Raw genomic sequence first — 72,089 nt, 5'->3', positions numbered from 1 at the left:
GCAGAAACAGCAGAATCTCATCTTTTTGGTCTTTGGCTGGCATACAGGGGCAAGGGAAATGTAAGTGCTGTGTATTGCAAAGCTTTGGTATCCTCCTCTGAGGAGAGGCATGTGCAGCTCATCTTTTTGTATTGCATGATAATTTCATTTACTGCCTCTGTGTGTGTGCTTTTATTGAAGTAGTTCACAGAGGTGGTGTTCCTCAGTTTAGTTTGGTAACAAAACTGAGCACCTCCTCACTTACTGTGGGAGAGAAAAGCAAGTGTCTCAGGCTGCTGCCTTATTCTGTTTGTTTTATTATTTTCCTCACATGCCAGCTTTAATCAACAGGATAAGAAGTACTCTTGAAGTGCAGGCACAGGAATGCTGTCATTCCTCGGGCTCATTCAAAACTCTTGAGGGGCTAGAAGAGCTTCATAAAGAATATACCTTGTGTAATGGCTTCATGACACTGTGCTTCTCTCCCATCCATCAGGATTAAACCAGATTTGTGTCAAAACCAGCCTGCAAAATACATTTTGTACCTGGAAAAGACACACACATGCAGATTAAGAGCAGCCAGCACTGGGATCTGAGTAACAAAAAGTCACTCTTCCTCTCTCTTTGGGAGGGATTTAATCATCAGAGACCATCCTGCTCCCCTGCAGTTCAAAAGTAGGAGAGGATGCCTCAGGTATTCTGAAATAGCCTGCCTTAAAAATAACATCAAAGTGTCCATGGTATGAGACATATGAGAAAGAGAAGCAGAGGACCACAGCTCTTCTCCAGCAAAAGCCTCAGCACCGTTTCTCTACAGACCCAACATCTCCTGCAGCACCTTTCCTCCACAGACTTTAACTGTCTTGGGGGGGATGAGGGGTGTGGTAATATAATTCCTTTCCTCTTCTCTCTCTCCCTCTCTATTTTCTCCCTCTCCCCTTCTTAGGTCCACTTTATTTATGTAATAAATAGTCTAGCTGTTGATACTTTGGCCTCGTTTGTGCCTCTCACTTCACAACACGGGAATATTTAAAAGAACTGTGTCTCCGGACCGAGACATTTAATGTCTCCGGACCTTGACAGGGGAACTTGCTGCATGCTAGTGATGTATTCCTGAAAAAGCAGTACAGCCCAATAATGCATGAAACTCATAGAGTAAGAGAATAGAATCATAGACTTGCTAAGCTTGGAAGGGACCTCAAGGATCATCTAGTTCCAACCTCCCTGCCATGGGCAGGGAGACCTCACACTACATCAGATTGTGCATAGCCACATCCAGCCTAGCCTTAAAAACCTCCTGGGATGAGGCTTCCACCACCTCCCTGGGCAACCTGTTCCAGTGTCTCACCACCCTCATGGGGATGAATTTTTTCCTAATATCCAATCTGAATCTACCCATTTCTATTTTTGTTCAATTCCCCCTAGTCCTATAATTACCTGACACCCTAAAAAGTCCCTCACCAGGGTCTGTCCTTTGACAGTTCGAACTAAGTATCATCTGCCTGCCACTCGTCTACAGACTCACTTTCCTGACAGGTTTCTTAAGATCCACCACCTGCAGAAAAAAAATAATAAATGGATTGGTTTGAAGGGCTGATTGAAGTGATGGAAATTGTTGTCTAGGGGACAGCCTTTACTAATGACTTGATAAAGCTCTTTGAATGTTAGGTCACCAAATTTTACCAAATTATTCTTTTTGGTCATAATTTGAATTGAAGGATGCCATTCTTGGATATTTTGACTGTTGATCCCTCTCTTTTTAAAGGAAATCTATGTTGTCTAAGGCACTGATTTAGCCTTACATATCACAGTATCCCAGTATCACTAAGGTTGGAAGAGACTTCAAGGATCATAGAGTCCAACCTGTCACCACAGACCTCAGGACTAGACCATGGCACCAAGTGCCACATCCAATCCCCTCTTAAACACCTCCAGGGATGGTGACTCCATCACCTCCTCGGGCAGCACATTCCCTGGGCAATCACTCTCTCTGTGAAGAACTTTCTCCTCACCTCCAGCCTAAACTTCCCCTGGTGCAGCTTGAGACTGTGTCCCCTTGTTCTGGTGCTGGTTGCCTGGGAGAAGAGACCAACCCCTTCCTGGCTACAAATGCCTTTCAGGTAGTTGTAGAGAGCAATGAGGTCACCCCTGAGCCTCCTCTTCTCCAGGCTAAACAATCCCAGCCCTCTCAGCCTCTCCTCATAGGGCTTGTGCTCATGGCCTCTCCCCAGCCTTGTTGCCCTTCTCTGGACATGTTCAAGTGTCTCAATGTCCTTCTTAAACTGAGAGGGCCCAGAACTGGACACAGGACTCCAGGTGTGGCCTAACCAATGCAGGGGCGCAATGCAGTTCAGGGGCACAATGACTTCCCTGCTTCTGCTGGCTACACTATTCCTAATGCAGGCCAGGATGTCATTGGCCCTCTTGGCCACCTGGGCCCACTGCTGGCTCATGTTCAGGCAGCTCTCAATCAGCACTTTGGGAGCTCTCCAGCCACTCCGACCCCAGCCTGTAGCTCTGCATGGGGTTGCTGGTATGGGTATGACAATTAGCCATTTAATATCCACTGGCATTTTGCTGTGTCTATAAACTACTGGCTAAGAATCAAACCTGTCACTTCCCCACAACCTTCCCCTCTTCAAAACAGCAGCCCAATTTATCACCTCATGATACAAATTTTATGCCAGCCTATCTGTGGAGCTGCACAATGAAAGTGGAGAGATGCATTAGCATATAAATGTCTCAAAGTCTCTGGAATTCACGGGTTTCCTAGTCTCTGGCAGTACTGAAAGTGCCATCAATTCTAGGTGAATGGTGTTCTCTACTTTGGCCCCCATTTTCCTCCACTCATTTGTTCTTATAGCAGACATAAATCAGAACATCCTACTTCACCAGCTCAGAAATCTTCAGGCTTTTGTCTCTTCTGACTTCCCAATGTGCTGCACCTTTCCAGCTACTTTCCTGTAACAGTTAGGGAAGATTACAGATGGTCATCACTGGTTTTAATGTCACTTGTATTGCCTAATCATTGATAAGCTTAGCAAGATCCTATTAAAAGAGTACATGGCTTTACTCAGCATGTTCAGTGTGCAAGAACAGAGGTTTTAGACTGCATGTCTCATTGTGTTGCATCATTTTGGTGCAAGATCTGTTCTCTCTGGATTTGGAAACCACAGTCTGTAGCTGCTGCATCTGGAAAATTCACTTCCATATCTGGTAACTATTGAAAACAAACAGAGCTATGTCATATTTAAAGACTTAGTCTCCAAAGTCATGGGATGAGGTGAAGAGGGAAGAGCAGCTTTTCTTGCTCTGTCTCCCAGCTGTGGTGTCTTGCTGTGTGTTGGGTTTTAGGGGTGGAGAGGTGAAGAGGGAAGAGCACTTTTTCTTGCTCTGTCTCCCAGCTGTGGTGTCTTGCTCTGTGTGGGGTTTCAGGGATCGAGAGATGAAGAGAGGAGCAGCTTTTCTTTCTCTGTCTCCCAGCTGTTGTGTCTTTCTACGTGTTGGTTTTCAGGTCCACAAAGATCAACCTCACACACTTGCAGTATTTGATAGGCTCCAGATATCAGGGAAGAAAAAGCAGGTTAACTCTCTGCAAGGATGTTTCTAGTTTTAGTGACTTTTGCTTCAGAAGATACCAAAAAAATTCTTGGCATCATTAGCAGTAATTAAGCATTCTGTCTGAGGAAATAGTTTCTAGTAGGGTTCTTACAGATTTCTTCCAGCCTAATTGATTCCATGATTCTACGAATTTGTAAGTTCAGTTGCAAATTTCATAGAATCATAGAATTGTTAGGGCTGGAAGGGATCTCAAGGATCATCTAGTTCCAACCCCCCCTGCCATGGGCAGGGATACCTCACACTACATCAGGTTGCTCAGAGCCACATCCAGCCTGGCCTTTAAAAGCTCCAGGGATGAGGCTTCCACCACTTCCCTGGGCAACCTGTTCCAGTGTCTCACCACCCTCATGGGGAAGAACTTCTTCCTAACATCCAATCTGAATCTACCCATTTCTATTTTTGTTCCATTCCCCCTAGTCCTATCACTCCCTGACACCCTAAAAAGTCCCTCCCCAGCTTTCTTGGAGGCTCTCTTCAGGTACTGGAAGGCCACAATAAGGTCTCCTCAGAGCTTTCTCTTTTCCAGACTGAGTAGCCCCAACTCCTTCAGTCTGTCCTCATAGGAGAGGTGCTCCAGCCCTCTGATCATCCTCGTGGCCCTTCTCTGGACATGCTCCAGCACCTCCATATCCCTCTTGTAATAGGGGCTCCAGAACTGGATGCAGTACTCCAGGCAGGGTCTCACCAGGGTGGAGCAGAGGGGGAGAATCATCTCCCTGGACCTGCTGGCTATGCTTCCCTTGATGCAGCCCAGGATGTGATTTGGTTTCTGGGCTGCAAGTGCACACTCCAGACAATGAATCAATTTCAGTTTCTTGCAAGGTGTGTTTCTGCTGGAAGCAGTACTTGTTGAAATGAGAGGTTCTCCACAAGAACAAACTTTTATTACACATTCCAGAAAAACGTCTGAAATGCAACCTTTGCTAATGAAGTTGAGTCTTGATTTCTCCTCATCTGAAAAATTGGAGCTCCATTTAAAAATTAATTTTACTTTGCTATAAGAGCTTAGCTGAAAAGTTTTAAAGTTGAGACAACCATTGGATATATTCTGCATTTGGAGAGTTTATTATGGTAATTTTGTGTCCTAAGACATTTAGAACGTCTTTCTGTTTTATGTTGTTCAGAAAATCTTTCCCCAAAACTGTGAATTCCTCATGAAGGAAACGTTCCAACTCCCTCCAATTTTTGAGTGTTGTTGTAGTGTGATGGTTTAACCCACCCACATTAACAAAAGCTCAGCTGAGCCCAGTTGGAGAAGCGAAATGAAGCTGTATTTTACAAGCAAGAATGGAATGCAATGAATATGTACAGATTACACAGTATTTACAATATGTGTCCAGTTCTGGGCCCCTCAGTTTAGGAAGGATGTTAACTTGCTGGAATGTGTCCAGAGAAGGGCAACAAAGTTGGTGAGGGGTTTGGAACACAAGCCCTATGAGGAGAGGCTGAGGGAGCTGGGGTTGCTTAGCCTGGAGAGGAGGAGACTCAGGGGTGACCTTATCACTGTCTACAACTACCTGAAGGGAGGTTGTAGCCAGGCGGAGGTTGGTCTCTACTCCCAGGCAACCAGCAACAGAACAAGAGGACACAGTCTCAAGCTGCACCAGGGCAGGTTTAGGCTGGAGGTTAGGAGGAAGTTCTACAGAGAGAGAGTGATTGCCCACTGGAATGGGCTGCCTGGGGAGGTGGTGGAGTCACCATCACCAGAGGTGTTTAAGAGGAGACTGGATGAGGCACTTGGTGCCATGTTTTAGTTGATTAGATGGTGTTGGATGATAGGTTGGACACAATGATCTTGAAGATCTATTCTATTCTATTCTATTCTATTCTATTCTATTCTATTCTATTCTATTCTATTCTATTCTATTCTATTCCATTCCATTCCATTCCATTCCATTCCATTCCATTCCATTCCATTCCATTCCATTCCATTCCATTCCATTCCTTTTATACAAGTATTTACAACGAGGGAAAAAACAACCACTTAAATCCTCCTCTAGGCAGGAGGATTCCACCTCACCTCCCCCCAACCTCTCTCCCTCCCCTTTCCCTCTAGTTAATGAGAAGAAAAGAGAAGAGGAGAAAAATGTTACGGGGGATTTCAGTTAGCTCAAAGTGTTGTTAAGAAGTTAGTTTTGCTTATCTGAATGCTGCAGATAGGAGGTCTCCCTCTCTGTCCAGAACAGCACCATGCATTCCAGCAGAAAGAGACAGAGTGAGACTGAGAGAAAGGAATGTGAGAGATATTGCTGTGGTACATCTCATATCTGACCAAGGAAATTTGTTTAGAATTAGCTTTCTTTTGTCTTCCTTTTTACACCAACCATAGCTCCTACCTTAAAGGCACAGCCTAAACTGTCACAAGTAGAAGCTGGCAGATTTTGTAAACCATGGAGCAGGATGAAAAACAGAAAGAATTAATGGGATGGGATGGGATGGGATGGGATGGGATGGGATGGGATGGGATGGGATGGGATGGGAAGGAAAGGAATGGAATGGAATGGAATGGAATGGAATAGAATAGAATAGAATAGAATAGAATAGAATAGAATAGAATAGAATAGAATAGAATAGAATAGACCAGGTTGGAAGAGACCTTCAAGATCATTGTGTCCAACCCATCACCCAACACCATCTAATCAACTAAACCAGTACTCAAAGTATGAGCTAACCAGTGCTGAGTACAGGGGAGTTTATCTTGCAGAGTGGTGAAGTATATTTTGAGGTTATTTCCCTGGGAGCACGTGGTGATCTGTTGGTGGATTTGCTCTGTGCTGAACTAATTAAAGTGAAGGTGTTAGTGTCTTACTGTGGTGTCTGCTTGCAGATTTGTAAATCAGCTATACAACTGTGTATGGCAGCCATGGGGCTGCATGTGGTAACTCCTCCAGGAGTAATGTGTCTCTCACATAACCTTAGGCAGTTGGTGCTGCTGATGTTCTTTATATTATATGCCTTGGCATCTCCCTATCACAACTGCCACAGTTTCCCTGTGGAGAATTAGAAACCCTAAATCTTCTAAAGCCATGATTTATTGCAGTAACTCAGCAACTCAGCTGGAGCTTGAATCTAATGCTTCACAATGCCAGATATGGAAACTAAGGTTTCTTTATTCTTGAAATGGATAATTCTGAAAGACAGAAATGAGAGATATGAACAAGCCAGACATTTTCTCATTTTCCTTGTTCATATAACTACCTATCTGGTTCCCAGGGCTCTCATAGAAGTTCAGATTTACTTTTTTTCCCCCCACAAACATAAACCCCAGAGCTTTATGGGCTTCAATAACTGCAGGGTTTTTGCCAGCACCTGAAAGTGGAATGGTAGTGGAAAATAAATAATAATAAAAATAAAAAGCAGCAATAAGAAAGAGAATCAAGTTCTGCCCCTCCTAATGCAGAGAAAGTACCCAGGCAAACAGATGGCATTGCTCTTCTGCTGAGCTAAATGCGTGTGCAGTTCTGGGGCCCACAGGTTAAGAAGGATGTGAGGATCCCCCCGTGTCCAGAGGAGGGCAACAAAGCTGGTGAAAGGGCTGGAAGGAATGTCCTATGAGGAGTGGCTAAGGACTTTGGGTTCATCTAGTTTAGAGAAAAGGTGCCTGAGCAGCAACCCCATTGCTCTCTACAGCTTCCTGAAAAGGGGAGATGGAGAGGGAGGTGCTGATCTCTACTTTCAGATATTCAGTAACAGTGGGAATGGTTCAAAGGTGCTCCAGGGGGGTTTAGACTGGACATTAGGAAGCATTTCTTTATCAAGACCTTGGTCAGACAGTGGACCAGGCTTCTTGGGGAGGTGGTCAATGCCCAAGCCTGCCAGCGTGTAGTGAGCATTTGGACTTAATAATAACAACAATAGTAACAATAACAATAACAACAACAATAATAATTTATAATAATTAAACTTAATAATAATATTTTAACTTTTGATCAGCCCTGAAGCAGTTATGCAGTTGAACTAGATGATTTTGGTAGTTCCTCTCCCCTCCTCTCCCCTCCTCTCCCCTCCTCTCCCCTCCTCTCCCCTCCTCTCCCCTCCTCTCCCCTCCTCTCCCCTCCTCTCCTCTCCTCTCCCCTCCTCTCCCCTCCTCTCCCCTCCTCTCCCCTCCTCTCCCCTCCTCTCCCCTCCTCTCCCCTCCTCTCCCCTCCTCTCCCCTCCTCTCCCCTCCTCTCCCCTCGTCTCCCCTCCTCTCCCCTCCTCTCCCCTCCTCTCCCCTCCTCTCCCCTCCTCTCCCCTCCTCTCCCCTCCTCTCCCCTCTACATCACAAATAATTTGATGTTTCTGTTCACTCAACTCCAGCTCCAATTTTGGCTAAAACACATCTCACACTGCAGCCTGATGTGTGCTGGGACAATTGACATTATGTCAAAGCAAGAGCAACACATGAGACACCATGGACAGGAAGAGATAAAGGTCATTATGCAGCTGTTGTCATCTGCACCTTGCTGTCTCTTGCAGCCATCAGCCATGTGTATAAATTGGGACATATGCTGTCTTTCATAAATTGTGTCCTTGAATGATGAAGTTTCATTCAGCTTCAGTTCTCTTCTCCATTAAAGTATGTACTTTAGGGTGAACTGAATGTCCCCAACCCCCACCTACTGCATTGATTACGCTTCCATCTGTTATAGTTGTTGCCTAGATAGCTAAAATGCTGTCAGACCCCTAAATCCAAGTATCTTAGTCTCCAGCTGAATCCTTGCCCTCCAATTCTGGATATAAATGAGAGCTGGCTAATGCCATGGTTGCAGTAAGACTGAATATGGTGATAACTGCATATTATGTTTTATCAGCTGTGGTTGTGCGAGTTGTGTTTTTTGTCTTTTTAAGCAGTTACACATTAGAATGGTTCATGGAAATAACGACATGAGAGAGAAAACTCACTTCTAAAGGACATTGACTCTATCTGCTGATGAAAGGTATGAGCACCAATTGAAGGGATCATGCTCTGGTCATATTGCTTCCAATAGACACAGGTCAAGTGTATGCAACAGGCAAACAGGCAGGCAGTTAATATCCAGCTGACATAATTAACATGTCTACCATTTTTGTGAGCAGATCATGCTGAAACAAGCAAAACCCACTTCAATTTTACTAATATTTTGCAATCTCCTCCCTTGGAGGGGAAAAAACCAAAAGGATACATAATTCTACCAAAATTATCTGTTTATTACCTATTCCTTACACTTATGGCAACTTTAAATGCATGTGGCATGCTAGACAAAAGAGATTTCAACTTTGAGCAAACCTAAACCAAAATCACAATCAGTTTGCAACTGTTGTAGCATTGAAGTTTTTCCTTGGGCTTAACATCACAAAATTCAGTACAGAATACAGAATTAACCAGATTGGAAAAGACCTTTGAGATCATCAAGTCCAACCCATCACCCAATGCCATCTAATGAACTAAACCATGGCACCAAGTAGAGTAGGATAGGATAGGATAGGATAGGATAGGATAGGATAGGATAGGATAGGATAGGATAGGACAGGACAGGACAGGACAGGACAGGATAGGATAGGATACAATACAATACAATACAATACAATACAATACAATACAATACAATACACCAGACCAGGTTGGAAGAGACCTTTGAGATCATTGCATCCAACCCATCAACCAATCCAACCCACCTCAACAACTAAACCATGGCACCAAGCACCCCATCAAGTCTCCTCCTGAACACCTCCAATGATGGTGACTTCACCACCTCTACGGGCAGCCCATTCCAATGGGCAATCACTCTCTCTGTATAGAACTTCTTCCTAACATCCAACCTAAACCTCCCCTGGTGCAGCCTGAGACTGTGTCCTCTTGTTCTGGTGCTGCCTGCCTGGGAGAAGAGACCAACGTCCGCCTGTCTACAACCTCCCTTCAGGTAGTTGTAGAGAGCAATAAGGTCACCCCTGAGTCTCCTCCTCTCCAGGCTAAGCAACCCCAGCTCCCTCATTCTCTCCTCATAGGGCTTGTGTTCCAAACCCCTCACCAACTTTGTTGCACTTCTCTGGACTCCTTCCAGCAAGTCAACCTCCTTCCTAAACTGAGGGGCCCAGAACTGGACACAGTAATCAAGGTGCAGCCTAACCAGTGCCATGTACAGGGGCAGAATGACCTCCCTGCTCCTGCTGGCCTCACTGTTCCTGATGCAGGCCAGGATGCCATTGGCCTTCTTGGCTGCCTGGGCACACTGCAGGCTCATGTTCAGCCTACCATCGACCAGTCTCTTTTTAAACGCTTCCAGGGATGGTGACTCCACCACCTCCCTGGGCAATTTGTGATATTTTATCTCCTATATTCTATACCTCCCAAAATGGTATAACTGTGAAGAGAGCTGCTCTAACAGACAACCTTTTCATGGGTCTGTGCTTCAGCTGAGGTGGAAACCACACAATGGAGTCAAGGGACATTCTCCTGAGAAAGCCCAGACGAGCAGAGCTGCTGAGCAAATCTGCAGTGACTTTGTCCAGTTGAAGCCCCAGGTAATGAACTCGGGTACCTGGAATGGGAGCACTGACCATATATGGTGGTTTGAGCCTTAACTGGGACTTAAGAGCTCAGATGCGGGCAAGGCTGAGAATCCTTCCCCCTCTTCCCCCTCCTCTTTCCCAATAGAGAGGAAAAGAAAGGGAAGGAGCAAATCTACCAAGAAATAATTTGGAGTCGGCTTGGAAGTAGAGAGGTAAAGAATTTTCTTTAAACAAATAGATATAGATATAGGTATAGGTATAGGTATAGGTATAGGTATAGGTATAGGTATAGATAGATATAGATATAGATATAGATGATATAGATATAGATGATATAGATATAGATGATATAGATATAGATAGATATAGATATAGATATAGATATAGATATAGATATAGATATAGATATAGATATAGACATAGATATAGATATGACAGGAAGGGTTCACAAAGGTAAGAAACAAGGATGGATGGGGAAAATATGAACACAAAACCAGTCCTTTGAAGAGGCATGGATGTAGAAGGGAGAGGACCAGGCCTGGCCATGTGGTAGATAAGCAGGAAGGCAGCAGCAGTTGCTCTCGTCTAGGAAAGGCAGGAGCCAAAATGAGAGCTAATGGCTGCAGTGTCTTCCTTTTTATAGGCTTGCTGGACAGGGAGGGGGAGTGGAACAGACTAACTCAGTTCCCCAGGGGGAAAACCCCCTCCATGGAGGGGAAAGCTCTCACAAGCCCTCCTCCCCCCTGCTGCTTTCAGGATGGGCATAACCCATCACACCATATCATTAGCATCAAGCACATCTCTAAAGGGGAAGAACTTATTCTCTGGTCATTTTGGTTAGAGGAGTCACTTTGCATATTCATTTTAAGTTCACCATTATTTTTGTTTACATCCTGTGGGGGGTTGAAATTACCCCCCAAAAATAAAATTGCCAGACTAGCTCAGTGGAAGCAAAGGAAGCTACATTTACAAGCAAAACTAAATACCTAGAAATATGGAATGCACTGAATATGTACAAAACATACAACATTTACATGTATTTACAATTTCTAAACAACACAAGAACCCCCCTGGACAAAACCAGGGGGTTACCAACAGCTTCCCCTTCTCCCCTCCCAGAAAAGGGAAAAAGAAAGAGGAGAAAAGCAGAAAGTAGCTTAGAACTTAGACACAAGAAGAAAGCAGCCAAAGTCAGCACCAGCCAAGCAAAAGCATCAACTGGTATCTGCTAGAGCAAGAGTTATACAACTAACAACATGTTAGTTATCAGAACAATGGGATTATTTAGACCTCATCATGAAGGGAGGTGGTAGCCAGGTGGAGGTTGGTCTCTTCCCCCAGGCAACCAGCACCAGAACAAGAGGACACAGTCTCAAACTGAGCCAGGGGAGGTTTAGGCTGGATGTTAGGAAGAAGTTCTTCACAGAGAGAGTGATTGCCCATTGGAATGTGCTGCCCAGGGAGGTGGTGGAGTCACCATCCCTGGAGGTGTTTAAGAGGAGACTGGATGAGGCACTTGGTGCTGGGGTTTAGTTGATTAATGGTGTTGGATGATAGGTTGGACTCGATGATCTCAAAGGTCTTTTCCAATCTGGTCTGGTCTGGTCTATTCTATTCTATTCTATTCTATTCTATTCTATTCTATTCTATTCTATTCTATTCTACTCTACTCTACTCTATTCTATTCTATTCTATCCTATTCTATTCTATTCTTTTTTCCTTTTCCATCCAATGCTAATTTCTTTACATTCTACCACTTTTCTCCTCAATCTGTGGAAAATATTCCTAGGCATCAGCCAAAAACTACCACAAGTCCTTAGTGCAGAACTGCCCCGGCAAGCTGAGAAGATCTGAAATCAAAGGAGAAGTAATTATTCATGACACTCCATAATGTATTGCAAAAGTATAATATCCATCCAGACAGAAATCAAATTAATGAAAGATTAATGTTGTTACAGACATCTCTCTTACACAGTGTATCTACTGCCTTTTACTGATGGGCTCCAAATACTTGAAAGAAAAGGCTAATGAATCATTCATTGGTTCTGTGAAGTGACGAGCCTGCAACCTATGTTGGTGAGTCTGCTTTCTTGGTTTCCAGACACTTGCTTTTTACAGATTTTAATGGTCAATGTGACTTTGAAGTACAGGGAGTGTCAGAACATTTTCCTCCTGCTTATTTTTACCAGTGGGACATTGAGAAGCCTAAGAAACTTTTTGACAATGATGGTAAGTGCTTCTGCCTCTGAGTTCAGCACAGTGTCTTGCTGCTGGGAGATCTTCATTGTCTAGCTTCTTCTCAGTTCATCTTTTCAGCATCTCAGTGCAGGAAGACACATCCAAATGTCATTTAGTCCAGCTCCCCTGCAGTCAGCAGGAACATCCTCCACTAGATTAGGTTGCTTAGGGCCTTGTTGAGCCTGACCTTGAGTAGCTCCAGGGATGGGGCCTCAACTATCTCCCTGGGCAACGTGTTCCAGTGTTCCACCATTCTCATGGTCAAGAATTTGTTCCTAACGTCCAATTTAAAGCTGCTATTCTCTCATTTCAAACCACTGCCCCTTGTCCTATCACTGCACACCTTTGGAAGCAGTCCCTCTGCAACCTTCTTGTAGCTTCCTTCAGGTACTGGCAGGCTGCTATAAGGTCTCCTTGGAGCCTTCTCTTCTCCAGGCTGAACAACCCCAGCTCCTGTATCCACCTGTCCTTGCAGCAAAGATGCTCCAGCTCCCTGATCACTCCTGTGTTGGAAAAGATCATGGTAACTCTCTAGCACACTGCAGTGTTCTTTGGGGGCCCTTCATGATTTGCATTTGAACAAAAGTTCAGCCCATGTTACTGGTGTTGCAGCAGCAACAGAAGCCTGTGAGAGACTGAATCTTGTCTCTCTTGATGTGACTCAACAAAGATAAAATCACCTTTGCTGCTTGCCCAGACAATAGCTGATACGTATTGGGCAGTTGCCGCTGGATAATGACTCTCTGGAAGGGACATAGATACGGATTGCTCACCAGGCTGCAGCTGCCCTGGAAATAACGGGCAGAGGCCACTGCTATCCATACTCTCTGGAATATACACACTAAAAATTGTATAAAATATCTGAGCAACTACTGGCTCAGAAGAAGGAAAACACTAGAGAATGATGAGACCTGGACAATTCTGCTGAGAAGGAAAACATGAGAGAAGCAAAAGCCCAGGGCAATGCTGCTCTGAAGAAAAACAGAGAGAATAACAGGAGAGAAAAAATGACACAGACATCATCATGTTGCCTGGAAGAAGCAGACCAAGAGGAACCCTCTTTCTGTGTCCTAAGTTCTGCCTGCTACAACTCATGGAGCTGAAGAGGCTGCTCAGAGCACAGCACAGCCCACAAGGACAACATCTCCTCCATGCCAAAGCTTCAGCAGCCTTCCTCCACAGACCCAAACTGTCTTGGGGGATGAGTGGTGTGGTAATATAATTCCTTTCCTCTTCTCACTCCCTCTTCTCTCTCTCACTCTCTGTTTCCTCTCTCTCCCCCTTCTGACCCATCCACTTTATTCTGTTAATAAATAGCCTCAAGGGCTGTTGATATTTTGGCCTCATTTGTGCCTCTAGTTTCATAACACGGGAGTATTCAAAAGAACTGAGTCTCCTTCCCTCTCTGGACCGAGACAAGGCCCCCAGCCAGGGGACATTACCCTTACACCTTGCATAATTCCAGAAAAAATAAAAGCAGTTATAACTCAGTGTAAAGAATAGATGAGATGTCAGGGATGAAACCAGACTGAGAAGTCTGGAGAGGAGACATAAATGGAGAGACATCAGGATGGGGATGATCTCAGCACAGTGGCCATCACCATACATAACCTCCCTCATCTCCTGGTGGGTGCATGCTCAGGAACCATCCTTGCCATATAGCAAAGGAGAAATGCAAGACACCAATTCCTCTCTTCCTGGACTAGATGGCTACTTTAGACTGAAATACCTCTCTGGTCCTTTCGTCTAACCAAGGTTTGCAGTTCTCATGTTCTAAGGCTACTTAGCTGGATGGATCTTGCAGGAATGGGATATGGGAAAAGAGGAGGCAGGATGGACAAAGTGGAAATACAGGGTAATCAAAGATGCTCAGGAGTCATCTAAAGGATATCTTTCACTATGAAATGCACTTGTAAGTATTTTTTATCCACATTCCAGTTGGCAGCTATATTTCTCACTTCATTTACACAACAGGGAGCAAACCCCCACATCTTCTCATTGCCTGGAATATGCTTACTAAAAAACTATGTTTTGTTTGTAGTAAAAAAAAAGGAAGGCATAACATTTATATTCAGATCCAGATTTCACAGTATCACAGTATCACAGTATCACTTAGGTTGGAAAGGACCTCGAGGATCATCGAGTCCAACCTGACACCACAGACCCCATGACTAGACCATGGCACCAAGTGCCACGTCCAATCTCCCCTTGAACGCCTCCAGGGTCGATGACTCAACCACCTCCCTGGGCAACCCATTCCAATGCCGAATGACTCGCTCGGTGAAGAACTTCCTCCTCACCTCGAGTCTGAACCTCCCCTGGCGCAGCTTGAGACTGTGTCCCCTTGTTCTGGTGCTGGTTGCCTGGGAGAAGAGGCCAACTCCCTCCTGGCTACAACCACCCTTCAGGTAGTTGTAGAGGGCAATAAGGTCTGCCCTGAGCCTCCTCTTCTCCAGGCTAAACAATCCCAGCTCCCTCAGCCTCTCCTCATAGGGCTTGTGTTCAAGGCCTCTCACCAGCCTTGTTGCCCTTCTCTGGACACGCTCAAGTGTCTCAATGTCCTTCTTAAACTGAGGAGCCCAGAACTGGACACAGTACTCAAGGTGCGGCCTAACCAGAGCAGAGTACAGGGGCACTATGACCTCCCTGCTCCTGCTGGCCACACTATTCCTAATGCAGGCCAGAATGCTATTGGCCCTCCTGGCCACCTGAGCACACTGCTGGCTCATATTCAGGTGGCTGTCGATCAGCACACCCAGGTCCCTCTCTGTTTGGGAGCTCTCCAGCCACTCTGACCCCAGCCTGTAGCTCTGCATGGGATTGCCGTAGCCAAAGTGCAGCACCTGGCACTTGGACTTGTTGAAAGCCATCCCATTGGACTCTGCCCATCTGTCCAGTCGGTCGGGGTCCCTCTGCAGAGCCTTTCTACCCTCTAACTGACTAACATCTGCTCCTAACTTGGTGTCATCTGCAAACTTGCTGATGACTGACTCTACCCCTTCATCCAGACCATCAACGAATATGTTGAAGAGGACAGGGCCCAGCACTGATCCCTGGGGGACACCACTGGTGACTGGCCTCCAGCTGGATGTGGCACCGTTCACGACCACTCTCTGGGCCCGGCCCTCCAGCCAGTTCCTAACCCAGCACAGAGTGTTGTGGTCCAAGCCACGGGCTGACAGCTTAGTCAGCAGTTTGCTGTGGGGGACGGTGTCAAAGGCCTTGCTGAAGTCTAGGTAGACCACATCCACAGGCCTCCCCACATCCACCAGGCGGGTCACCTGATCATAGAAAGGCTTACAATGTCAGCTCCAGAGGACACAGTCTCAAACTGTGCCAGGGGAGGTTTAGACTGGATGTTAGGAAGAAATTCTTCATAGAGAGAGTGATTGGCCATTGGAATGTGCTGCCCAGGGAGGTGGTGGAGTCACCACCCCTGGAGGTGTTTAGGAAGAGACTGGATGGGGTGCTTGGTGCCATGGTTTAGTTGATTAGATGGTGTTGGATGATCGGCTGGACTCGATGATCTCAAACATCTCTTCCAACCTGGTCTGATCTGGTCCATTCCATTCCATTCCATTCCATTCCATTCCATTCCATTCCATTCCATTCCATTCCATTCCATTCCATTCCATTCCATTCCATTCTCCTCATGTGCTTCCCTGTCCTCACCTGGCAATAAGCAGACATCATCATCAACATGCAGAAAGCTCCAGGTATAAGGAATGGGATTCATAAAAAGTTCATGCAACACATTTTCTTAAACCTGCAAGCACAACATTGTATAATGCAAGCAGGCAAAGCTAGTCAAGTGCACCCCCTCCTGTGGCAGGGACCCCCAGCTTGTCCTCAGTGCCAGCATTGCACAGCCACAGGGGATGTGCTTTGCTGCTCAGCCAAGGACACAGAAATAACCTCTGCTTTGATAGAACTCCCATCCTGTCTCAAACATCTTTGCGGGCTAGATTAAAAGATTCAGCTGACAGTGCAGCAAACAGCATGAGACACCTTTAACTTCAGAGAAGGAGTTCTTGAGTCATCATGCCTTGAACTGAACTGGTCATTGCCAGGAGGGCAGATCTCCCACCCAGCAAGCCTGCAAGGAAGGAAGGGGCTGGAGAACACATTGTCATCATTTGCACCAGTCTTGCTTGCTGAAGCTGTGCTATTTTAGTAACTATAATCAATGTCTCTCATGCAATTCAAAGAATACCACGTTGGAAAGGACCTCGAGGATCATCTAGTCCAACATTTTAGGCTAAGAATATAGTTTAAATAAGATGGCTCAGCACCCTGTCAAGCTGGGCCTCTGGTCAGGCCACATCTCGAGTCCTGTGTCCAGTTCTGGGCCAGTTTAGGAAAGATGTTGACTTGCTGGAACGTGTCTAGAGAAGGGCAACAAAGCTGGGGAGGGGTTTGGAGCACACGCCCTATGAGGAGAGGCTGAGGGAGCTGGGGTTGCTTAGCCTGGAGAAGAGGAGGCTCAGGGGAGACCTTATTGCTCTCTACAACTACCTGAAGGGAGGTTGTAGCCAAGAAGGGGATGGTCTCTTCTCCCAGGCAACCAGCACCAGAACACAGTGTAAAACTGCTGCACCAGGGGAAGTTTAGGCTGGATGTTAGGAAGAAATTCTTCCTGGAAAGAGAGATTGGCCATTGGAATGGGCTGCCCAGAGAGGTGGCAGAGTCACCATTATTGGAGATGTTTAAGAAGAGACTGGATGGGGTGCTTGGTGCCATGGTTTAATTGATTAGGTGGTGTTGGATGATAGGTTGGACTCAATGATCTCAAAGGTGTTTTCCAACCTGGTTAATTCAATGCAATGCAATGCAATGCAATGCAATGCATTTCTATTCTATTCTATTCTATTCTATTCTATTCTATTCTATTCTATTCTATTCTATTCTATTCTATTCTGTTCTGTTCTGTTCTGTTCTAATCCACCACCTCCCTTGGGTGCTGTTGAATCTCTTATAGTCTTGGAGTGGGGTTTATTTGATTTCTTGGTTGTTGTTTTATTTTTCAAGTGTTTCCTAGAAAAATAAGGCATGTAGCAAAAGTACAAGGGGCAAAGAGTTTGAGACAAGGGTAGATTTAGATTGAACATTAGGGAAAAGTTCTTTACTGTGAGGGTGGTGGAACACTGAAACAGATTGCCCAGGACGGTGGTTGAGGTCCCACCCTGGAGTCATTCAAAGTCAGGCTTGGTGGAGCTCTGAGCAACCTGATTTACTTGAGCATGTCCCTGCTCACTGCTTGGGGGTTGGACTAGATGACTTTTAATGGTCCTTTTCAACCCAGTACATTCTGTGATTCTATAGTGACAGAGTTCTGGGAAAATACTGTGTTTAAGAAAGCTAAATTTTGTTGTCCAGGGAGGTGGTTTGGGCACCATCCCTGGAGGTGTTTAACACCAGGCTGGATGAGGCTCTGGCCAGCCTGATCTAGTGTGAGGTGTCCCTGCCCATGGCAGGGGGGTTGGAACTAGATGATCCTTGTGGTCCCTTCCAGCCCTGACTGATACTGATACTAAGATTTAAGTCCTCTGACAGTGGGGAAGATCATGAGAATAACATCCTTTGGCAGCCTGTTACCTGAGCACATGGGAGGAGCAGTATTGCTCCATCTGGGCACTAGGAAGAAACAGTGCAAGAAGGAAGAAAAGCAAACCCAACAGAAGCTCTGCACACCTCTATTCTTAACCCAAGTAGGTCAAGTTTCTCCCAAATTCACCTAGCTCTTAGTACTGGGGTTTCCTTAGTGGAATAGATACTGGGGCTCTGTGTTACACTTGTTACCTTGCTAAAGCCGCCCCTCAACAAGTGAGTGTTTGATCCTTGCCCTGTGAGGATGAATAAGCAGAAGCTCAGCCTGAAGCTATCACCCTTCTTTTGCAAATATTTGTGTTACACTCCTACCTTTCTTCTCTCCCAACTCTGTAGTAAGCTTGTTAAGAACCTGGTGGACCATAACATACTGGATAAAGTTACAGACAGCTCCCAGATTATGCATGAAAGGTCAGGCCCAGGCATCTTATTATTCTGTTGTCTTCTCCAAGATGTCATATGAATTCATCAGTCTTTTTTATTGAAATTCATTAATTCAATTGCAGAAAATGATGAACTGCATTTATTTAGAACACTTGGGGAATAGACAGCGATGTTTTTCACCTGCACTATTAACTTCCTAATGTTTATTGAAAGACACTTGAACTCAGATCAAAAAACTTCCCCCCCCCCCCCCCCCCCCCTCCATAAACAGAGAAAGTCATTTATTTAGGGTAAGTGCAGCAGACATGCTGGAGGGAAGGGATGCCATCCAGAGGGACCTTGACAGGCTGGAGAGGTGGGCACAAGCCAACCTCATGAAGTTCAACAAGACCAAGTGCAGGGTCCTGCATCTGGGTCGAGGCAATCCCAGGCACAAATCCAGGCTGGGCAGTGACTGGCTGGAAAGCAGCCCTGAGGAGAGAGACTTGGTGGTGCTGGTGGCCGAGAAGCTCAACAGGAGCTCTCAATGTGCACTTGCAGCCCGCAAAGCCAATCAGATCCTGGGCTGCATCAGGAGAAGTGTGGCCAGCAGGTCAAGGGAGGTGATCCTCCCCCTCTACTCAGCCCTGGTGAGACCCCACCTGGAGTACTGCCTCCAGTTCTGGAGCCCCTATTACAAGAGGGATGTGGACATGCTGGAAGGTGTCCAGAGAAGGGCCACAAGGATGATCAGAGGGCTGGAGCACCTCTCCTATGAGGACAGACTGAAGGAGTTGGGGCTGTTCAGTCTGGAGAAGAGAAGGCTCCGAGGTGACCTCATTGTGGCCTTCCAGTATCTGAAGGGAGCCTACAGGAAAGCTGGGGAAGGACTTGTCAGGATCTCAGGTAGTGATAGGACTAGGGGGAATGGAATGAAGCTGGAGGTGGTGAGATACAGACTGGATGTGAGGCATAAGTTCTTCACCATGAGAGTAGTGAAGCCCTGGAATGGGTTGTCCAGGGAGGTGGTTGAGGCCCCATCCCTGGAGGTGTTTAAGCCCAGGCTGGATGAGGCTCTGGCCAGGCTGATGTAGTGTGGGGTGTCCCTGCCTATGGCAGGGGGGTTGGAACTAGATGATCCTTGTGGTCCCTTCCAACCCTGAATGATTCTGTTACTATGCAGTGACAATATTTCTTTTCTCCTTCTACTTCTGTGAAAATGAAGGCATTAGCTAATTTATAGCTGCCTTAAACTGACTGCAAAAAAATTACATGGGATGTTCCAAAAGAGGTTAAATGACAGAGCAGTTAATGAATGTCTTGCAATTTCATATGCAGAGAGAAATACAAACAGTGTGCTCTTTAATCAGGAAAGATGAACTGGATTTTATACATAACTAATGCCTGCCTAATATTCCTTCCACATCACTTAAATGTAAAGTGGGATCTGCATGTATCTCTTTATCTGTCAACCTATCTTCAGCTGGCAAAATCTACCAGAGGGCATCCATACTGACACTGTACACAAAGTGAAATTCTGTCTGGGATCCCATTGGAATGTAGAAGGACTTCAGGATTTTGCCTCTGCTGGATGGGTCATGTCGTCTCTGTACAGTTAGAACCAGGCAAGGGGCTGCTGTAGCCTCACACCTTCCAAAGAACAGGCAGTGCATTCAGCTGTACCTTCTTGAAGGTTTTGCTATTTGTCTTCCAGCAGAGAAGGCTGGAAAGATCTGGGACAAGGGCTTTCAAGCTCTGGGTCAGAGAGGTCCCCTCTAAGGATCCCTGGAGGTTTGCATCTTCCCTGAGGAGCAGAGGTGTTGAGATCTCCTCATCTGCTGAGTAATGGTTTTCTCCAGGCTCCATAAAACTGAGGACCTCCAAGTGTCCTTCAGGTGACCAAAATCCATCTTTGCAGGTTTTGGGGAGCTGCAGCTGCTGCTGAACGTGCATCCATGCCCCTTCTAGTCCTCTGCCATGGGGGCTCTAGTCTCTGGATGCTGGCAGAGACCCCATGGGGAGGAAAACCTGCGGTGCTTTCAGGAGTGACAGCTGAGTGCTAAACAGCAACCAAGTGCCATGTTCTGGAGGCATTGTTACTCTGGATATATCCTTCCCCTACTGAAACTTGGCCTAAAGAGAATGCTCCAAGGTGACCTTATTGTGGCCTTCCAATATCTGAAGGGGGCCTACAAGAAAGCTGGTGAGGGATTTTTTAGGGTTTCAGGTAGTGATAGCCCTAGGGGGAATGGAACCAAGCTAGAGGAGGGGAGATTTAGTTTAGACATCAGGAAGAAGTTCTTCCCCATGAGAGTGGTGGGACATTGGAACAGGTTGCCCAGGGAGAGGTGGTAGAAGCCCCATCCCTAGAGGTTTTTAAGGCCAGGCTGGATGTGGATCTGGGCAACCTGATCCACCATGGCAGGTGGGGTTGGAACTAGATGATCCTTGGGCTCCCTTCCAACCTTGACAGTTCAATGATTCTATTTAGTGTCTAACTACTTTATAGTAGATAGCCTTTCAGCTGGTTTCTCAAGTGACCATGCCATGTTTTTCAGCCATGTGAAGCAGCTGGACTTGGCAGGCACCAGAGAAAAAAAGTATTCTATGAGCTAACTCAAGCAAAAAAGAAGTGAGGATCTGTTCCAAATACCCCAGAAACAAATCAAGCAAGGATTCTTCTTGCTTGAAGAAGGCAAACCAAGCTAGATATGAATATCTGCTCCAAATAGGCTGGCAGCTTTGACAGCCTTCATAGCTTCAGAGATCCTGGGGGGACCAGCTTTTGCTCACACAGCAGAAGCTGGTGGATATTAGGTCAATTTGAATTTGCTCTTGATTTACCTGTTACTGGCCATGTAATAGCTGCATACAGTACTGACACATTCTGCAACAGCGTTACTATCTTCTTCCTAGCAGCAGTGCAACATCAGGCAGCTGCAGCCCCACAGCCCAAGCACCAATACCCACCTCTGGTGACAAGGAGGGAGGATAGCTCACGATTGATGCAGTAAGCTCCCTGCTACAGGAATGTCTCTGTGACTTCTTGCAACCAGACAGCTCTGTGACCTGATGTTAGTACTAGCAAGTACAAAACACTGACTCTGAAAATGGGCATTTCTATCCTCTCAGGTTACCCAAAGCCAGAAAAAAAAATGATCAATTCTGCTGTTTAAAATTTGTAATACTTTCTCTAGGTGCTGAGCCAGGAAACATCAGTGTGATGCAAGGTAGTATTTTTCTCTCTATGGCTCTTTGTCAGACAGCATGTAACTGCCAAGGAAGAGCCCACACAGATTCATTAGCTGCTTGTTTTCTTTTTAATACCATTCTTGGCCTCCTCTCTAACAAGTCAGTCTTAACTTTACCACTCCCAAATAACTGCTGTGTACACAAATTCAAGCAAACTTTCTTGCAGATCTTTAATCCTGCCTGGTTTTGGTAAGTTGCAGGAATGAGGTCCTGTTTGACAGCACAGGAAAGGCCAAATTTGTTACTGTCTTGTTATGACATGTGTATACTGACAATAAACAAGAGGACACAGCCTCAGAGGAGTCCTTATTGCTGAATACAGCCACCTGAAGGGAGGGTTGGTCTCTTCTCCCAGGCAACCAGCACCAGAACAAGAGGACACAGTCTCAAGCTGTGCCAGGAGAGGTTTATGCTGGTTGTTAGGAGGAAGTTCTTCATAGAAAGAGTGATTGCCCATTGGAATGTGCTGCCCAGGGAGGTGGTAGAGTCACCATCACTGGAGGTGTTTAGGAAGAGACTGGATGAGGTGCTTGGTGCCATGGTTTAGTTGATTAGATGGTGTTGGATGGTAGGGTCTTGAAGGTCTTTTCCAACGTGGTTAATTCAATTCTATTCTATTCTATTCTATTCTATTCTATTCTATTCTATTCTATTCTATTCTATTCTATTCTATTCTATTCTATCCCATCCCATCCCATCCCATCCCATCCCATCCCATCCCATCCCATCCCATCCTATTCTATTCTATTCTATTCTATTCTATTCTATTCTATTCTATTCTATTCTATTCTATTCTTCTATTCTATTCTATTCTATTCTATTCTATTCTATTCTATTCTATTCTATTCTATTCTATTCTATTCTATTCTAATTCCATTCCACTCTGCTATGCTATGCTATGCTATGCTATGCTATGCTATGGTATTCCTTCATCTCATCTTGCACGGGCATCAAGGTAGAGATAGCAACCTGGTAATAGCAAAAACTTCTCATACAGGTTCATAACCATCTCTATATTGGAACAAAGAGCTCTGCTTCTACAAACAGTGGATTATGAAGGAATTACATAAATTCAGTACTTAGCAGATAATTATTCATACTTCTAATGCTTTTCTGTGTAACTTACATTTTAGGTTCAATTACTTTTTCTCTGTACCTCTAAAACACTGAGCAGTGTCAGAATGTCACAAATATCTACTTTCTATTAAAAACAGTTATGCATACACAAGGTATTCTTGCCTTACAAGGTCGCTCAAAGCAACTTTTATGTCTGATTAAATGTATGATTCAAGTGCCACATCCAGTCCCCTCTTGAACACCTCCAGGGATGGTGACTCCACCACCTCCCTGGGCAGCACATTCCAATGGCTAACAACTCTCTCAGTGAAGAACTTTCTCCTCACCTCGAGCCTAAACTTCCCCTGGGCAGCTTGAGACTGTGTCCTCTTCTTCTGGTGCTGGGTGTCTGGGAGAAGAAACCAACCCCCTCCTGGCTACAATCTCCTTTCAGGTATCTGTAGACAGCAATGAGGTCACCCCTGGGCCTCCTCTTCTCCAGGCTAAGCAACCCCAGCTCCCTCAGCCTCTCCTCATAGGGTTGTGCTCCAAACCCCTCCCCAGCTTTGTTGCCCTTCTCTGGACACGTTCAAGTGTCTTAATGTCCTTCTTAAACTTAGGGGCCCAGAACTGGACACAGTACTCCAACAAATTACACTAACTAAGTAAGCAGTGTGAGTGGTTATCCAGTTTCACTAGCTCAGTTAATGAAGAAAAAATGCTTTGGGAAAGTTTCTGGAGTGATTTACAAACTAAGCAATAAATACTGTCACTTTCTAGAACAAGAGGACACAGCCTCAAACTGTGCCAGGGGAAGTTTAGGCTGGAGGTGAGGAGAATGTTCTTCACAGAGAAAGTTGTTAGCCATTGGAATGGACTGCCCAGGGAGGTGGTGGAGTCACCATCCCTGGAGGCGTTCAAGAGGAGATTGGATGTGGCACTTGGTGCCATGGTTTAGTAGTCATGAGCTGTTGGGTGACAGGTTGGACTTGATGATCTTTGAAGACTTTTCCAACTTTATTGATTCTATGATTCTATGATTCATGATGTTAAGTACTTGCATCTTGGTATATGCTTTCCTCTGGATTCAACCAGGTAAGACAAAGAAAGCAAACTGATATTCAGAAAAACACACAGGGAAAAGAAATCTTGGCTGAGACTATTTAAAAGCACAGGATGGGCACTGTGACCTTATTCTGTTCCTGATGAGATCTAAGATTGCTTTATTAGTTAGAGCTGAAAATTAATAGCTCTGAGTACTTCAGAGAGCAAAAATGTGCAGTACTGCTTTAATCGGATAGTGTTGAATAACTTCATTCGGGAATGCTTGGTGGTTGTCTCCTGGTTCATTAATTAAGGAAAAGAACCTCTTGCCAATTGAGTGCAATCAGAAATGTAATCTCCTACATTTAGGAGGTGCAGGGGTAAAAGCTCAGTGAACAGAAGCAGAATGTCTCAAGTGCCAAGGACAGATGGAACACAGCCTGGTAACAAACACCTGGGCAGACTGCAGCCTTTTGAATAAAAGTCTGAGCAGTTGAATTTCTGGGTTCCTGTCAAAGTTTGAAATCACTCAGGAATGAGAGCTTGCAAACAGAGACACAGGTCATATAGGAAGAGCAGAGAAAGAAAAGAATCTGGAATGAGCTTCTGATATGCCAGAGGGATGTCAACAGACTGGAGAAATGGGCTGGCAGGAATTTCATAAATCTCAACAAAGTCCTGTGCCAGGAGGGGAATAATCCAATGAACTAGTACAGGCTGAGGGATGTCTGACCAGAAACCAGATCTACAGAAAGGGACCTGGGGGTCCTATGGGCAAGCTGACATGAGCCTGCAATGCAACTTCATGGCAAAAATGGCCAAGCATCCTGAGGTGGAGCATTACCAGCAGACTGAGCAAGCTGATCCTTCCTCTCTGCTTGGCACTGGTGACACGCCTGAAGTGCTGGGTCTAGGTTAGGGCTCCCCAGCACACAGGAAATAAGAGCATACCAGCAATCCCAGCAAAAAGTCAACAATGAGATGAAGGGACAGAAGGATCTTTCATGATTGAAGAGCTGGAACTGTTCAGCCTGGAGAAAAGAAGGCATGAAAAAGGAGCCAGGTTCTTTTTGGTGGTGTCCGCTGATGGGAAAAGAGACAGTAGGCACAAATTAAAACCCATGAGGTTTCATCTTAAGAAATAAATGTGTTACTGTGAGAGTAGCCAAAGACTGACACAGGCCACCCAGGGAAGTTGAGTCTCCATCCCCTGAGATATTCAGACCCTGACTGGACACAGCCCTCTATCTGACCCTGCTTTAGCAGTGGGTTTGGACAATATGTTATCCAGAACCTCAGCAGTTCTGTGGAACTTTTTGTCCCATTATATAAGGTAAGCTTAGGAAAATGATAGGAACTCATCTGAATGCAGAATAATTTGTCCTGTGTAAAGTGACATTCATGCTTGGACACTGTGTGCCAGTCTGTGTGAGACACCAACTTCCATGAACTAGGTTTGAAAACAACGCTGCAGATTGTGAAAGTACTACATGATCTAATAAAATATATTACTGCTACCCACGGACATGGTGTAGCTCATCTCTGCACAATCATGTGGTGGTTTGAGCCTTAACTGGGATTTAAGAGCTCAGATGGGGGGGGCAAGAGTGAGAATCGCTCCCCTCTCCTCTTTCTTGATCGAGAGAAAAAAAAAACAAGGGAAAGGGAAAGAACAGGGAAGGAAAGGGAAGGGAAAAAATGGAAAGAAGGGGGTGAGGGGTAAGGAAAAAAAGGGAGGAGGAAAATCTATCGAGAAATAATTTAGAGTCAGTTTGGAAGTAGAGAGGTACAATTTTCTTTAAACTATATATATATATAAGCGCTATATATATATATATATATATATAACAATAACAGGAAGTGTTCACAAGGGTAAGGAACAAGGATAGATAGGGAGAATACATATACAAAACCAGCAATCCTTTGAAGATGCAGCAGGGAGAAAAGACCAGGCCTGACCATGTGGCAGAGGAGCAGGAAGCCAGCAGCAGTCCTCTCATCCAGGCAAGGCAGGAGCAAAAGAGAGCAAATGGTTGCAGTGACTTCCTTTTTATAGGCTTGCTGGACAGGGAGGGGGAGTGGAACAGACTAACTCAGTTTCCCAGGGCAAAAACCCCTCTCTGAGGAGGGCAAGGCTCTCACAAGCCCTCCCCCCACTTTGTTCAGGATGGGCATAAGCAATCACAGGTCACTATTCAAAATTAAATGACAGTTCTGCAGCAGGAGTTTGTTTGGGTGTTTGGGTTTGGTATTTTTGTTGTTTTGGGTTTATTGGGGTGTTGGGGTTTTTTTGTTGGATTTGGTTTGGTTTTTTGGGGGGGCTGTGGGGAATAAAGCTTTTTAATTGTTCCCCACTTATTCTTTTTTGTGTATGGTTGCTAATGTCTTTATATGATGGTAAGTGGATAAGAAATACTCTTCTTCATTAGTCACAAAATGTATTACAGGAGAGGCACACTGGCAAAGAGCTGTGCTGGGAACTGGGTGTCCCTCCTCAACTGGAAATGGAGAATTCCTCAAACTGCAGCCATTGGGGCATTACAGAAATTGCATCCATTCTCCTGGGTGTAATTTCCATGAATTATAAAATAAATCAGGAAAACTGAAATAAAAAGAGCAACTCATATGAAGAAGAGAGACTGCGCAGTTTTGGTTATGATAGTGACTTTTTATTTCTCAAACCTGGTCTACTATTTTCTGAAACTCTTTGTAAATCATTAGGAAGCTCTACCTAGCCAAGGAAGCAAACCATTGCATTTAGCACTGTAAGATAAATAGCACTACCATAGCAGAAGTGTTTTGTACTTCCAACCTCTTGCACCACCCCTACGAGGCACAGAGATTGAACAAGTTCATCAGTGGAGGGAGCTGGCTGTGTTTAAAAGAAGAGAAGACTTAGGAGACATCTGACTGCTTGACAGAATAGAATAGAATAGAATACAATACAATAGAATAGAATAGAATAGAATAGACCAGACCAGACCAGACCAGACCAGACCAGACCAGGTTGGAAGAGACCTGCAAGATCATCGCGTCCAACCCTTGAACCAATCCAACCCACCTAAACAACTAACCCATGGCACCAAGCACCCCATCAAATCTCCTCCTGAAAACCTCCAATGATGGTGACTCCACCACCTCCCCAGGCAGCCCATTCCAATGGGCAATCACTCTCTCTGTATAGAACTTCTTCCTAACATCCAACCTAAACCTCCCCTGGCACAGCCTGAGACTGTGTCCTCTTGTTTCATAGTTTCATAGTTTCATTCAGGGTTGGAAGGGACCACAAGGATCAGCTAGTTCCAACCCCCCTGCCATGGGCAGGGACACCCCACACTACATCAGGCTGGCCAGAGCCTCATCCAGCCTGCTCTTAAACACCCCCAGGGACGGGGCCTCGACCACCTCCCTGGACAACACATTCCAGGGCTTCACCACTCTCATGGGGAAGAACCTCCTCCTCACATCTAGCCTGAATCTCCCCACCTCCAGCTTCATTCCATTCCCCCTAGTCCTAGCACTACCTGAGATCCTGACAAGTCCTTCCCCAGCCTTCCTGTAGACCCCCTTCAGATACTGGAAGGCCACAATTAGGTCACCTTGGAGCCTTCTCTTCTCCAGACTGAACAGCCCCAACTCCTTCAGTCTGTCCTCACAGGAGAGGTGCTCCAGCCCTCTGATCATCCTCGTGGCCCTTCTCTGGACACCTTCCAGCACATCCATATCCCTCTTGTAATAGGGGCTCCAGAACTGGACACAGTACTCCAGGTGGGGTCTCACCAGGGCTGAGTAGAGGGGGAGGATCACCTGCCTCGACCTGCTGGCCACACTTCTCCTGATGCAGCCCAGGATCTGATTGGCTTTGTGGGCTGCAAGTGCACACTGAGAGCTCATGTTGAGCTTTTTGTCCACCAGCACCCCCAAGTCTCTCTCCTCAGGGCTACTTTCCAGCCAGTCACTGCCCAGCCTGGATTTGTGCCTGGGATTGCCTCGACCCAGCTGCAGGACCCTGCACTTGCTCTTATTGAACTTCATGAGGTTGGCTTGTGCCCACCTCTCCAGCCTGTCAAGGTCCCTCTGGATGGCCTCCCTTCCCTCCAGCGTTTCTGCTGCACCACACAGCTTGGTGTCATCAGCAAACTTGCTGAGGGTGCACTCAATGCCACTGTCCATGGCACCCACAAAGATGTTGAATAAGACAGGTCCCAGGACTGATCCCTGAGGGAGTCCGCTTGTCACTGGCCTCCACTGGGACATGGAGCCATTGACAGCCACTCTTTGGGTGCAGCCATCAAGCCAGTTCCTTATCCATCTAGTGGTCCACCCATCAAACCCATGTGTCACCAGTTTGGAGACCAGGATGTGATGCGGGACAGTGTCGAAGGCTTTGCTCAGGTCCAGGTAAATGACATCAGTTGCTCGCCCCTCATCTATTAATTTTGTCACCTGCTCATAGAAGGCCACCAGGTTGGTCAGGCAGAATTTGCCCTTGGCAAAGCCATGCTGACTGTTCCCAATCACCTCTTCACTATTCTTTCTGTTCTGGTGCTGGCTGCCTGGGAGAAGAGATCAACCTCCGCCTGTCTACAACCTCCCTTCAGGTAGTTGTAGAGAGTAATAAGGTCACCCCTGAGTCTCCTCTTCTCCAGGCTAATCAACCTCAGCTCCCTCAGTCTCTCCTCATAGGGCAAGAGGTGATGATATCAGGTTTTAGCAGGGGAAATTAAAGCCAGGCATAAGAAAAAATATGTTCCCTCTGGGGGTGGTGAGGCACACGACTGAGATGCTCAGAGGGCTGGAAGATGTCCATCCTTGAAAATTCAAAACTCAGGCAGACAAGGCACTGAGCAGCCTAATCTAACTTTCAAGAGAGTTCTGCTCTGAGCAGAAAGTTTGACTAGGTGATGCCAAAATACTGGAGTATTTCTTATGAAATCACAGAACCACAGAATACACTGCTTGGAAGAGACCCCAAAGATCATCCAGTCCAACCCTCAGCCCAGCACTGGAAGGTCAACACTAAACTGTGTCACACAGAATCACAGAATGTTAGGGGTTGGAAGGGACCTTGAAAGATCATCCAGTCTAACCCCCCAGCCAGAGCAGGATCACCTAGAACAGATCACACAGGAATGTATCTAGGTGGGTCTTGAGTATCTCCAGAGAGGGAGACTCCACAACCCCTTTGGGCAGCTTGTTCCAGTATTCTGTCATCCTCATAGTGAAGAATGTTTTCCTCATGTCTCCATGGAACTTCCTATGCCTCAACTTCCTCCCATTACCCCTTGTCCTGTCATTAGGCATGACCCAGAAGAGCCTGGCTCCATCCTCTTGTCCCTAAGTTCCAGGTCCACACACTTCTTGAACACCACTAGGGATGGCGACTCCACCACTGCCCTGGGCAGACAATTCCAGCGTTTCATAACCCATTCAGTGAAGAAATATTTCCTAACATCCAATAACTCCCTGAAAATAAATCTGCAAGAGACATTAGAGGGATAGAATTTATTCCCTTGCTCAACCTACTCATGAAAGATACTGATAATATGAAATTATTGACAAGTGGGGAGGAAAAAAAGAGATAATAGCTGTTGCCGTTTTGTTCTTTGGAAGATATGTTTTAGTGTTCTTCCTTTGTCCCCTTTTCAAATGCAAGCTCCTGGAATTTACATAGTGCAATTTAGGATGACACTTTAGAGGGGTTTTTTTTATTAAGTTGCCTATTATCACAATGAGACTAGCAAGTCAAGAACTATTATTTACACAAAATACATGACATGAGGGAGTGGTGTACTCTGTTTTCCTCACTTAGGTATTTTTATCCCCAAATACTTCTTTCTTCAAGGTGCTATTGAAACCAGAAGATAAACATGTTGGATAATAATGAAAGGCATTAATAGGAATAAGGTATTGGATATGAAATTTGGGGGGGGGGGGGGGGGGGAGGGGGGGGAACCTTTATGACACAGAGGCTCCTGGATGGACTAAGGCTTGAGAAATCACCTTGGAAATAATGTTTTGGAAAGCAGCTGCAGGTTACTCACCCTCCAGCTTGAAGTCAGAATGAAAAAATGGCTTTTACAGACAAAAAATATGGTCTGGAAAAATGCCTTTCTTTTTTTTTTCTTCTTTCTGAGAAGATGGAAGATTGAAAGCACTTCTCTTATGGCTGAGGAACAACGAAATTAAAAATATAGATTGATAGATGGATAGGATAGGATAGAATAGAATAGAATAGAATAGAATAGAATAGAATAGAATAGAATAGAACACAATGCAATGCAATACAATGCAATACAATACAATACAATACAATGCAATGCAATACAATACAATACAATACAATACACCAGACCAGACCAGACCAGACCAGGTTGGACAAAACCACCAAGATCATGAAGTCCAATCTGTCATCCAGCACTGTATAATCTACTAAACCATGGCATCAAGCACCCCATCCAGTCTCTTCCTAAACACCTCCAGGGATGGTGACTCCACCACCTCTCTGGGCAGCCCATTCCAATGGCTAATCACTCTTCCTATGAAGAACTTCTTCCTAACATCCAGCCTAAACCTCCCCTGGTGCAGCTTGAGACTGTGTCCTCTTGTTCTGGTGCTGGCCTTCCAGGAGAAGAGACCAACCCCCACCCAGCTACAACCTCCTTTCAGGTAGTTGTAGAGAGCAATAAGGTCTCCCCTGAGCCTCCTCTTCTCCAGGCTAAGCAACCCCAGCTCCCTCAGCCTCTCCTCATAGGGCTTGTGCTCCAAACCCCTCCCCAGCTTTGTTGCCCTTCTCTGGACACATTCCAGCATGTCAACATATTTCCTAAACTGAGGAGCCCAGAACTGGACACAGAACTCAAGGTGTAGCCAAACTAGTGCTGAGTACAGGGAAGAATGACCTCCCTACTCATGCTGGCCATACTACTCCTTATATAGGCCAGCATGCCATTGGATAGATAACAGAATTCACTAGAAGATCAGATCAATATTATTAACAATAGTCCAGAATGAGACTGTCAAATGAGGGAAATACATTGAGAGGAAAAACAAACTCCCAAATATGAATCCCAAATCAAGTGAAGTCTCTGGTAAATATTTCTATAGGTCCTCTAAGTTTTGTGGCAACTCTAGTGGAACCAAAGGGAAAACTAAGTAGTGACTATTTGTTCCTTGCATAATTCAAAAACTAATAGTAATCTCTTCTGGTATTTTATTGCTACCATAAATTAGGTTGCTTGTCATTGTAATGAAAGATACATATTCATATATTTTATAGTTAATCTTTCTGGTGGTGGCACTGCTGTAACTTATTTGCAAAGTATATTTAGAGGTTCTGTTATTTGGTTGTGAGTGATAGAATGGAATGGAATGGAATGGAATGGAATGGAATGGAATGGAATGGAATGGAATAGAATAGAATAGAATAGAATAGAATAGAATAGAATAGAATAGAATAGAATAGAATAGAATAGAATAGAATAGAATAGAATAGAATAGACCAGGTTGGAAAAGACCTTTGAGATCATAGAGTCCAACCTATCATCCAACACCATCTAATCAACTAAACCATGGCTACAATTCAAGAGGCTCTTGGCTTGGAGAGGGCTAGGGGGCTTCTCCTCTCATGCTCAGTTTACAGTCTGGAGCTTTTCCTTGGTTTGGAGACGGCTAAGGGGCCTTCTTCTCTTGTGTGCTCTGTTGCTGGGCTGCAGGACTGTTGGCTGCCTTGCTCTAGGTGCAAGGCCCAGGTGTAGTTTGCCCACTAGAACAACCCCTTCAGATGCAGCTCCAGCAGCATGTGGCTCTGGTTGCTTTCTGAGTGAGAACAATGGAGAGGCTGAGGGAGCTGAGGTTGTTTAGCCTCCAGAAGAGGAGTTATGAGGAGTCCTTATTGCTCTCTACAACTACATGAAGTGAGGTTGTAGCCAGCTGGGAGTTGGTCTCTTCTTCCTGGCAACCAGAACCAGAACAAGAGGACACAGTCTCAAGCAGTGCCAGGGAAACTTTAGGCTTGAGGTGAAGAGAAAGTTCTTCACAGAAAAAGAACTTGGCCATTGTGCTGCTCAGGGAGGTGGTGGAGTCGTTGTCCCTGGAGGTGTTCAAGAGGGGATTGGACGTGGCACTTGGTGCCATGGTTTAGTAGTCATGAGGTGTTGGCTGACAGGTTGGACTTGATGATCTTTGAGATCTTTTCCAACCTCATTGATTCTATGAATGCAAATTGCCTACCATCTCAGTTGCTTTAAATACTGTCCCAAGACAATTAATGCCCTTTGGTAACAGAGAAACCTGATAGTTGAACCTATAGGATAGGGCATATTCAAATATGGCCAGGGGCATACACAGTTCACAGGTATGTCACGAGGTTAATCACATATGCTACACATTTGCCTGGACCACCTGGACCCCAGGAAGTGTCCAGGTTTGCACATTTACAGGTGCTTACCCCATTGTCTGGGTTAGGGCATGTTTTGGGGCTTGTCCCTTCAGGATGGTAGTACTAATTGAGGAGAGTCCTGCTGACTACAGAAAAAAACAAAACAACTTATCTGATGCTCTGTTTAATAAAAAATATCTCCCTTTGTGTGAAAGTATCACAGGATCACAGAACCTTAGAGGCTGGAGTGGACTTCCAGAGATCATTGAATCCAACCCCCCTGCCAAAGCAGGATCACTTAGGGTAGTCTGCACAGGAATGCATCCAAGTGGGTTTTGAAAGTATCCAGAGAAGGAGGCTCCACAACCTTTCTGGGCAGCCTGTTCCAGGGCTCTGTCACCCTCACTGTAAAGAAGTTTCTCCTCATATTGTGGTGAAATCTTCTGTGTTCAAGCTTGAACCTGTTGTTCCTTGTCTTATTATTGTGTACCACTGAAAAGAGCTTGGCCCCCTCCACTTGACACCCACCCCTCCGATATTGGTAGACATTGAGCAGATTCCCTCTCAGTCTTCTCTTCTCAAGACTAAACAGCCCCAGAGCTCTCAGTCTCTCTTCATAGGGGAGATGCTCAAGTCCCCTAATCATCCTTGTTGCTCTCTGTTGGACACTGTCCATCCGGTCTCTGTCTCTCTTGAACTGGGGAGCCCAAAACTGGACGCAGTATTGCAGGCGTGGTCTCACCAGGGCAGTGTAGAGAGGGAGAAGAACCTCCCTAGACCTGCTGGACACACTTCTCTTGATGCACCCCAGGATCCCATTGGCTCTCTTGGCCACAAGGGCACATTGCTGTCCCATGGAGAACTTGCTGTCCACTAGGACTCCAAGGTCTTTCTCTGTGGAGCTGCTTTCCAGCAGGGCAGCCCCTAACCCGTATTGATGTCTGTCTAACTTGTACTGTTGCCCAACTTAAAATTCAAAACCTGGATTTCACACCTTGAAATCTTTCATACAATGGTTGTTACTGCCTAGAAGTCCACCATGGGCAAATTGGAGGAGGGCTCATCTGGGGCAATTAATTTTTCTGACAGGGATTTAAGACAATTAGTGCCCAGCAGATATCCTTACAGGGTATACATTAAGGGAAGAGTCTTAGGGTTAAATGAGCTACAGCCTGTCTAGCAATTTCTCTTGGCTAACACAGACATGTGGTGTAGGAGATAACTTTTTGATGGAGCCCAGCACCAGCAGCTCCTCTGGCTTGAATCTCAGCCAGGGATGGAAACACAGGGAGAGTTAGGACCTTCTACCTTCAGCTGCTGCAGGTGAAATCCAAGGTCTGCACTCCAAAACTCTGTGAGCAAAACAGCTGCTGGGCCTTGACTCCTCCAGTAATGACACTGTTTGCCACAGTTGCTTTGAGTGTGACTCATCTCATGGAATTCACAAGACTGGAAAACCTTTGTGAACTATTCACTGGGCTCCCTCCATAGTAAATAAAGACAGAGATGCAAATCCATGTGAGTCATTCCACTTTTCCTACTCATCCACTTCAGGATGGAACAAAACCTCTTCTGAAGATTTCTTTCTCTCTGTTGACTACAGAGGAGTTAAAGCAATTAACCTTGTCTGAACATCTTACTTTTCAATGGCATGATTGGGTGTGATAAGTTTCACCTTTAGTGGAGAGGTAGAACTTATCTACGTGATGCAGGACTTCTTGGGAGACTAACCAAAATCCCCATCTCTCTGTGCCTAATGGCTCCTCTGGAGCTCATTTGCCCTCAGAAGACTATTGGTTACTCACTTCATGCACAGTAATAGCATGAGGTCTGCAAGGGCTCTAAGCAAGGAAACTCAAGTGCTTTCTCCTCCTTTCAAGATGTCACACAGCTGTCCAGCAGCAGGTAAAGCATCCAACTATTCAGTGGGCTCTAAGTCATGAGGATGTCCTGAATTCTACACAAGTACCACTATTACTGTTGGCATTATGACTCAAATTGTTGATCTCTTGGTTATGTTTTCACATGCTAGAAAATGCACACCTTTAAGTGCCTGTAAAGGTTCCAAGTGGAAGAGTAAGACAAATGAAACTGGGAGAACAATATTCTGTAACATGTTGAGATGGGTTACGCCCATCCTGAAAGCAGGGGGAGGGAGGGCTTGTGAGAGCTTTGCCTTCCCTGGAGGGGGTTTTCCCCCTGGGAAACTGAGTTAGTCTGTTCCACTCCCCCTCCCTGTCCAGCAAGCCTATAAAAAGGAGGACACTGTAGCCATTAGCTCTCTTGGCCCCTGCCTTTGCCTGGACAAAGACTGCTGCTGGCTCCCTGCTTCTCTGCCACGAGGTCCTCCCTGCTACATCCACGCCTCTGCAAAGGACTGGTTTTGTATTTCATATTTTCTCCCCATCCATCCTTGCTCCTTATCATTGTGAACCCTACCTGTTCTTGTTACAAATATATATATATTGTTTAAAGAAAATTCTTTACCTCTCTACTTCCAAGCCAACCCCAAATTGTTCCTTGGTGGATTTGCTCCTTCCCTTTCCTTTCCTTTCTATTGGGAAAGAGGAGGGGGGAGTGGGGTAGGGACTCTCAGCCTTGCCCCCATCTGAGCTCTTAAGTCCCAGTTAAGGCTCAAACCACCACACATGTGGTATACTTGAATCCCAGCAAATAGCACATTACTCCTGGAAACCTCTCACGCTCTGGTGCGTCAGTTCTGAAAAGCCAGCTCCAAGCTTGCTCCTCAGCAGGTGGAACACCACTATGCTCTTCCACAGGGGTGGAGCACAAAACAAAGTACCCTGAAGGGTGTTTGGTTCAGGAAGATGCCCCCCACAAACACATTCATGAAGTGGAATATTGCTCATCATTCTGGGAGAAAGCTCCTCCCCACAGATTTGTTCTGTCCTGTGTTGGGTTGATGCTGGATGGATACCAAGTGCCCACTGTGGTAGTTTTAGGCTATGCCTTTAAAAAAGTTTTCACAGATCTTGAACAAAAATAGCAAAATGTAAATAAATCACTATTGGGTGCAAAAAGGAAAATAAAGATAGTTCTAAACAATCCCACTTAAACTAGACTTAAACTAGTTGTACCAAAAAAACCTTTGTCTTCTCACTTCCTTGGACTGGGAGATACTAACTTTGTGTTTCTGCTGTGTTCTGCTTGACCTTGGCTACATTGTTTTGGCTAAGTCTAACATCTCTCTGCTCCATTCTGCTGTCCTTTTTGTACAGGGGGGGAGGGGGAGGGGAAGAAGCGCTGTTGCAGCTCCCCAGGTTCTTTGGCCAGGGGGCTCCTTGTGCTGTTTATTAACTGCAATTATCTGTAAATATTGTATATTTTGTATATCATAGTATCATTCAAGGTTGGAAGGGACCACAAGGATCATCTAGTTCCAACCTCCCTGCCATGGGCAGGGACACCCCACACTACATCAGCCTGGCCAGAGCCTCATCCAGCCTGCTCTTAAACACCTCCAGGGATGGGGCCTCAATCACCTCCCTGGACAACCCATTCCAGGGCTTCACCACTCTCATGGTGAAGAACTTCCTCCTCACCTCCAGCCTGAATCTCCCCACCTCCAGCTTCATTCCATTCCCCCTAGTCCTATCACTACCTGATAGCCTGAGAAGTCCCTCCCCAGCCTTCCTGTAGGCCCCCTTCAGATACTGGAAGGCCACAATTAGGTCACCTGGGAGCCTTCTCTTCTGCAGACTGAACAGCCCCAACTCCTTCAGTCTGTCCTCATAGGAGAGGTGCTCCAGCCCTCTCATCACCCTCGTGGCCCTTCTCTGGACCCATTCCAGCACGTTGCATTGCATTTCATTGTAGACTCCAGTTTTGCTTGCAAATACAGCTTCCATTTGCTTCCTGCTGAGCTGGCCTTGCAAATTTAATGTTGGGGGGGAATTTTCAACCCACCACATCCACCAAAGCAACTCTATCACTCTGTTCCTCAACTGGACAGAGGTGAAGAAATGTAGTCAGAGTGTTTTGGGTTGAGTTAAGAACATGGAGAAATCACTCACCTATTATTGTCACAGGCTCAACTTGGGAAAATGAGTGTAATGTATTAGCAATCAAATCAGAGTAGGATGATGAGAAATAAAATCAAATCTTAAAACATCCTCTCTGCACCCCTCTCTTCTTCCTTGGTTTAATATTTTTCTCTACCTTAGCAGTAAGGTCAGAAGACCAATGGAGAAACTTCAATATGAGAGTATCTGAAGAGGGCCTACAAGAAGGCTGGGGGGGGACTTCTTAGAATATGAGGTAGTGATAGGACTAGGGGGAATGGAATGAAGCTGGAGGTGGGGAGATTCAGACTGGATGTGAGGAGGAAGTTGTTCACCATGAGAGTGGTGAAGCCCTGGAATGGGTTGTCCAGGGAGGTGGTTGAGGCCCCGTCCCTGGAGGTGTTTAAGACCAGGCTGGATGAGGCTCTGGGCAGCCTGATGTAGTGTGGGGTGTCCCTGCCCATGGCAGGGGGGTTGGAACTAGATGATCCTTGTGGTCCCTTCCAACCCTGACTTATTCTATGATTCTACAAGATGAAGAAGATCAAATCAGAAACTAGTGCAAGTCTAAAAAGCCTTCTGAACAGTTTGCATGAATTTGGTGTAAATTTTTTCTTGCTGAGCTCCTTTTGAGATGTAGTGGTTTATTTGTTTAATTATTTATTGTCTGTTTGTTTGTCCATGTGCTGTAGGCATCCTGTACTTGAAACATAGACAGATTCCTCTGCTTGTAATTCACACAATAAATTCTGTTGCAGTTTCCTTCTGCTAGACTGGATAAAGCCTGAATTTTGTAGTTTTAGAAGGGAGGTTTTGAGCAGATCCTGTCAAGCTTTAAGAGCCCTGTTGTTTCCTCAGTACTTAAACTTTTCCTTTTGTGGAGGTTATTTTTTCAAACTACACATGCTTATTTTTAGGTATTGTTCCAAGGGAAATAAAGTTCCATCCACAGAAGTGGAAGCAACTGGGGGTTTGGGGATCACTGTCGCATGAGTATTTGCATGCACACTTCTCATGGCTAAAGCTACTTGTTACACCCTTGCTGGGACTCTCAGAGAGCACTTGGCATCTGCTTTCAAAACAGACTAATTCTCTATTCACTGTGCTGAGCGTTGTCCTACACTGTACACAATCCACTGAGAAAACTGGGGATATTCAGCTCCAATTTCCATCAGAGCTGTAGACACCAACACAATGCAATTACGCTTGCAGACGCCCTCCTTGCAGAAGGTGCACACATCTTGTCTCATCTCATTCCCATTCTACAGGAGCCTTGGCTGAGGAATTTGGGAATTCATACCTTCTGCTGTCAGAAACTATTCCATCTCACATCAAATACACCACTTCTGGCAGGACAGCTTATGTGTCTGAGCTTAAAACTAACTTTACAAACGTTTCAGCAAGTAAAATTTGACAGCACAAGTGTCCGTGTACAACGAGCAGAAGCTCAGAGAAAGGGAACTCAGCACATTCAGGACTCCTCTTCCTCTGAAGAAAGTATCTGTGCTCCTAAAGTGTTCTGCCAAAACATAGAGTTTGTGGCACAGATTTCATGGGTGCCATCAGTTGCTTGGCTAGCCTTCCCCTAAACTCCAGGGAAGCAGGACTTTATTTTTCTTTATCAAACAGCAGAAAGTCACAGGCATGCTCAGAGTTCTGCTTCCCAAGTCAAAGTCTAAGCAACCTCCACTTCCACTAGGAGCTAACTCTGGCACATATCATTTAGGAAGAGTCTTAGGGTGCTGTCATGACAGTCTCTGATGCACCAGTCCTTCTGTTATAGCAAATTTAGGCACAATGCACAGCTGAAGAGAATCACAGAATCATAGACTCACAGAAATATTCAGGTTGGAAAAGGCCCTCAGGATCACCAAGTCAAACTGATAACCCTTACTCTACAAGGTTCACTCCTAAACCATATCCCCAGGCACCACATCCAAAACATCTTTAAGCACATCCAGGGTTGGTCACTCAACCACCTCCCTGGCAGCACATTCCAATGCCTGGCCACACTTCCCCTGAAATTTGTTTTCCTAATGTCCTGTCTAAACCTACCCAGCTGCAGCTTGAGGCCATTCCAACTTTTCTATCACTAATTACCTGTGAGAAGAGGCCAGCACCAGCCTCTCCACAACCTCCTTTCAGATAGTTGTAGAGAGCAATGAGGTCTCCCCTCAGCCTCCTCTTCTCCAAACTAACCATCCCCAGCTTGTTCAGCTGCTCTTCATAAGATTTATTCTCCAGGCCCTCCCCCAGCTTCCTTGCCCTCCTTTTCACTGGCTCCAGCATCTCCACATCTCTCCTGTATTGAGGTGCCCAAAACTGGACGCAATACTGGAGGTGTGGCCTCACCAGAGCTGAGTATAAGGGGACAATCACCTCCCTGCTCCTGCTGGACACAGCATTTCTGATCCAAGCCAGGATGCCATTGGCTTTCTTGGCCACCTGGGCACACTGCTTGCTCATATTCAGTTGCTTGTCCATTAGAACCCCCAGGTCCCTTTCTGCCAGTCTGCTTTCCATCCACACTTCCCTAAACCTGTAGCGCTGCTTGGAGTTGTTGTGACGTCAAGTGCAGGACCTGGCATTTGCCCTTGTTGAAGCTCATCCTGTTAATGTTGGCCACTGCTCCAATCTATCCAAGTCCCTCTGGAGAGCCTCCCTACCCTTATGAAGATCAAAACTCCCACCTAACAATACATTGCTGATGTATTATTCTAAGAGGTGGCAGAAGGCTTTTGGTATGTGACAAGCGTGCTAAAGCCTGATTCTTTGCTTGAGATTACATCAACATACCTGTCTGCAGGTAGTACCAGTAGTGCAAAGCCAATCTGAGATGAACTTCTCATATCACTGAGAAATAAAACATGCTGGCTTAGCCATACCACTGAAATCCTGCAGTGCCTCATAGAGTATGCAGGTGCTGCAAACATTTATTTTGGGTCTATGCTACTTAATCTCCATCATTTCAGAAGCAATTATTTTTTTTCCATAAAACCTTTCTGAGTTAGTCAGTGCCCAGTGCTGAGTCTTATCCTTTCAGAATACTGAGCTCAGTAGTGTCAAGGTCCAGAGACATTAAATGTCTCTGTCCGGAGACACAGTTCTTTTAAATATTCCCGTGTTGTGAAATGAGAGGCACAAACGAGGCCAAAATACCAACAGCTAGACTATTTATTACATAAATAAAGTGGACATAAGAAGGGGAGAGGGAGAAAAGAGAGAGGTAGAGAGAGAGAAGAGGAAAGGAATTATATTACTACACCCCTCATCCCTCCCAAGACAGTTAAAGTCTGTGGAGGAAAGGTGCTGCAGGAGATGTTGGGTTTGTAGAGAAACGGTGCTGAGGCTTCTCTGGGCAGCCTGGGTCTGTAGAGAAAGGGTGCTGAGGCTTTGGCTGGAGCTGTGGTCCTCCGGGCAGCCTCTTTTCTCTGGAGCAGCACTGTCCCAGCTTTCCCTTCTCAGCGGCATGGTCCGTCTCCTGTGTTTTTCTTCATCTCTGTTTTTTCTCCCCATTTTTCTCCTCTGTTTCTCTCCATAAACCAGTAGTTGCTCCAGTCTTTTATACAGTTTTTAGTCCTTAGGTATGTATTCAAATATTGTCCCTCAGGAATTCCAGGGGCAGGAAATAATCCTTAGGTCATTTCCCCGGAAATCTTTCTGTGTATTGCTGTGTGTTTGGGCAAGATTTTGGATTGGGGGGGGGGGGGGGTAGGATTCTCCATCTCCCCTGTCTCCATTCAGACAATCCCCCCACATTCCTTACACATCAGGAAACAGGTGGTAAAAACCATTGTGTCACCCTGCCCAGGGTACTTGATGGGTGGAGATTGTCTTGCCCTGAAGGCGTGAATGGCTGGGTCATTGTTGTAGGCCAGCTGTGGCCCAGTGAGCAATGTTATCTTTGCACCTTCCAAGAGTCCTTAGTGGCTCTGCCCAATACATATTGTCTGGGCAAACAGCAAGTGATTTTATCTTTGTTGAGTACACCAAGAGAGACAAACTTATTAGTCTCTCACAAGCAGCACTCAAAATATTGGAAAATCAAGAAATATAGCACTGCAGTGCACAGTCTCACTGCCTTTGCTCTTCTTCCTTCCTATTCTGTTCAGGCCAGATAGGATCACTCAGAACGATTTGAAAGCATCTGTGGGTTTGCTGATGGAAATAGTGTGGTGTAATACCTGTAAGATAAATAGGGGTCAAGAGCTCATGAGCACAAGTGGGTATTTTTGAAGGGCTAAATGTTAAACATAAGGCAAACAGAGGTAGGTCCTATTCTGTCCTGTGCAATCACGTCCTGGGTTGCGTCAAAAGGAGCATGACCAGCAAATCCAGAGAGGTGATTCTGCCACTCAGCTCTGCTCTGCTGAGATCTCACCTGGAGTGCTGCATCCAGGTCTGGAGCCCTCAATATAGGAAAGACATGGACCTGATGGATTGGGTCCAGAGGAGGGCCATGAAAATGATCAGGGGGTTGGAGCACCTCTGCTGTGAGGACAGGCTGAGGGAGCTGGGAGTGTTCAGCCTGGAGGAGGCTCTGGGGAGACCTAATAGCAACCTTCCAGTACCTGAAGAGGGCCTACAAGAAGGATGGTGAGGGTCTGTTTACAAAGGCCTGTAGAGATAGGATGAGGAGCAATGATTTGAAACTAGAGAAGAGCAGGCTTAGATTGGATGTTAGGAAAAAGTTCTTTACAATAAGGGTGGTTGAGCACTGGAACAGATTGCCCAGGGAAGTGGTTGAGGCCCCATCCATGGAGATATTCAAGGTGAGGCTCAATGGGGCTCTGGGAAACCTGATCTAGTTGAGGATGTCCCTGCAGGCTGCAGGGGGGTTGGACTAGATGACCTTGAGATGTCTTTTCAAACCTGGGTGATTCTCTGATTCCATGAATGCAAAGTACAGATATTTCTATGAGTATGGGACCATATACTGAGTTGGGGTGGTAACAATGCAGCCTCTAACTTTGTGTTTCAAGTCCTCAGACTCCAAATGTTTGAGTTATTCTTACAAAACAACACTGTAAAAGGGCATATGCTATCACAGCATGCCCTTATCACTGCATGAAAGCATTTTGTTGTTGAATTTCCTAGAACCATATTTAAACACAAGAGAAGTATTTTCCTGGAGGGATGAATGTGCACCGACATGGCTATTCTAAGTGCACAGATCTGAGCTTCTACTGCAGCAGGGTGATTGTGAAAGATACCTATGGGCTCTCCCTTCCCCTCTAGGTTTTAGGAGATGAACAGCAGAAAGAAATAGGCAAAGGATAGTAATCAACACATTAAGCTGTGTTGTCAGCCAGTCCTTAGAGCATTCAAAGATGTGCCTTTTTTGCAGTTATTTATATCATTCAAAAAAGAAAACCACTGACTGCAGAAAAGATGACTTCAAATTACCTGGTGTTTGAAACTTTTGTCCTGGGGCCATAATTTCAGCCCTGACAGATGAGTTTCAGGTGTCACTACCATTTTGAACACCAGCCCTTTAGGCTCTGCCAGAGGGCATCCTGCCTGCAGGTTCTGGGGGCTCTGAGTTTCTGCAGCTCCCAAGGTTGGTGAGTGCCAAGGGCAGGCACCCCTACCCTCTCCATTGAAGCCTGATCATAGTTTCCTCTGCCACCTGGGACAGTAATATTTTTCCTCTCTAAACTAAGACAGGTGGGAATCCTGAAGAATACACTAGGAACAGACATGTTGCAGATAGCCTGGGTGAAGCGCTAGGAAAGGAGGGTTGTGGTAGAAAAGTCAGTCAGCAGAAGACTCCAACACCTACAGCAGTCTGCTTTGAGTTGGGATTGACTTTAGCTTTGCTAAACACGTTTTAGCCAACATGTTCTTGAAACCTGCAGAGCAGGACTTTCTGTAACTTCTCTAATTATAGACTAGACTAGACTAGACTAGACTAGACTAGACTAGAATAGAATAGAATAGAATAGAACCGAACTGAACCAGGTTGGAAGAGACCTTCAAGATCATCACGTCCAACCCATCATCCAACACTATCTAATCAACTGAACCATGGCACCAAGCACCCCATCAAGTCTCTTCCTAAACACCTCCGGGGATTGTGACTCCACCACCTCCCTGGGCAGCCCATTCCAATGGCCAATCACTCTCTCTGTGTAAAACTTCCTCCTAACCTCCAGCCTAAACCTCCCCTGGCACAGCGGGAGACTGTGTCCTCTTGTTCTGGTGCTGGTTGCCTGGGAGAAGAGACCAACCTCTGCCTGTCTACAACCTCCCTTCAGGTAGTTGTAGAGAACAATAAGGTCACCCCGAGCCTCCTCCTCTCCAGGCTAAGCAACCCCAGCTCCCTCAGCCTCTCCTCACAGGGCTTGTGTTCCAAGCCTCTCACCAACTTTGTTGCCCTTCTACAAAGCCTCTGCAGAGCCTCTCTACCCTCCAGCAGATCAACTCCTGCCCCCAGCTTGGTATCATCCGTAAATTTACTGATGATGGACTCAATGCCCTCATCTAGATCATCAATAAAGATGTTAAAGAGCACAGTGCCCAGCAGTGATCCCTGGGGCACACCACTAGTGACTGGCCGCCAGCTGGATGTGGCACCATTCACCATCACATGCTCAATGCCTCACCACCCTGCTAGAAGGTTTTTCCTAATATCCATCCCAAATCTTCTTCCTGAACAACGGAGAGATTTCTGCTTTGCTGTGAGGGAGAACACCTGAGCAGACTGTAAAATCACTGGATACTGTTTTCTCATTCATCTCTCTGCTCATATTTCTATTTTCCAGACAAAATATTCTAATTTCCTTCCTCTTCCCCACATAAGCTGCTTCTGAAAACCTCTTCACAAGCTTAGAGATATTTTCTACACTCTTTCTCCTTTCCTTATCTTCTGCTAGGTAACATCCTTCAGGTGTTATATACTAGGCAGAACTCCAAGAAAACAGTGACCGACACTTTAGTCCTCTACAGCAGTAAGTATGATCCAATCTTGCTAAAAATATTTGTAACATACAATATGGTAGGTTTCAATGGTAGGCTGAACATGAGCCTCATTGTGCCCAGGCAGCCAAGAGGGCCAATGGCATCCTAGACTGCATCAAGAACAGTGTGGCCAGCAGGAGCAGCGAGGTCATTCTGCCCCTGTACACTGCACTGGTTAGTCCACAACTCGAGTACTATGTCCAGTTCAGGGCCCCTCAGTTTAGAAAGGAGGTTGTCTTGCTGGAATGAGTCCAGAGAAGGGCAACGAAGTTAGTGAGGGGTTTGGAACACAAGCCCTATGAGGAGAGGCTGAGGGAGCTGGGGTTGCTTAGCCTGGAGAGGAGGAGACTCAGGGTTGACCTTATTGCTCTCTACAACTACCTGAAGGGAGGTAGTAGCCAGGTGGGAGTTGGTCTCTTCTCCCAGGCACCCAGTACCAGAACAAGAGGACACAGTCTCAGGCTGCACCAGGGGAGGTTTATGTTGGATGTTAGGAAGAAATTCTATACAGAGAGAGCGATTGGCCATTGGAATGGGCTGACTGGGGAGGTGGTGGAGTCACCATTGTTGGAGGTGTTCAGGAGGAGACTTGATGGGGTGCTTGGTGCCATGGTTTAGTTGATTAGGTGATGTTGGATTGGTTGATGGGTTGGACACGATGATCTTGAAGGTCTCTTCCAACCTGGTCTATTCTATTCTATTCTATTCTATTCTATTCTATTCTATTCTATTCTATTCTATTCTATTCTATTCTATTCTATTCTATCCTATCCTATCCTATCCTATCCTATCCTATCCTATCCTATCCTATCCTATCCTATCCTATCCTATTCTATCTTTATATTCCATATATTTTATCTTATCACTTGAACCTATAGCTATGTCAGGTTTCTTCCTGCAGTACTAATGTTCAGTTAGATATATTCCATACTACAAGAAGGCCTTCTACCTAAATTTAGCTCTTTGCACTTGACTTTACAGGGTTTCACCTCACTGAAAAACACTTTGCATTCCTGTACTTCCATGCTCTTTCCTCAGGTTGGTGTCACTCTCAGATCTGATGATCACACACTGTTTTCCATCATCTCAGCTATTAAGCACAATCCTGAAGCTGCTAACAACCCTGACCCCTGGATGACCACATTTCAATGCTTTTGGAAAGTGACAGTGAATCCTTGATTAACCTTCATGAAGAGGGCTTCGCCAGCCATGCACCCACTTTTAGTGATTGCATCTGCAGGATATTTTTCTGCTGGGGTTATAAGAACCTCAAATGAAATATTGTCAAGAGACACACTAAAATCAGAATGAATCACACCAAGGCCCTTCAGCCACAAGGCTGGATAACCTGCCAAAGAACAGAAGCAGGCTGATTTGATGGGGTTCATTACTCTTTGTTGGCTGGTTTTATTCCTTATTGTACTCTTGGACCCCTTCTTTCAGAGGATCGAAGTTGTGTTGATGGGTGTATGATTTCTTGGCTTCATATTTTTTTTCCCCCTGCTTTTTAAAGGTTGCTTTCACTCTTGCACTCCTCTTCATCAGACAGCCTGAACATATAGCTTGTCAAAACTTGTTCTCTCTCTTCTTTCCTGTTCCTGTATTGCCTTTTCAAATGGAAGTCAGTAATTCAATTATTGGAGTTAACACCTTCACAAAGCTAAGGCCAAGAAAGTGTGCAATGTTTCTTCATTTTTTTGCATGAATTAGTAGTATCATAGTAGTAGTAGTAGTAGTAGTAGTAGTATCAGTCAGGGTTGGAAGAGACCACAAGGATCATCTAGTTCCAACCCCCCTGCCATGGGCAGGGACACCCCACACTACATCAGCCTGGCCAGAGCCTCATCCAGCCTGGGCTTAAACACCTCCAGGGACAGCGCCCTAACCACCTCCCTGGACAACCCATTCCAGGGCTTCACCACTCTCATGGGGAAGAACCTCCTCCTCACATCCAGCCTGAATCTCCCCACCTCCAGCTTCATTCCATTCCCCCTAGTCCTAGCACTACCTGAGATCCTGAGCAGTCCCTCCCCAGCCTTCCTGTAGGCCCCCTTCAGATACTGGAAGGCCACAATTAGGTCACCTCGGAGCCTTCTCTTCTGCAGACTGAACAGCCCCAACTCCTTCAGTCTGTCCTCGTAGGAGAGGTGCTCCAGCCCTCTGATCATCCTCATGGCCCTTCTCTGGACACCTTCCAGCACATCCATATCCCTCTTGTAATAGGGGCTCCAAAACTGGATGCAGTACTCCAGGTGGGGTCTCAGCAGAGCTGAGTAGAGGGGGAGAATCACCTCCCTTGACCTGCTGGCCACACTTCTCTTGATGCAGCCCAGGATCTGATTGGATTTGCGGGCTGCAAGTGCATATTGACAGCTTGTATTGAGCTTCTTGTCCATCAGCACCCCCAAGTCTCTCTCCTCAGGGCTGCTTTCCAGCCATTTAGTTTTGGTTTGTTTTGTGGTTTGTTTGTTGGTTGGTTTGGTTTGGTTTTGGGTTTGGTTTGGTTTGGGTTTTTTTTGGTTGTAGACCCAGACTTCCTTTTCTTCCAGTTAGCATACATCTTTCTGGATTCCTTTTACATCCCTGCAGTCTGCACATTGCTTTCAACCTTATGCTCTTTGATTTCAACTCTACATCTTTTTCCCACACCTTTTATTATCCCTCTGCTCTTTTTCCTCCAGATTTTTTCAGGATACCTGTTTGATTTTCAAGTCCTTAAAGAACTCCTGAGACAACTGACTTGGTCTTTTTTCCCTAGTTCTATTTTTCCCTTTGCAGTGGTACAGCTTGGCACTTTGCTTTTTGCATCATCTCTTTTAATAGCTGTCAGTCTTCAGCACTTCTCTGCACTTAAAGCTGTTGACTTTGTTTTGAAGCTCTTCTTACCAATTTCCTAGTTTCTTAGTCTGCATGTCTGTTTGTTCTTTTCAGTCTATAACTTATTCTGCTGCTATTTCTCAGCCAATTCCTTGGGCTAATGAAGTTTATCACGTGCAATCACTGTCACAGAAATTATCTCCCACTCTTAAAAATTCTCCTCCATTCTCAAATCCTCCCACTCAAAACTAAACTGAACCAACTGAAAAACAGATTTTCCACTGGCAGCAGGCTGTCTTGTGACCATTTTTGGCTGTGTAGTCAGACGAGAACCACCTTTTGTCATAGAGTCAGATGATGGCATTGTTCCCGCCTCCTCTGGTTTTCTTGAGGCGGAGACAAACAAGCCTGTAGCCATTCTGCCCCAGTTGCTGGCCACCTCTGGATGGTGCTGCCAGTGCAAGGGACATTGCTGGGCCTGTCTTGGGTCAACTCATGAAAATAGAATAATAGAATCAACCAGGTGTTGGGGTTTGTTTTGGACAAGAGGGGACATGGATCCCAGGAACACCTGTGCAATTCAGGCCTTGAAGGATTCTCTGTTGATAATGTAGCGATGGAGTAGGAGCTGTGGGAAAGTGCTGATTGCTAGGTTATGCTGAAGTCCAGCTGCCCCCGAGAAGGGAGGCAAGAAAGATAAGGAGGAGGCAAGATCTGGGAAAAAGAGCAATTAGACTGAGTAGAAAAATTCCACAGAGTTGTGAAAACAATGATGTAACCTTTTGGAGAGAAAACAATAGTATGTGTTAAATTAGAATAGAATTAACTATGCATAAGATAAGACTATAAATTATGAAGTGTGGAACAATAAAGTGGATGATTACTATCACTCATGTTGAGTGCTGTTGTCCCTGTCTCCGTTCTCATCAACCAGGTTGTAAAAAAGCCTCGGAGGCTTTCAAGTCAAACCTATTACCTAATACCTAACACGTCATGACAGCTAAACTATGGCTTCAAGTGCCACGTACAATCCTTTTTTGAACACCTCCAGGGATGGGCACTCCACCACCTCCCTGGGCAGCACATTCCAATAGCCAATCTCGCTTTCTGTGAAGAACTTTCTCCTCACTGCGAAACTAATCTTCTCCTCACACAGCTTGAGACTGTGTCCTCTTGTTCTGGTTGCCTGGGAGAAGAGACCAACCCCCACCTGGCTACAACCTCACTTCAGGTAGTTGTAGAGAACAATAAGGTCTCCTCTGAGCCTCCTCTTCTCCAGGCTAAACAACCCCAGCTACCTTAGCCTCTCCTCACAGGGCTTGTGCTTTCAACCCCTCCCCAGCTTTGTTGCCCTTCTCTGGACACGTTCAAGTATCTCAATGTCCTTCTTAAATTGAGGAGCCCAGAACTGGACACAGGACTCACGATGTGGCCTAACCAGTGCTAAGCACAGGGGCAGAATGACCTCCCTGCTCCTGCTGGCCACACTATTTCTGATGCAGGCTACAATCCCTCTTTGTCTTGGGTTTAAGAAGAAAGACAGGGCTTTTTAACCTTTCACAAAGGAGCTAAAGGAAACACTCCACACAGGATTGGATAGAATAGAAAGTTTAAAAGGAAATGCTATTCATAACTACATACTACAGCGCAAAGCATATAAAATACACAAAATGCACAGTGCATCTCGGCCACAGTTCTCAAAAAACCCTCCTTAGGCCAAAGCTTCATAGAATCAATAAGGTTGGAAAAGATCTCAAATATCATCAAGTCCAACCTGTCACCCAAGACCTCATGCCTACTAAACCATGGCACCAACTGCCATGTCCAATCCCCTCTTGAACACCTCCAGGGACAGTGACTCCACCACCTCCCTGGGCATCACATTCCAATGGCTAACAGCTCTCTCTGTGAAGAGCTTTCTCCTCACCTCCAGCCTAAACCTCCCCTGGTGCAGCTTGAGACTCTGTCCTCTTGTTCTGGTGTTGATTGCCGGTGAGAAGAGATAACTCCCTCCTGGCTACAACCTCCCTTCATACAAGCTCCCTCAAAACCAGGCCAAAACCATGTCTCAAAAACCTCTGCCCACCACTATGTCTCTCTACACCTCCACCTCCCTATGCCAAACCCAAGTCATGCAGCTTAAAATTTATCTTGCCAGCTCCAGTCCCCAGCCAGGTTGCTCCAGGCCCCAAGTGGCAGCAAACCCACTCCCCATCACCAAATTCGACATAAAGCTGCGTGCATCCTCCCGGCAGCAGAGAGGGAGGAAAAAAAGGGGAAACTGACTCTGCTGCTGGTTTACATGGGCATTGCAGAATTATGGGATGTGATGACAAAGTTACTATTTCCTTTGTGTCCCTCTGGAGGCCCTTAAGGAACTCTATAGCTCTTAAAGGCATCCAGCCTCAAACCACAACACTGTTCCCTTCTTTCAGCTGCGCTCCCCAGGTCAGCTCAAGTGCTTTTTGGGCCAGCATGGTGGCTGCCCAGACTCTGAGCAGATGCTGTCCTGTGATTGTCAACAATTCTAGTGGGTTGGAGGTGTCCCAGTGTCTTTCAGCTGGAATCCACAGTTTGGCAACACACCTGCCATGCATTAAAGCAGGAGCTGGCAGCACAAATGGTCTTTTCCCAGATGGTGCCTTCCTTTGAGTACAGCAGCCACAAGCTGCCCAGCCAGGGCACTAAGCCTTGGGGTTGCTTTCCTTCACCATGCCTCATAGCCACTTAATGCTCCTTCAGCAAGGAAGTGTCCAAAGAGTATGCAATAGTTGGAAGTTTTGAAGGCCAGGTTGGATGGGACTTTGAGCCCATTTGAAGATGTTCTTCCCCCAGGCAGGAGGGGTTGGACTAGGTAACTTTTTACATCCCTTCCAACACAAAACATTCTGCAATACTAACAAGAGTGACTGGGGCAAACAGTGGACTCTGTTTCTGAAAGAAGGTATCCATCAATCCTCTACTTTCTTTTTATAATCTCAGGACCTGCCATGTGCAGTCTCAGAGATCAAATGCAGTGTTAAACACAGATGTTACAATGTGTGATTTTATATATCCTTTTGAAAGGTGAGTACAAGGAAAACATTATTCAGGGCTGGAAACAGCACTCTGAGTGTGGATAGAATAGAATAGAATAGAATAGAATAGAATAGAATAGAATAGACCAGACCAGGTTGGAGGAGACCTTCAAGATCATCGACATGGAATGGAATGGAATGGAATGGAATGGAATGGAATGGAATGGAATGGAATGGAATGGAATGGAATAGAATAGAATAGAATAGAATAGAATAGAATAGAATAGAATAGAATAGAATAGAATAGAATAGAATAGAATAGAATAGAATAGAATAGAATAGAATTCACCAGGTTGGAAGATCACCTTTGAGATCATGGAGTCCAACCTATCATCTAACACCATCTAATCAAATAAACCATGGCACCCCATCCAGTCTCTTCCTAAACACCTCCAGTGATGGTGACTCCACCACTTCTCTGGGCAGCACATTCCAATGGCCAATCACTCTCTCTATGAAGAACTTCTTCCTAACATCCAGACTAAACCTCCCCTGGTGCAGCTTGAGAGTGTGTCCTCTTGTTCTGGTGCTGGTTGCCTGGAAGAAGAGACCAGCCCCCACCTGGCTACAACCTCCCTTCAGGTAGTTGTAGAGAGCAATAAGGTCTCCCCTGAGCCTCCTCTTCTTCAGGCTAAGCAGCCCCAGTTCCCTCAGCCTCTCCTCATAAGGCTTGTGCTCCAAACCCCTCCCCAACTTTGTTCCCCTTCTCTGGCCATGTTCTTGCAAGTCAACATCTTTCCTAAACTGAGTAGCCCAGAACTGGACACAGTACTCAGGATAGTCCCATGGTGTGCCCAGCCCAGGAGTGGTGGGCTGGAAAAGTTTAGCCTCAGGTGGGCAAAAGAAACCTGCTCCAGGTGGGCAGAGAGACCTGGCTCCCAAAGGCAACAATGGAGGGGATAAGGAAGAGAGACTTAGGGATTGGAAAAGAAAACTAAGCCAGCTTGAATGAAACAATAACAATAAAAAGATAACAATACTAGTAAGAAAATAATGAAAATAATGAAAATAATGAAATACACATGAATATATGCAAGACCAATATTGAACCTAACCCCCTGATGGCAATATGCCAATAACAGACAGTGCAGTCTCTTAAGAGAGACTTAGCTGAAAAGACAAATCACTGAGCAGAATCAGTTCTGTTCTAGCTCAAACCAAGACAAGCTTTCATTTTTTACAAGCAAAGCCCATCAGCTTTTCAGGTTACATAATATATCAAAAATGGGCAGAAGAAAGAAGATGGTTGCCCAATGCCTTCCAGCAGTTTTAATTCAGTTTTTGCATCAGTCTCATATTAGTTTGAAATCTGACCTGTGGGTTTGAAGTTGTGAGAGCTGATGCTCTGTGATTGTTGGTAGATTTGCACCAGGGGCCCAGACAAGAAGCTCAACATGAGCTCTCAGTGTGCACTTGCAGCCCGCAAAACCAATCAGATCCTGGGCTGCATCAGGAGAAGAGAAGGCTCCAAGGTGACCTCATTGTGGCCTTCCAGTATCTGAAGGGGGCCTACAGGAAGGCTGGGGAAGGACTTGTCAGGATCTCAGGTAGTGATAAGACTAGGGGGAATGGAATGAAGCTGGAGGTGGGGAGATTCAGGCTAGATGTGAGGAGGAGGTTCTTCCCCATGAGAGTGGTGAAGCCCTGGAATGGGTTGTCCAGGGAGGTGGTTGAGGCCCCATCCCTGGAGGTGTTTAAGACCAGGCTGGATGAGGCTCTGGCCAGGCTGATGTAGTGTGGGGTGTCCCTGCCCATGGCAGGGGGGTTGGAACTAGATGATCCTTGTGGTCCCTTCCAACCCTGAATGATACTATGATACTATGATACTATGATACTGTGTATATTCATTGAAGATGGAAAGCAGATCTTCAGAATCCAGTGGCCTAAGGTCAGAGGCACAATTGCAGCAGAAAACCACCATTGGTTACTACAGGCTTTTTTATTTTATATCCTTGAAATGCCTCTGTGGAAATCTAATATTGACTAGGCTTTGTAGAGTGAGAATAGTTAGACTATTAATTATCACAGAATCACAGAATTTCAGGGGCTGGAAAGATCATCCAGCACTCCCCCCCTGTGAGAGCAGGATCACCCAAACTACATCACACAGGAACACATCCAGGTGAGTTTTGAATATCTCCAGAGAGAGAGATTCTACAACCCCCTGGGCAGCCTGTTCCAGTGTTCTGTCACCCTCACAAGGAAAACATCTTTCCTTATATTTATGTGAAACTTCCTGTGCCTCAACTTCCACCCAATGCCCCTTGTCCTGTCATTGGGCATCACTGGGCAGAGTCTGGCTCCATCCTCTTGGCACTCACCCTTTCCATATGTATAAACATGAATGAGGTCACCTCTCAGTCTCCTCCTCTCCAAGCTAAAGGGCCCCAGCTCTCTCTCTCCTTGTACAGAAGATGTTCCACTCCCTTAACTCCCTCCCCTTGGACACGATGATCTTGAAGGTCTCTTCCAACCTGGTTTATTCTATTAATCATCCTCATGGCTCTATGTTGGACTCTTTCCAGCAGCTCACTGTCTTTCTTGAACTGGGGGGCCCAGTACTGGACTCAGTATTCCAGATGTGGCCTCACCAGTGCAGAGCAGAGGGAGAGGAGAACCTCTCTCAACCTATTGGACCTATTCTAATCCACCCCAGAATGGCACTGACCTTCTTGGCCACAAGAACACATTCCTGGCTCATGGTAGACTTACAATGAACAAGGTCAGAATTACCAGAGAAGCCTAAAAGTGTGTTTGGTCACCAGGTTTGAAGAAATATGAACAGAAATTGTATCCTCTTCATTTTCTTTTGAGAAACCCAGCCAATAGGAAGCCACTGAAGATAGCCCAACATCTTGCCATTAGAGACAGATGGTTGGAAGAGCCTGTATCCCTTTAGCATCATCTTCTGCATGTGACAGCCAGTCCAGCTGGAACAGTTGCCTCCAATTAAAGTGAGATAGAAAAGTATCATCCCACAATTGGCAAATGGTTTGTGTAACCAGGCTCAGAGAGGAGGTTATTGCTAGGATGGAAATAGATGTGTTTATGTTTAGCCACTTGAAAATGACCTGCACCTTCTTAATCTACAGTAAGCAAACCAGTACAAAATAGCCCTGGGATTTATGGGGAATGAGTAAACAAATTTGTGGGCTTGCTGCAGATAACCCAGCGCAGCACTTACGTAAGTAGCCGTCTTGTTTTTAAGCGTGTGCAACCTGATTTGTCACATTAACCCTGTGGGCTTGATTGGAAAAGACCAGAGATACTTGTGATAAGGTGGTAAAAAAATGGGCCCAAGTTATCTTAGCAAATAATTAACCACAGATTCTGTTATGAATACATTTAGGTGGGTAACTGGATTACAAAGCCCCAGCAATAAAAGTTCAAGCACGTATGCTGGAGGATAATTGAGACACCTGGATGCTGCATTAATGTAGGTTTGTTTTCATTTCACTTCCAGAGAAGTAATTTGTAGTAACTGTTGTATTATTGTGTTGCTAGATCACAAAATCACACTCTAAGCTTCAACAGGCCTAGTGCAGAATGTCAACAGAAGTCACACTATGATAACATGATTATTGCCCTTAAAATACAACACTGTATGACTCTGATGAACAAGCTGCCACTGTAAACAAAGACAAGAGTTACACTGACTTGGCATTTAGCTTTTGCTTTGTTGGGAGAAGCTTGGATTTCCATAAACATTAAAGAAGGAAGAGATGTTTGATTTATTTGAATCTCTCAAGCCTGTTAAATGCAAATGCAGCTCTCATCCATGAATTGTACATGCGTTTGGTTTGGCTGAGCTGGAGTAACTTCTCGTCAAAGCATCCTTCTGGTGCTGTGTGTTGCAGTACTGTAACTTTATCAGTGTTTCAGCTGCTGCTGAGCAAGCATCCAAGCTGTGATCTTCCAACGTTTTCCCACCCTGAGAGTACCCTGAAGGATGAGCAAGGTCTTGGGAGAGGACACAGCTGAGCCAGCGGAGCCAAACTGATCAAAGGGCTATCCCATGCCCTGTGGCATCAGCTCAGATATAAGAAGTAAGTGAAAGAAGGAAGTGGGGTGGAGGTTTGTCCATGGTGTCTGTCCACCAGGGGAACCACTATTGCTGTCTACAACTACCTGAAGGGAGATTGTAGCCAGGTGGGGGTTGGTCTCTTCTCCCAGGCAACCAGCACCAGAACAAGAGGACACAGTCTCAAGCTGCACCAGGGGAGGTTTAGGCTGGTTGTTAGGAAGAAGTTCTTCATAGAAAGAGTGATTTGCCATTGGAATGGACTGCCCAGAGAGGTGGTGGAGTCACCATCACTGGAGGTGTTTAGGAAGAAACTGGATGGGGTGTTTGGTGCCATGGTTTAGTTGATTAGATGGTGTTGGGTGGTAGGTTGGACTTAATGATCTCAAAGGTCTTTTCCAACCTGGTTAATTCTCTTCTGTGCTGTTCTAGAGCCCTGCTTCCCAAGACCAACCACCATTTGCTGATGGGAAATAGAGAACAAAATCTCTTTGCTTTTTCTTCCATGTGAGGTCTGTTTCTTGTGCCTATCATCATTATTAAATAGCTTCTATCTCATAACTGGCTTTTGTTATATTTTCTCCTCTCCCCTGTCCACCTAAGAAGGGGAGCAACAGAGAGGCTCTGGTGGGCACTTGGCCCCCAGCCAGAGCCAAACCACCACAACACATACCAAAATTGTCAGGGTATTTCTTGGAAGTACAACTAGGAGGGAAAGAGGCAGAGCTGTTACATACATTCCTCTAAGAAGAAATTGTGCCAAAAGCCCTTTGCAAAAGCCTTGAATTCTCTTTCAATAAACACTGTTTTGCAATAGCAACTGTGATCTTGTCCACAATTTGTACCTAGTTGTTTTACATGAATCCTAATAGTAATGGCTGTGCACAGCTAGATCTTCTTAAACACTATCTTCTCCCTCCTCAAATACTGATGACTTGATGTATTCCATTTCCTCATTCTTGAGCAGTCAGAGAGAGGGAATATAATTTGAACTACTTAAAAGTGTCCCATGGGCTAGGGCTCTACATGGTAAGGGGGTCCAAGAGAGCTGGTTAATATTCAAACACCCCCTCCTCCAAGCTCAAGTGAAATGTATACTATTGGTAAAAATAATGTAGTAGAGGAAGCACAAGACCTGCATGGATAAGTAAGGAGCTGCTAGAAAAAATCAAATGGAAGAGGAAAGTCCACAATAACTGTGAAAGCATGTCAAGATAGGATAGGATAGGATAGGATAGGATAGGATAGGATAGGATAGGATAGAATAGAATAGAATAGAATAGAATAGAATAGAATAGAATAGAATAGAATAGAATAGAATAGAATAGAATAGAATAAACCAGGTTGGAAAAGACCTTTCAGATCATTGAGTCCAACCTATCATCCAATGCCACCTAATCAACTAAACCATGGCACCAAGCACCCCATCCAGTCTCTTCCTAAACACCTCCAGTGATGGTGACTCCACCACCTCCCTGGGCAGCCTTGAATATGACCTCAGGGGGTGTTGTATATAACATGAAACAGTTCTATATAGGTTGAGTGTCTTATTCCTGATATCTGCCCAAAATTTATCAGCAGCACTCATCAGAAGGCAAAACACTGAAGGGAGGTTTGTCAGAGGCTGTAGAGCTTGGGGCAGAGATGGGACTGGCTTGACTCAGGGGTATCTTACTGTGAGAGACTAAATCTTGTCTCTCTTGATGTGACTCAACAAAGATAAAACCACCTTTGCTGCTTGCCCAGCCAATAGCTGATGTGTATTGGGCAGATGCCACTGGAACAACTCTCTGGAAGGTGCATAGATACGGATTGCTCACCAGACTGCAACTGTCCTGGAAATAATGGGCAGAGGCCACTGCTATCCATACTCTCTGGAATATGCATATTCACCACCTGGACTTATACCTAAAAGCTGTGTAAAATATCTGAGCAACTACTGAAGGAAGGAAAACATGAGAGAAGGAAAAGACCTGAACAATGCTGCTCTGAAGAAAAACAGAGAGAATACCAGGAGAGAAAAATGGCAGAGACATCACCATGTAGCCTGGAAGAAGCGGACCAAGAGGAACCCTATCTCTGGGTCCTAAGTTCTGCCTGCTACAACTCATGGAGCTGAAGAGGCTGCACACAGGACAGCACAGCCAACAAGGACATCTCCTGGATGCCGAAGCTGCAGTAGCCTTTCTTCACAGACCCAACATCTCCTCCACACCAAAGCTTCAGCACCTTTCCTCCACAGACCCAAACTGTCTTGGGGTGTGAGGGGTGTGGTAATTCCTTTCCTCTTCTCTCTCCCTCTTCTCTCACTCCCTCTCTATTTTCTCTCTCTTCCCTTCTGATCCATCCACTTTATTCTGTTAATAAATAGCCTCAAGGGCTGTTGATATTTTGGCCTTGCTTGTTCCTCTAGTTTAATGATATGGGAATATTCAAAAGAACTGAGTCTCTTTCCCTCTCTGGACCAAGACACTTACCAATGTGTACAAATGCTTGATGGGAGGGAAGAAGAAGAGAGAGACAGTCTCTTTGCAGTGGAGCCCAGTGGCCTGACAGGAGGCACTGGGCACAAGCTCAAACAGAGGAAATTTCCTCTGAACATAAAAAACCCATCCTGTTATTGTGAAGCTGACTGAGCACCAGCACAAGCTGTCTTGGAGAGGTTGTGGAGTTTCATCCTTGGAGACACTCAAAATCCACCTGGACACAGTTTTGGACAGATGGCTCTAGCTGATCCTGCTTGAGCAGAGGCATGGACCAGAGGTGTCTGCCAGCTTCCATTCCTCTGTGGCTGAATGACTGTCAGTCACACTCAGGCAGATAGGCTGCATACACACCTCCAGCATGTGCCTGTGGCTCTGCTGGGCTGTGTGCCACAACTGTGGCCCCAAGACAGGGTTTTCCTGTAGGACTGAGGAAAGTTTTATATTAGAATATAAATCCCACAACATGATGAGGGCTGGCTTGCAGCCCCAAAGACAGACATTTTAAAAGCAAGAAGCCAAGGTATGTGCTATATACACACCTCAAAGAAGGAATGCTTGAGGGGAAAAATCCTGCTGGGATGGTGCTGGAGGAAGCACCAGGGGGGAGTTGAATGTGGTGTTATGCTGCCTTCAGCGACTGCTGTCTGTACTGAACTCTCCCAGGCCCTCATCTGAGCTTTTTTCCAGCTCAAATCACTGCATAGTCCAAGTCAAAGCAATGGAGCAAGCTGAGGAAGTGTAATGTATCATCATAGTATCATAGTATCATTCAGGGTTGGAAGGGACCACAAGGATCATCTAGTTCCAACCCCCCTGCCATGGGCAGGGACACCCCACACTACATCAGGCTGGCCAGAGCCTCGTCCAGCCTGGTCTTAAACACCTCCAGGGATGGGACCTCAACCACCTCCCTGGACAAGCCATTCCAGGGCTTCACCACTCTCATGGTGAAGAACCTCCTCCTCACATCTAGCCTGAATCTCCCCACCTCCAGCTCAGTACACTCATCATCAAGCATATTCCCACAGTGTACTTGAACAAAAGCCTCCCAGGAAACAGCACCAAGGCAGAGGACATATGACTTCAGATTTACTTAGTAGAAGTTGCTCAGCGTCTTACATAAGACCTGCTGCTGTCTCACAGCGCTGCTATGGAATGGGATGCAATTGTTACCTGAAATTAGCTTCACATCAGTTCATTCCAACATTTTAGGTTTCAATTTCTACCTCTGATCATCTTTTTCATATAGACTACTTGAGTTTTAAAAGCTGGGCTAGAAGAGTTAGAAAGGAAAGGAATGGAATGGAATGGAATGGAATGGAATGGAATGGAATGGAATGGAATGGAATGGAATGGAATGGAATGGAATGGAATGGAATGGAATGGAATGGAATGGAACAAAACGGAACGGAACGGAATAGAATAGAATAGAATAGAATAATAGAATAATAGAATAATAGAATAATAGAATAATAGAATTAACCAGGTTGGAATATCACCTTTGAGATCATTGAGTCCAACCTATCATCTAACACCATCTAATCAAATAAACCATGGCACCCTATCCAGTCTCTTCCTAAACACCTCCAGTGATGGTGACTCCACCACCTCTCTGGGCAGCACATTCCAATGGCCAATCAGTCTTTCTGTGAAGAACTTCTTCCTAACATCCAGCCTAAACCTCCCCTGGTGCAGCTTGAGACTGTGTCCTCTTGTTCTGGTGCTGGTTGCCTGGGAGAAGAGACCAACCCCCACCTGGCTACAACGTCCCTTCAGGTAGTTGTAGAGAGCAATAAGGTCTCCCCTGAGCCTCTTCTTCTCCAGGCTAAGCAACCCCAGTTCCCTCAGCCTCTCCTCATAGGGCTTGTGTTGCAAACCCCTCACCAACTTCGTTGCCCTTCCCTGGACAAGCTCCAGCAAGTCAACATCTTTCCTAAACTGAGTGGCCCAGAACTGGACAATAAAGCAAAGAAATTTCTCTTCCAAAAGGTTCTAAAATGGTTCTATTTATGAGAGACCTTTTCCTGTTTCCACTTTCACTCTGAATAACCTGGCATTTTCAGTGGAGAGCATTCAGTCACAAAACTTGATAGAGAAAGAGCCTTTTCATATGTAGTGGACACCTGACAGTGACAGGAGCTGGTGATTTAACAGGAGAATATATGGGGGTCACTACTGCAACTCAGCAATTGATATCTGTTTGATTCTGTTAGCTTAGAAAAAACCCAAGCAAATGCTAACATGCTTTTGCATTAATTTTTGCCAGCTTCCTTTGGGAAAGAAATTAAAACCTTGTGGACTCTTGGAGAGGCACTGACAGTGCTGCAGAAGCTAGGATGGAGATGTGATATTCCTTTTAACATCTTCACTGTACGCTTTCAAGGTTGTAGGTGAGAAACTCTCTCAACAAGCTGAACTGCCACTAAGCATATTTGGTCTCTTGGCTACCATTTAGCAGCATGGGAATGCCAATGCTTTGGGTGATTCTCTGAGGAGACTCTGCAGACCCCTGTAATGCTGTTGCAGCCTTAGGTAGGTAGTTGTGGGCACTGGCTTAAGATCAGCAACTTAAATACCGCCATATAGTGCATGTCACTGAACAGATGTCAGAAGATAATTATGCACCTGAACCAGATGGCCACCTAAAAGAGAGGCTCCTTTTTATTAGTTTCTTGATTTTGTTTTTCCTTAATGTTTAATGAACACAGTAGAAGAAGAAACGGTAAGATGAGAAGCTCTGGGAGAATCAAGGTTTTCTGGATATGGGAAGCTGCCTGGCTTGATTCCATAATGAGGCTGTTCCATCCCAGAGGTGCACATTAGGATCACTTCTGTAGACTAGGCTGATGAAGAAGCAGATGTTTTTGTTGTGCACTTGGCTTTGAATGAATCCTTTGTATAGTTCAGAGAGCATTGAGTTTCCACAGCTAAAAGTTATCTGCAGTATGCTTCAGGCAAAAGCCTTCTTACTTTGCTAGAGCAAAAGTGTGACTCTGCAATGCTCACCACAACCTGCAAGGTCAGTGGCCAGTTTGCCTCACACAAAGCAAATCCCAGATGCCTCAGGATGCCCACACTTGTGACCAGCAATATCCTTACCTGGCTTGACAGTGCTCTGGGCAACCAGATGTAGCTAAGGATGCTGCTACTTACTGCAGAGGGAGTTGGACTAGATGACCTTTAGAAGTCCCTTCCAACCAAGACCATTCCATGGTTCTGTGATATTCCCCTGAAAAACAGAATCTAAAGTCAAGGTGTACTTCATCTACTCACTTCCACTTGTAGTGCTGCTTTCTCCTACCCTGTGACCACTGGCAGTTGTGGCAGTGGTAACAAAGTGCAGACAATCAAAGTATCTCTTCAGTTTACCTTTTCTCTAGAAATGAGGGGTGGCTTACACTCTGCTACATGGCATGCCCTGAAAGACATGGGATAGATCATCAAACACGAGTACTTGACTGGTCAGGTTACTATGAGTCCTGCTGCCTCCTATGCCTCCTATACCTCCTGGTCTTCTGACAGCGCTCTGTGCATGTGCACCTGTTTTGCACTCTTACCCTCCTAAATGCTCCTGGATTTTTATCAAAGCAAAATCCTTTCCCTGTGTGCACTCACACATGTGGATATTATCTACATTCTCCTCACAGTGAATCCAAAGCGTGGCACTATCCTAGCAAATAAGAAGGAAAATCAGCTCCATCCCAGATAAAACCAGGACAATATGCCAAGCAGTCTACGCTGATCCAGCATCTCCTGAGCACCTGCAGCTCCCTCTGACGATGGAAACGTGAATGCTAGGGCCAAATTCTGGCAAGTCTCTCAAACCACAGCAGGTTTCAGCAAGGACTACTATTTCAGGAGAGATTAATGGGCTCAAGTGATGAAAAGATAAGTGTATACTTTGCTCAGCTGGAATTAAATCTGGAGGAAATAAGGTTCTACAAAGAGTGGAGAAATCACAGGTGGCACTGATGATAGGAACAAAAGAAGAAGAAAACATAATAAAAAACTGAGATCATTTATCAGTTGATACTGAAGGGAATTGCAACCTGCAGCAGAGACAAATTCTTTTCCTCCCCTATGAAGAAAGAGACAAGCACAGAAAAATCCTCCACTGAGGGATTCCTTGGAGACAGTCAGCCCAGGCTGAAAAATTTGTTTCTGAAGTGCTCAGTTCCCACCACTGCAATGCCTAATGAAGGGGACATTTGACAAGACAGTCTTTTCTGATATTGAGCCTGTATGAGAAAGGAAAGTGTCTGTTCCCCTTTCTTTACTGCTGGAGTTTATGACAGAATAAAATCTATGTGCTTGCTGAATACTTCTTGCTCCCCGTGATTAAAACTTTATGCCCCAGCATCATTTATGATCTAGAATCATTTATGCCCCAGTATCATTATTATCATAAACTCTTTATGCAACTTGCTGAGTAGGAAAACTGTGAGAAGTGCCTAGTTGATCTCCCAGTGCATGCCTAGACATTATCTGAATGCAGTTATTTAAATGGATTAACATGTCAGACTGGGCTCCTTAGCTGTGGCATCCCACCAGCTTATCCGCAGCCATGCCTACATCAGCTGATGATGATGGTCTGTCCCTGACATCCCAATTTATTTCCTTCATTTAGCTAATTTAATCTATCTGGAACTGTCCAGAGAGGGGCAACAAAGCTGGGGAGGGGTTTGGAGCACAAGCCCAATGAGGGGAGGCTGAAGGAGCTGGAGTTGCTTAGCCTGAGAGGAGGAGGCTCAGGGGAGACCTTATTGCTCTCCACAATTACCTGAAGGGAGGTTGTAGCCAGGTGGGGGTTGGTCTCTTCTCCTGGGCGGCTAGCACCAGAACAAGAGGACACAGTCTCAAGCTGCACCAGGGCAGGTTTAGGCTGGATGTTAGGAAGAAGTTCTACACAGAGGGAGTGATTTTCCTTTGGAATGGGCTGCCCGAGGAGGTGGTGGAGTCACCATCACTGGAGGTGTTTAGGAAGAGACTTGATGGGGTGCTTGGTGCCATGGTTTATTTGCTTAGATGGTGTTGGATGATAGGTTGGACTCCATGATCTTAAAGGTCTCTTCCAAACTGGTTAATTCTATTCTATTCTATTCTATTCTATTCTATTCTATTCTATTCTATTCTATTCTATTCTATTCTACTCTATTCTATTCTACTCTATTCTATTCTATTCTATTCTATTCTATTCTATTCTACTCTACTCTACTCTACTCTACTCTACTCTACTCTATTCTACAGAGGAAGGTCGGGATAGTTATCAACCCAGCAGCCTTATATGAGTTGCCAGTGGACAGAGGGACAGAACTTTTAATCATCTCAACAATTTCTAGACAAGCAGTAGAAATTCACTCAATTATTGCAGATGTATTGTTGCATCTCACAACCAAAGAAAGAAAAAACTCCCATTGGATAAGAGGGAGTGCAAGGAGATCAGTAACTGAACCCAGTCTGGAGAAAGATTTTATTTTTCAGAGTGCACAGTGGCAGAATCTTTCACAGTATCACAGTATCACTAAGGCTGGAATTGACCTCGAGGATCATCAAGTCTAACCTATCAACATAGACCTCATGACTAGACCATGGCACCAAGTGCCACATCCAGTCTCCTCTTGAACACCTCCAGGGATGGTGACTCCACCACCTCCCTGGGCATCACATTCCAATGGCTAACAACTCTCTCTGTAAAGAATTTTCTCCTCACTTCAAGCCTAAACTTCCCCTGGTGCAGTTTGAGACTGTGTTCTCTTGCTCTGGTGCTGGTTGCCTGGGAGAAGAGACCAACCCCCACCTGGCTGCAACCTTCCTTCAGGTAGTTGTAGAGAGCAATGTAATGTGCACATGTGCACAGAGGACTTGTTTCTGCAAATTTCAGTTATCAAAGAAGTGCCAGGCTGCAGTAATTGAATATCACTGCCCCTGGGGCTCAAGCAGAAATTCAGGAATGAGAAGTGCTGCCTGCTCTAAGGGAAGAAATCCATGAAGTGCAGAAGGCAGATCCTTGCCACAATGCTGCCTGCCCTAGGGAGGCTTGGCTGATTTGCCTGAAGGCTGTGCAGCCATTCAGCGAGACCTGGACAGACTGAGAGATGGGCAGAGAGGGACCTAATGAGGTTCAACAAGGATACGTTCAGTGTCCTACACATGGGAAGGAATAATAAACTGCACCAGTAGAGTTTAGGAGGTGATCTAGTGGAAAGCAGCCTTGTGGAGAAGGAGCTGAGAGCCTGGTGGATAAAAAGTTATCCATGGGTCAGCAACGTGCCCTTGTGGTACCTCCTGGAAGACATTCACTTGAGCTGCAAAGGGGTTATCTCACCTCCAGAGCTCCCCAGAGAGGACCAGTTCCCACACACAGCAACACACTACTCTTGAAGGGAAACACTGTCTGTGGTGGGATGACCCAAAGCACTGTTTCCAGCCAGTTCAGCATCAGACACTTCAGCATGGTAATATTGTGCCTGAGTCGAAAAGTCTGAAATGAAATGGTTTCACCACGGCTCTTTAAAACATCTTCCAGGTAAGTGTTTCTCAGTACTTTTGCCCCAGTGGGTGATTGAAGTGAATAAATACAGTAAACAAAAATAAATAAATGAAAACAAATCATAGAATCATAGAATGGTCTGGGTTGGAAGGGACCTCTGAAGGTCATCTGGTTCAACCAGCAGGGGCATCCTCAACTTGACCAGGCTGCCCAGAGCCCTGTTGAACTTGGCTTTGAATATCTCCACGGATGGGGCCACAACCACCTCCCTGGGCAAACAGAGGTATTCACCTGGGAAAAATATACCTAGAAGGAAAACTGTACATATTTTTTTCATTATCCCTCCACCCTAAACAGAAACCTTTTCTTTGTGGTTTTGTTTGTTTGTTGGGGTTTTGGGGTTTTTTTTTGGTTACAAAATGGGCTGCCCTAAGGAGTGCTGCACACAGGAGGCAATGCAGAAAGTGATGCGCTTGCTCAAACTTGATGGGGCCCTGAGCAACTTGATCTGGTTGGAGATGTCCCTGCTCACTTCAGGGAGGTTGGATGAGATGACCTTCGAGGGTCTCTTCCAACCCAATGCATTCTATGATTCTATTCTATGCTCCCTCGTGTAACCCTGGGGCCAAGTCCTTGAGACTGGGCTGCCTTTGTTAAGGGCAATAGCTGTCGTTTTCTTTTAAGTCCTGGCTGGGTTAGGAGCCCTCCTTCCTGTCTCAGACACTGCCAGAGGTTAGAGCTGTCACTCATCAAGCCCAGGGTCAGCTCGTCCCTCTGCTCCCGGGCACCGTGAAAGGATCAGCTGCTGCGGTTTGGAAGCCAGGAGACGTTTTGAAGCTGGGTGGCATTGGGACCCTTTTGGAGGTCTAAGATTAGAGTTTCCTCGCACGTAGAGAAGCTGCAAATCGCCCTGTCCTCCCTGGAATTCGTTCTCATGATGCCTGCACTGTCATTTAGGATGAAGCAAGAATACATCATTTCTCTTTCCATCTCGTGAAGGCCAGTCACAATACTGTGCTGAGAGCAGCAGAAAATGCCCTTCAGAATAACAACATAAAATCTTAGAAACAGCTTCTAAAATGTTCTGGTGAAGAATATTTCCTTTTTGGTTTTGTTTCTTTGGGGGTTTTGGGGGTTTGTTTGTTTGTTTTGTTTTGTTTTCTAGTTGGTGAGCGTTATTTTGTTTGGTTGGTTTGGTTTGGTGTGACTTCCATAAACATCTGTCCACAGATGTTCTGTAACACAGCAATGACTGAAAATGAACCATTGCCTCAAAGAGTCCTACAATCTCGGTCTTGTTTGGATTCAGAATTAAGCTTTAAAATTTCTTTTAATGATAGAACTGTGTCCAGTTCTGGGCCCCTCAATTTAAGAAGGACATTGAGACTCTTGAAGGGACTCAGAGAAGAGCAAGGATGCTGGGGAGAGGCCTCAAGCACAAACCCTATGAGGAGAGGCTAAGAGAGCTGGGGTTGTTTAGCCTGGAGAAGAGGAGGCTCAGGGGAGACCTCATTGCTGTCTACAACTATCTGAAGGGAGGTTGTAGCCAGGTGGGGGTTGGTCTCTTCTCCCAGGCAACCAGCACCAGAGCAAGAGAACACAGTCTCAAGCTGCACCAGGGGAGGTTTAGGATGGATGTTAGGAAGAAGATTTTTGCAGAAAGTTATTTGCCATTGGAATGTGCTGCCCAGGGAGGTGGTGGAGTCACCATCATTGGAGGTGTTTAGGAAGAGACTGGATGGAGTGCTTGGTGCCATGGTTTAGTTGATTAGATGGTGTTGGATGATAGGTTGGACTTGATGACCTCAAAGGTATTTTCCAACCTGGTTAATTCAATTCAATTCAATTCAATTCAATTCAATTCAATTCAATTCAATTCAATTCAATTCAATTCAATTCAGTTCAATTCAATTCAATTCAATTCTAGTCTAGTCTAGTGTAGTCTAGTCTATTCAAGGACCACCTGGACATCAGTTGTTTGGTGGTTACAATGTCACCACTGGTATTTCTTATATTATATTTCTCCCTCTTTGTTAAGTTCCTTTCAATTATTGTTATCATCATCATTATATTTTATATACATTTAGTTATTATTAATTGCTATTTATATAAAGTTATATAATGTTATATAAATGATTAAACTGTTCCCATCTCAACTCATGGGTTTTCTCACTTTCTTACACTTCCAATTCTGCCCTCCCCCCACCCCGGTCCTGTGGGAGGAGAGAACGAGCAAGAAGCTGTGTGGTACCTAATTGCCAGCTGGGTTTAAACCCCAACACTCAGTGCATGTGACATATGTAGAAGCCATTTATCTCATTGCAAAAGACAGACATTAATTACTTTGCTGGAGCACCTCCAGATGTACACCACGAATGCAGGTGCTGGCCTGTTGCTGTGTGTTTGTACATCCCCACTGCCAGGGTGGTCCCAGTGGTGATCTGGTAATCTACAGCCAACTGGTCTGAAAGGACAAGACAAGCCCAAATCTGTAGGTTAAGAAACTCATGTCTTCCAAGAAACACATAAGAAGAACAAAATGTTCGCTTCAGTCTCTTCCTTAAAGCTGTGCTCCAGAATGTGGAAGCTGGAAAACTGCTTACATCGAAAGAAATCTGCGTCATATAACAGCTGATGAATTCCTTGTTTGGGAACACAGGGCCAAAATCTGCAGGGACATAATGCTCTGGAGCAAGCCATATGGAGCCAAATCCATGGATGGGAGAGTGAAGCTGGGTGTCTGGGCAGAGATCAGCTGGAGAGAGGGGCAGAGGCTGTTTCTCTTCATTTTTGTCTGTAAGTGCCATGGTAGAATAGAATAGAATAGAATAGAATAGAATAGAATAGAATAGAATAGAATAGAATAGAATAGAATAGAATAGAATAGAATAGAATAGAATAGAATAGGTTGGAAGAGACCTTCAAGATCATTGTGTCCAACCCATCAACCAATTCAACCCACCTAACAACTAAACCATGGCACCAAGCACCCCATCAAGTCTCCTCCTGAACACCTCCAATGATGGTGACTCCACCACCTCCCTGGGCAGCCCATTCCAATGGACAATCACTCTCTCTGTATAGAACTTCTTCCTAACATCCAGCCTAAACCTCCCCTGGCACAGCCTGAGAGGGAGAAGAGGATTAGCAAGCAGCCACATGTGTTCCCTCCATGGTCCTCAGTACTGAAGTCCTGCATGGGATGCTAATGAGTGTAGATACTGGCTCATGGCCATCTCCCTCTGCCCACCTTTCATGAGCAGTTTCCAAGACAGTTCTGCAGATCTGCACTGCATTTGCACTCTGGCAGAGACAAAACCTCACCTTGAGATCTGCTTAGGGCCAACTTGGGTGCTACAGGCTGAGGTCCCCAAATCCTCCCATCTAGGTCTGCTAATTTCTCTGCAGTTCCTACAGCTGTTGTTGTGTTTTGCACAGGCTATACCTGAGCATTAGTATGGAACAGAGTCCTCAGCCCCTGGTTATAGACAAATGAAATTTGTCTATATGGAATTTAATTGAATGAAGCTGGAGGTGGGGAGATTCAGGCTAGATGTGAGGAGGAGGTTCTTCACCATGAGAGTGGTGAAACCCTGGAATGTGTTGTCCAGGGAGGTGGTTGAGGCCCCATCCCTGGAGGTGTTTAAGACCAGGCTGGATGAGGCTCTGGCCAGGCTGATCTAGTGTGGGGTGTCCCTGGCCATGGCAGGGGGGTTGGAACTAGATGATCCTTGTGGTCCCTTCCAACCCTGAATGAAACTATGAAACTATGAAACTATGAAAGGGCCACAATCTCAGCTGACAAAACCACTGATGGTTTGAAAACTCTGTTCCATGCTATGAAGACTTAATGGACTATGGTGTAGTTCACTTTAGATATACTGCTCTGGAGGTCGCTTCAAACATCCCTATGTATCACCTATACCAATGTAATTGATCTTCCAGCCTCGTGTCTTCCTTGCTCTATTTCAGTTTCAGTGACTTTTTACTCTACTGTTCAGAACTAAGTTCCAAGTAATCATATTGAAGCATAATTTTGTCTCCTTCTCACATTGCTGTGCAAGCACATGACATAGTTTGTGCAGCGTGAAGTCAGTGAAATACCAATTTAGGAAAGCTCTGGAAGGCAATTCTCCCTATGTATTAATTAATAATGGAGATTAGTGGAAGAATCCACAGCATAACTCCCAAAATGGTAGGAACTGAACTTTGTCTCACTGCTCCTATAATTCAAGGCACTTGTTCAGCTTTCTGCAGAAGTACGAAACTGTGCTTGAAATTTGGAGTAAGATCATGCACATTAGAACTAGAAACTGAATCTCTGGCATCAAAAATAGCTATTTACATCACACTATCAATAAAGACAGGGTGGATATGAAGGGGTTTGGGTGGGGGTTTTGTGTGTTTGTTTTAGTGTGTTTTGTCTGACCTTAAAACAAAATTATTCACAATCCTTTAGGAAGAATTCAAGAAAAACCCAGCACCAATTAAGTATATTTAGCCCTACATCAGGTTGGAGAACTACTTCCTTTAGTTGCTGTAGGAGGAAGAAACATATGCTTCTGCCCACACCTCTCACACAGCTAATAGCTTGGGCTTTTTGCACAGGCAAAGGGATCTGAAGTCAATGGAAAAACAATGTTATGTAGTTAATATAGTTGATGAAGTAGGGATCTGCCTCCTTCATGGGCCACAGAACAACATGAACCAATGACTCCTTCTGACAGATAACCACTGAGCTCTCTGACAGAAGCAGAAGAAGGAGGGATGAAGAAATATCTCATTTTCTTCCAGACACATACACAACTGGACTGTTAGTGTCTGAGAGAACAATGCTTTCCTGACTCTGCCTGCACTGCCTAAAGAGGAGTCTCCTACCTCTCTTTCAGAAGCTGGAAACCTAGAGTCTAACAGACAGGAAGCAGTTTATAACCTTTCCTCTAGGCAAATTTAAATCCACTGCCTTTCAAGAGGGATCATGTTCTCACATTTAAATCTTTGGCCAGGAGTGGGAGGAAAATAGGTCTTCATTGCCTTGGGCAGGACAACAGAGAAAGCAGAGAAATTTTATTTCCCTTTTAAAAAGAGTTTTCCTGTTCATTTTTCAAGAGCAAACAGAAATGAGAATAGAATAGAATAGAATAGAATAGAATAGAATAGAATAGAATAGAATAGAATAGAATAGAATAGAATTAACCAGGTTGGAAAAGACCTTTGAGATCATTGAGTCCAGTGTCCAGTCCATTGTGTCCAGTTCTGGGCCGCTCAGTTTAAGAAGGATATTAAGACACTTGAACATGTCCAGAGAAGGGCAATGAGGCTGGGGAGAGGCCTTGAGCACAAGCCCTATAAGGAGAGGCTGAGGGAGCTGGGGTTGTTTAGCCTGGAAAAGAGGAGGCTCAGGGGAGACCTTATTGCTGTCTATAACTACCTGAAAGGAGGTTGTAGCCAGGAGGGGCTTGGTCTCTTCTCCCAGACAACCAGCACCAGAACAAGAGGACAAAGTCTCAACCTGCACCAGGGGAAGTTTAGGCTCAAGGTGAGGAGAAAGTTCTTCACAGAGAGAGTTGTTAGCCATTGGAATGTGCTCCCCAGGGAGGTGGCGGAGTCACCATTCCTGGAGGTGTTCAAGAGGGGATTGGATGTGGCACTTGGTGCCATGGTTTAGTAGTCATGAGGTATTGGGTGACAGGTTGGACTTAATGATCTTTGAGGTCTTTTCCAACCTTACTGATTCTATGAGTCTATGATTCTATGAGTCCAACCTATCATTCAACACTCTCTAATCAACTAAACCATGGCACCAAGCACCCCACCCAATCTCTTCCTAAACACCTCCAGTGATGGTGACTCCACCACCTCCCTGGGCAGCCCATTCCAATGGCCAATCACTCTTTCTGTGAAGAGCTTCTTCCTAATATCCAGCCTAAACTTCCCCTGGCACAGCTTGAGACTGTGTCCTCTTGTTCTGGTGCAAATAAGTCTCTTAAGCAAAGATTTCTGTTAAAAACCTCTCCATGCTTGATAAAAACTGAGCTAAAGAACAGAATACTGAAAGTAAACAACTGTTGAAAAAGAAAACATGTTGTTAAATCTTCTGCATGCTTCCACTTTGGGAGATTTAAAAGTGGAATATTTAGTTTTGCATTTGCCAAGGTGTGATTAAAATTCATAATGCTTTCTTTCTTGTGGCCAACACTTAGTTAGTGAGTTAGTTTAATCTTCTGTTTACAGAAATCTCTCTTCCCCGGGAAATGCAGGTCAATACTAAGAGTTCATTATATGTTTTGATTAAAATATTGTCAAGGACACAGACAGGAAACAAATGAAATCTGAAAAACAGAAAAGAAAAAAGATTCTAAGTAATCAATTTTGTGAATAAAATGCTCATCAAAATGACTGCTTGTAGCAGTAGCAATATCAGGAGACTTTTAGACCTTGCCTAATTGCAGTCAGATTTCAAATGCATCTGAAACAGAGTTAACCAAATTACATTAGGTTGAAAATCAGCAATTTGGGCTGCGCTAGGCAAATTGTACTCCAACAGAGAAAGAGATTCTAGCTGCCTATGAAGGAGTAAAAGCAGCTTCTGAAGTGATTGGAACTGAATCACAACCTCTCTTAGCTCCCAGATTACCAGTTTTGTATTGGATGTTCAAAGGCAAAGGCTCCACACCACATCATGCCACAGAGTACTAGAACGAGGACAGTCTCAGGCTGCACCGGGGAGGTTCAGGCTGGATGTTAGGAAGAGGCTCTACACTGAGAGAGTGATTGCCCACTGGAATGGGCTGCCTGGGGAGGCGGTGGAGTCACTGTCATTGGAGGTGTTCAGGAGGAGACTTGATAGGGTGCTTGGTTGCAAGGTTTAGTTGATTAGGTGGTGTTGGATTAGTTGATAGGTTGGATGTGATGATCTTGAAGATCTCTTCCAACCTGGTTAATTCTAATTCTAATTCTAATTCTAATTCTAATTCTAATTCTAATTCTAATTCTAATTCTAATTCTAATTCTAATTCATTCTAATTCCACAATGTCCAAGTGGATGGCTCTGATTACACAGGGAGCTCGAATGGGAAATCTTGAAAGACCTGGTCTGGTGGAGGTGATCTCAAGTTGGCCTGAAGGTATCAACTGTACTAAACCTCCAGAGGAGAGAGTAACTCGTGCTGAGGAAGCTCCTCCTTACAATGACCTTTCTGAAGATGAAAAGAAATAAGCTCTGTTCCAAGATGGTTCCTTTCCCCCTAATTTTCCCTCTAAGGTTCAATTGGAATAATTGGATTATTTACTGTTTAAATAGCCCAAGAGGTCAGGAAAGATTTTCACAGAATCTTCTCTACTTTTTACTGTTTTGCACAAGGAAACACAGGCAGCAATAGGAGGGTTGTCATAAAATTAGTCAAGATGTGAAGAGATCCTGTTCTGTTTTGCAAATGCAATGTGCCTCTCTTAAGCTCCCCACCACGCAGACCTAGTGTGGAGGCTGTGCCAAGGATATTTAAACAGAAGGGTGCTAAGCATCCTTATGTCTATGCACACAGCCTTACCACAAAATTGAACTCCAACTGTTTTGGGAAGGAGGAGCAATGCTTGCATCTAATATTATCTGATGGTCCCCACAATGGCACTGGTCAGGCTGCACCTCGAGTACTGTGTCCAGTTCTGGGCCCCTCAGTTTAGGAAGGAGGTTGACTTGCTGGAACGAGTCCAGAGAAGGGCAATGAAGTTGGTGAGGGGTTTGGAACACAAGCCCTATGAGGAGAGGCTGAGGGAGCTGGGGTTGCTTAGCCTGGAGAAGAGGAGACTCAGGGGTGACCTTATTACTCTCTACAACTACCTGAAAGGAGGTTGTAGACAAGCGGATGATGGTCTCTTCTCCCAGGCACCCAGTACCAGAACAAGAGGACAGAGTCTCCAGCTGTGCCAGGGGAGGTTTAGGTTGGATGTTAGGAAGAAGTTCTATACAGAGAGAGTGATTGGCCATTGGAATGGGCTGCCTGGGGAGGTGGTGGAGTTGCCATCATTGGAGATGTTCAGGAGGAGACTTGATGGGGTGCTTGGTGCCATGGGTTAGTTGTTTAGGTGGGTTGGATTGGTTGATGGGTTGGACACGATGATCTTGAAGGTCTCTTCCAACCTGGTCTGGTCTATTCTATTCTATTCTATTCTATTCTATTCTATTCTATTCTATTCCATTCCATTCCATTCCATTCCATTCCATTCCATTCCATTCCATTCCATTCCATTCCATTCCATTCTCCTCTGGAGGGAATTTCTGTATTATGTTCTTTCCTGTATATTTTTGTACATGCTGTAAATACTGTATATTTTGCATATATTCATTGCATTTCATTCTGCTTGTAAAATACAGCCTTTTTCATTCGCTTCTCTGACTGAGTTAGCTGTGGTTTGTGTGGTGGGAGGATTGAACTTTCTTACTACCACAAATCTTCATCACCTGGTTTTATTAAATTTCTGAATCAGAATGAACAACCCCCTAAGCATCACAATCTTCAGCTACAGCACCTCTCACCTGAGGCTTCAGCATAGTAAGAAGGGAAAGGGATGGTATCACCTTAGTCATTGGAATGTGCTGCCCAGGGAGGTGGTAGAGTCACCATCCCTGCAGGTCTTCAAGGGGGTATTGGATGTGGCACTTGGTGCCATGGTCTAGTCATGAGGTCTGTGGTGACAGGTTGGACTCGATGATCCTTGAGGTCTCTTCCAACCTTAGTGATACTGTGATACTGTGACACCTGAGATAAGGGCTTATGCTCCCTAGACTGCTGATGTCAGCAGAGCAATGGGTGCTCTCGCAGCATCCAGCAGCAGTGCTACCTGTCTGAAATCTGCTGCTGGAACTGATCCTATAAGCAAAGCAGAGCTGTTTCCTCAAGCAAATTACATTTTTGGGAGCTCCTCTACAAGCCAAGTCTCTACCTCCTGGATTTCATTGGAATTGGTCAGGCACTGGAACAGGCTGCCCAGGGAGTCCCCATCTCTGGAGGTGTTCAAGAAACCTATGGCTATGGCACATGGGGACACGGTTTAGTGGCCACAGTGCTGTTGGGCTGAAGGTTGGACTGGATGATCCTAGAGGTCTTTTCCAGCCAGAGACTTGGGGGTGCTGGTGGACAAGAAGCTCAACAGGAGCTCTCAATGTGCACTTGCAGCTCGCAAAGCCAATCAGATCCTGGGCTGCATCAGGAGAAGTGTGGCCAGCAGGTCAGGGGAGGTGATCCTCCCCCTCTACTCAGCTCTGCTGAGACCCCACCTGGAGTACTGTGTCCAGTTCTGGAGCCCCTATTACAAGAGGGATATGAACGTGCTGGAAGGTGTCTAGAGAAGGGCCACGAGGATGATCAGAGGGCTGGAGCACCTCTCCTATGAGGACAGACTGAGGGAGTTGGGGCTGTTCAGTCTGGAGAAGAGAAGGCTCCCAGGTGACCTAATTGTCGCCTTCCAGTATCTGAAGGGGGCCTACAGGAAGACTGGGGAAGGAGTTGTCAGGATCTCAGGTAGTGATAGGACTAGGGGGAATGGAATGAAGCTGGAGGTGGGGAGATTCAGGCTGGAGGTGAGGAGGAGGTTCTTCAGCATGAGAGTGGTGAAGCCCTGGAATGGGTTGTCCAGGGAGGTGGTTGAGGCCCCATCCCTGGAGGTGTTTAAGCCCAGGCTGGATGAGGATCTGACCAGCCTGATGATCCTTGTGGTCCTTTCCAACCCTGACTGATACTATGATACTATGATACTAAAACAACTCTGTGCTTCATGCTGTGTAACATGGCAATGCTTTCTGGACTGAGAGCAGAAAAAGGAATGTGTGTCTTTTGCACAGGGGTGCAGAACCGCTACCACCACCTCCTTCAGGGCTGGGCTGGGAAGATTGGCAGCCTGCACAAAAGGAGTGGTGGGTAGGATGCATCATGCAACCCTGCCCAACCTGTACCTGCTTCACCTCAGAGTCTGTTCTGCTTCATGCTAAGTCAAGTGTCTTAGTTATCCTTCACAAGCAGTTCTAGCTCTGTCTGTACTTGTCTTTTAAATTATATTCTTTTATGAATATATATTTATTTACTCATTTGACAGGTTTCTTTTGAAATTATATAAATGGAGACATGTTTGTGAATATGACCCTTAAATTACATTGCTTGGCATGATTGCATTTCATTGGTTGGTATAAATGCATTTCAGCTTCAGTT

This window comes from Melanerpes formicivorus, unplaced genomic scaffold, assembly GCF_026170545.1.
Source record: "Melanerpes formicivorus ecotype bairdi unplaced genomic scaffold, bMelFor1.0.p_v2 SCAF_2, whole genome shotgun sequence".
NCBI classification, from domain to species: Eukaryota; Metazoa; Chordata; class Aves; order Piciformes; family Picidae; genus Melanerpes; species Melanerpes formicivorus.
The sequence above is the reverse complement of the archived record's forward strand: the minus strand, read 5'-3'. Positions refer to the sequence as shown.